The sequence below is a fragment of the Corapipo altera genome, unplaced genomic scaffold, assembly GCF_003945725.1.
Source record: "Corapipo altera isolate COAL_440 unplaced genomic scaffold, ASM394572v1 23, whole genome shotgun sequence".
Lineage (NCBI taxonomy): Eukaryota > Metazoa > Chordata > Aves > Passeriformes > Pipridae > Corapipo > Corapipo altera.
Genome location: NW_020884878.1, coordinates 12,277,522 through 12,349,610, shown reverse-complemented (window position 1 = coordinate 12,349,610; position 72,089 = coordinate 12,277,522). Strand labels below are relative to the sequence as shown.

The window sequence follows — 72,089 nt, the reverse complement described above, 5'->3', positions numbered from 1 at the left end:
TAGTGAGAAAACTTCTGGTATTTGTATTATTGCTGCTTATGGTCTTCCATCAAACCACTTAGCTCTGGCCACTTCTTATTGCAGGCGGACTCTTACAGTCAGCTCTGGTGCGAACTTACTTTCAGAAAGTTGAATCAGCCTAATGACCCAGTTCTGATTCTGAATGTTGCATTCATGCTTGGAGAGTGCTGGTTTATTTTCACTTAGCTGTATAGACAAAGGACTTGGGAACTTTTCTGCTGAACCAGAAATAACATGGAGAGATGGCCAAAAAGAAAACAAACAGCTCACATGTTTTCAACAGATATTGTGTTTCAATACAAAAAATACATTAATCTGACAATTACCATGTTCTCACAGCGAGTTTCTACAATAATTAGTTGCTACAAGCCACATGAGAGGAAAGTCTAATCTCTTCTTTTTCTCAACAGTGCACCTACTGTATTCATTCAATGAGCCAGTGCCTTGGTACAGCAAACGGCCCAGCTGCACACGTCAGGCATTGAACAGCATGTGCAGGGAGGTTCCTGACACGCTGTAGGTGATACTGTGTGTGTTTCCATTCCTCCTTATTACTTGTCTGTTCTGGAGGGCTGGCAGCACAAGGGTGATTTTCCCTTTGGGCTGCTCACTACAAGTTTCCAGGGTCCGGATGCTTTCAGTACCTGGTTGTTCCTCTGTAGCTGTTCTGGTGAGTTGTCTATTCCCAGTTCATCTGAGGCTGATGCTCCTGTCTCACAGTATTTTGCAGCTGGGATGCCTGGCCACCACTTGAGCTGAGGGGAAAGGATTAAGAGACAGAAGGTCATGAAAACTGAACTTCTGCCCATTCAGAATTATATACCAGGTCACACAAGTAGGGATGAAATCCAGGCTGTCTTTCACATGTATAGAAATCCTCAGTCACCATGTGAGTATGTTGAGTCATGATGCATGGAGAAGTAGGAAAAAATAAGACCTCCTGGTCCTTCTGACCACTCACATTTCTGTGTGACGCTGTCTTTCAGCTGCCAGCAGTGAATGCAGGAGCTCTCCGGTAGCCCTGAGTCACCAGGAAGCCTGGCTATGATGGGTCTACAGGACATGAAGGGTTGTCAGGATACCTCACTCCAGAACCAAAACTCTCAGGATTGTTTTCCTCCCTTGCATCTCTTTCACCATGGGAGGAATAGAATTGTTTACAAACTCAGAACATTAAAGCAAGTAAATGGATAAGGGTTTCCCCAGCAATTTTTGCCTCTTCCAAGGAGACTGAGAGCAGAGACAGAGACATCATGTTCCGCTGGGTTTGTGTGAATTGAGTATATTTCAAACCTCTGCCTGCCCTACACTCCTTTTTATTTGGGGGTGTATGTAAACAATAAGGTAGTGATGAAAAATAAATATGCTCCCATTTTTTTCTATTACTGGTACACATCTCATCCAGACTCTTACTTTCCTCTTCCAGAAATACCTTCTCTGGCTACAGTTGACAGGAGTCAGCTGAAATCCCATTGTACTTCAGCCAGCAGCCAGGAACACTTCTCTTGGAACTCCCAGCCCCTGCATCACTGTGATCCAGGACAATCTCAGCTTTCTTTTATAGAAGTACTCTTTGTCATGGTCATAAAGAAAAGCTTGAACACAGGGTTCGGATGCACTCTGTAAGGTCATAAACCTGTAGGCAGATAGACCATTAAATTGTGTTTCTAAAAATCATGGAAAAGATTGCAATTCTTATTTCAGGGTTTACAGCACATCCTTGAGATCTGGGATTGGCAGTGCTGTGAATGTTATACACAAGTCCTGCAGCAAGCAGTTGTTAGCATGGGGTTGGATTGTCTGCAGCTTCCACAGAAAAATTATCAGGAGGAGGCAGCAGAGAACTCAAAAAGAGCCTCTTACAAAGAATTTAGCACACTTGAGGGGGAGAGTGTTCGGACTGCAAACTGTCAGGAACAGAAGGTACCCAGTGCTATGAACATGCAGACAGGCTCCCAAGCAAACCGTGCTGGCTGCCTCCCTGGGGGCTGCACTGCCTTCAGCCAAAACCTGCTGCTTGGAATGGATATTGGTGACTTCTGACCTTGGAGTGGACTTTGGTGACTGCAGTTCAGACCTGGCTGCTGCCGTGAACAGCCTGAGCACCAGCCTCCCACTGCTTGTCCAGAACCCACACTGAGTTACCCTACTCCAGATTCAGGTAAGATACCTCACCAAGCAGTGATCCAGCTCTGCTACCTTCCCTGCCAAGTTTGGATTGCTCATCAAACCTGGCTCTCATTCCACAATGTGTGAGTGGTCTATAGAACAAACTGATGGGGACATCGGACACTGACATATTCAGAGGAAGAAAAATAGATGAAACTACCTGCTATTGCAGGATGTCTTGGGGCCTTTTTGTTCAACAAGCTTAATAAAGAATGCTTATGTTGCACAGGAAATCTGGTTAGTATCCATGAGAGAACTTCTCAATTGTTAATGTCATTTCTGCCAGGGACCAAAATTTGACTACCATGATTATTGTCAGCCTGTTGATCTAATATTCGTAATCATATCCGTAATTACACAGTCAATCACTTGTTAACGGGCAGTAGGATCTCTAAAAAATGCATCTGGTTGGGGTAGTAAATCCACCTACTCTAGACACTCCTGCTTCTAGTTTGTCTTGCTTATGATGTTGAACAATTTTCAAATTTTTACTGAAGTCCACACAAGCCATGATTGACACTGCTGCCCTTCACTGTACAAATGCATAATTTCTGCACCATTTATTTTGATTCCATTTATCTTGTTGTGATATAGCCAAGGTGAGTTAGTTTCATGAGGTGGAAGACAGATCAACTGCTCCAAATATCTTGGGAAGACACAGACTGCAGTTAGTTAATAAAAAGAGAGACAGTCTTCTTACAAGGCAATGAGTCAGATTCTGGTTTAATTTCCTTATATCTTAAAGACAGCATATTAATAGTGTGGGATCTAGCATAAGTGAAAACTACCATGACTACACAGACTACAGATTTTTCTGGCTCAAGTACAAATATTTAATATTAGGAGTTTTACCTAGGTAACATAATTACTTACAATAACGTGATTGCTTCTCGTCTGCCTGGATATGGTTCACTAGGACAGAGCAGTTTGTAGTTACTATGGAGATAAAGGCCATAAATATAGATTCTCAAGTGGTCAAATGTCAAGTTGGGCTTCAGAAATCAACCAGAACTCTCTGGGATCACATGATTGTGAATTCTTTCTTGTTACCTCTTGGAAATCATGACCTTGACTTGGCTGTGTGGGCTTCCCTGGGAAATGCATAGAAAGTGTCAGGACCTCCAAAATAAGATTCACGGTGTTGGACTGTGTTTAAGACATGCTGTGTACTGTCTGCTATAGAAGAAGTGTGGCATCTTTAAATAGACTAGGACTGAAAAAATGGAGTTTTCACTCTCCTTGATTACAGCTGATTCATGAGACTTCCCAGCTTTCTGGGAACACACCATTGCTGTCACCATTTCAGAGGAGTGCCCCCCTTCTCTTGTGAAATCACTTTGTAGATAACATGGTTTGCATTTGCCCAAGCCCTGGCAATGGCGATTTCACCTTTGTTGAGATACTTTCAAGGCCTCGGTTGTTGCTCCAGAGGAATAGTGCTTATGTTAAGAAAAAAAAAGGCAAGTACTATGTCATTATCAATAAGATGTAATAAAGAGAAAAATTAATGTTGTTTTTTACTCATATTGTAGAGAAGAAAACTATTTAATCTCCATACAAAGTCCCATGTTCAGACAGAGTGGAGATGGACTAACAGTGGAGAGGGCTCCTGGCTACCTTCCAGGGAAACAGTGATAGTTCCCGTTTAATTGCAATAACATCAACCTGGAAGTGCTTCTAATTTACAAACTAGTAACTGTGCTCCAGTCTGAACAGCCAAAAGCCTGGATTAGGAAAATACCTTGAAATCCTAGCTAATTCTCTGAAACTTCAAAGCTTAAACAGAAGACAGAAGAATGAAGTATAAAAAGGTTGACAGTGCTGCTAAGGAACCAATAGCAAATTTGATAGGTTCTCCTCAACTGTTTTCTCTAACCTTTTCTGTAATCCTGCCCCACAGAAACCATCAAGACACTTCCCTATAGCGTTCCCAGCTGTTGCAGGCAGAACTGAATTTACTTTATTGCAACAGTGTTGTATTCAGTCTCAACTAAATGTGCGCAAGAGATGCATTTTCAAATGTTATTCATACTGTATGACCAATTCTTCATTTACAAAAGGAGCATCCTAAAATAAAAAGACCGCAAAGCGAGTAATTCCTTTTGACAGAAAAGTCCCAGGAAAGCAGGCTTCAGCAGAAGGAAATGAGGTACCACATACTGCTGGGAAGCAGATTGTCCCTACCCAGAGCCACTCACAGCCAGGGCGGGACATAGCCAGAGGTGTGTGTATCCAATTTGGCTCACTGTCAGTTTAAATGTCTTTATTCCAATACTCTGTTTAGAGGAATACTCCACAGACTTATGTCTGGGCAGCTTGTGCAGTAACATTATGTTCTGCTACTTTGTGTCATCCTGATATCCCTATTTACATACAACCTGTCTCTTCTTAGAAGTTATATTATTCTCTTATTCTGTTCTTCTCAGCCCTTGCCACTTATATACCCTGACACACATTTAGATACTGCTTAGATCTTTTTTCTTTTCTATTTATTATTGATTTTGCAAGGTTAAATATTTCATCCTTGGTGATTTGTTTATCACATCCTATTTTGTCATTGTTTAGTCTCTCACTTTATTATGTATCTACGATTGAGCTAAACTGGTTGTAAGTATCTCACTTGTTTTCCTCTGCAGCCTCGACCATTCGGTGTAGGGAAACAGTTTACTCAGATCGTAATTGCAGAGAAGTGCAGTATCAATAAGAGCAACAACAAACAATACATGAGTGACTAAGGGGAAAAACATAGCAACCTAAAACAAAAAGTACATCTTTTCATGAAGACAAAAAGCATGCATGCACACAAAGATCTCTGCTGGCAAGCTCTATTTGAGAATCACCAAAATGAGAATGAGGATCTAAAAATGTTAAACTCTGTAATGAATTTTACTTTCAAACATAAAATATTACTTATGTATTCGTGGATGAATACTGTTATGTTGCCATGGAACTCTTCTTACAATGCATGATTTGTTCTTAATATGGATTTTCTACCAGATATACTACTAATGTAGTTTGAAAGATCCAGGCATTTGGCTTCCACTATTTCCCTTGCACTACATAGCCTACACACTGCTGCCTTTCCTCCCTGGTTTGTCCTGCCATAAGCTCCTTCTCAAATTTCAACCCTGCACTCAGAGTTGCACCCTTACCTTACCTTTGCACATGCACTGCACTTCTAGCACACCGAGGTGAACTGAGTTATTAATCTTTCTTTGATTCAAACATTTCACTTCTTTGGTCAGAAGTGTCTTTATTAAGCTAGATATATATTAAACAATGTTGCTGGTTTTCAATTTGATTTGGTGAAAGTATAAAACTAATCTTACAGGCAGCCTCTGATACTGCCAGATCTGATGAGTTTTGGGGGTTTTTGTTCCTACAGCATAAACATAAAGAATATGCTTGGTCAGTTAAGGTTTGTATGACAGTCTGGGTTTGGGAGAAGAGAGAAACATGTTGCTTATTTCACTTCTATCCCTAAACTGAGTTTGGAGACAGACCTCCAGGCAATTAGTTAGAAACAACTTAAATCTGACACTCAGCACAGACAGTTTCCGAAACTGCAAATGTTTTTCTACACTGCATCCTGCAGATATATGGTATATCTCTGAATCTGATTACAGAGAAGCACAAGTGGATGGAACACATATACTCACAAAGAGAGATACTGATAATAAAAGTACAGTCAGTCATGGAAGGACATTAATTTCTCTAAATTAAATTATACTCTTAGATCCAATGATAGATACAGTTCTGTATAATAATTACGAACGGTGCACTGTGTTTAACATACTGTTTTAGCTGGAATTTCTTTTAGTTTTGTGAAGGACCATTGTTTCTCTGAATGACCATCTGTCTTTTTCATTGCTGGGCAGGGGAGATTTGGTTTAACATGAGCTAAAGAGTTCTTCTTTTAAGAGCTGACAGCAGAATATGTAGACATTCTTGTAACTACCGTCCCTGCTTCATATTTAATTAACTGGAACACTCCCAAGAGGTTCCTGAATCCATGACTACCATGATACAATCACATTTCATGTATAAATATGTTGGGGCTGGATCATTATTTGGATGTGAGACCTGCCAAACAATACATTGCTGCTACAGAAAGTTGTCTTTAGGTGTTAAGAGCAATGAAAGCAGGATAATGGACCAGAGAATTTTATACCTTGCTGTTGGTTCACATCTAGTCTGTGTCAGAGGGGTCATTCAGACCCAGCTTGGGGGTACTATCATACTATCATAGGTTACATCAATTTTTTTATCAGATTGAGAAAATTACTCTGAAAAAAATAATCTCTTCTATCTCTAACTTGTATATATATATACATATATATACATATTATATATACTTGTATATATAATTTTATATATCCTTGGTTGAAGCCTTTCTCTTGTCTTAGAGTCATCACACTAATGTGGCATAATACTTTTGACATGAAGAACTGTGCACATCAGCCTGTCACCAAAACTTTTCATGGTGCCATTCAAGAGATCACTAATACAGTAGGTGATTTTACATGTTACAAAGGTAGTTAAGAGTAAATAGCATAGCTTCTAAAACAGAAGACTAGGAAAGAAGTGATGACACCCAAAATTTCATAGCAGGACCCCAGTGAAGTTTAATGTTATTGAAAAACAGTATAATTCTAAAAAAAATTCAATCTCATATGGTCTCTGAACACTTCACACTATAATCATACAATCATAAAATGTTTGGGGTTGGAAGTGATCTTAAAGATCCTCTAATTCCAATCCCCCTGCTGTGTGCAGGGATGCCACTCACTAGACCAGGTTGCTCAGGGCCTTATCTAATCTGGCCTTGAAGAGAATATTAAGTATATTATCCTAATAGATATAACATTTGAATTATACAGTATGAAGGAAACTGCTGATAATGAAAAAGAAGGAAACTGAAATAGAGAGCTGTATTTACATCAAGGAGTAGAGGCAATTTCACCAACCGTAAACCTATATCTGAAAACCTTTGCCAAGGCTGATTTTATGTGGGACTGGAAGGAAAGAAAACTATATCAGGGAGGGACAAAGTTTTTTTCAACAGACATCTTTGTAGAACATAAATACAGCTTCAGAATCACAGCACCTGAAAGGCTCCTATGATTTTCCAGACAAGACTGGCATTTCCAAATACTCCTGAATTCATCACCCTGGCAATTATTAGAAAGGCCCATATGAAGAAATACCCAAAGCAAACAGAAATTCATGCATTTCTCATTTCTCACTCTTCACGCCAGTGCCACATTCACTGCACTGAATTCAGGACCTTTTTCAGCTGTTTTGCGTAGACAAGATTTTTGCACAGCCTTTACAATAAGTGGTGACACTTCCATGATTGGACTTTAGTTCTTATTTTCAAAGTTATCTTTCAATAAGAGTATATTTTCTACAAATGAGCAAAGGAGAACTAAAAAAAACAGTCCTCAGCAGCCAAAGAAATCATCTGTAGAAACTGCTGCTTGGAAGTGAGGATGACTGATTTGACTAACTCATCAGATTCAATTTGCATTATTAACAATAAACATAATTACATAAATATATCAACCATACCTCCAGATAGTGCTGCAATTACAGGCTGATTGAACAGACTATGCATCATGAAACCAAAGGCACAATTACTCAACAGAGGATGTGAACATGGTGAGATGCTTGTGCAGTATTAGATTACAATGCTGTAGGAAACGACAGAGAGGAGCCATTACATTATAGCCAACAGATTAATGCAGAACCAGTACTTCAGGGAGGAGCAATTAAAACCAACCTATCTTCATCTCAATTCCAGTGGCAAAGCTAGTGACTCCTAGGTTACCAGGGACATTAAGATATTTCCACTTGTTTTTCTGATGTCTCAGACAATTATTTCCCATTCTCCTACACTGACAATAGCTCTCTCCCCTCTTTCCACTTTCTACTCCCTTTAATACTCGGGTGTATTCAGGCCACTTATGCTTTTCATTGTTAGGTTCAGCCTTTCTTTCCATCTGCTTCAGTGGGCTTTGGGACTGTCCCTAAATGCTTTCTGACTTTAAGACTCTCCTCCAAACTACTGTCTTTAATGAATGCTTTGCTGGTGTATTTGTGCTGATGTGCTTTGCCCTCTGGCCTCCCTCTGCACCGCACTGTGAGGAGAAGCCCCGTGGAGCAGGCATAATGCCTTTCTTGGGCTTTGCAAAGCATGAGCTCTTGCAGCATTAGATGAGTAATTAGAACAACTCTGCCCTTTCAGGACAGAAAACATACAAATCATTAGCAGTTAATAAAAAACAATGGAACACATAGATTTGGCAAACATTTATTACTGTCTAAGAATTTCAGACTAACAGCCTAAGTAGTAGTCAGTATGATATTTCGAAAGCATTTTTATGTGTCTTTTCTTGCTTTATGGTGAACTTGCCACCAACTGCCACAAGAGAGGAGCCCCGAAGAAAAGATACAAGGACTCCCTGAAACAACATCTCAGCCTTGGCCATATTGATCAACATAACTGGTCTACTCTGGCCTCCAACTGGGAGGCCTGGAGGCATGCCATCTATAACACTGCTGATGCCTTTGAGAAAGCACACAGATCACTCTCGAGGAGAAAAGCTTGCAGAATATACAACCTAAGGAGTCTTTCTGCTGTGCCTTTTGCAATCGGACATGTCTATCTCGTATTGGCCTCATTAGCCACCAGCGTGCTTGCAACAAATGTGGATAGAGCCTTCCTAAATCTTCGTTCACGAAGCCCAGCCATGATGATGATGATGACAATGTGTCTTTAGAAATACTACTTTTTGTAAAATGAAACAAAAAGCCTATTTCATGCTTTTCTCTTTCCATAAAAATTATTTTGATATCTCTTCATCATTTGACTGAGTCCTGCCAAGTGGTTCTGGAACAAACTAATTTGTATGAATGTTGATGTAATTAATGATTATGTATTCAGCTTGTTAAAAACATTCTAGACTACTAGTATATCAATGAGTTGACTCTAAGAAGACTGGGTGATGGCATCTTTTCAACATCAACAACCATTAATCAGCCAGATAAAGAACTGCCTGCTTACAAGACTATGAGGTTTAACTTAGGGAACTTGTGTGTTGCTTTGAGATTTCCAAATGACATCATATAAAGACATAGTATATCATAAAACATAACTTTTAATAAAATTACTTGTCCTGTAGTATTTTGAAAATGTGTATGAAACAGTCTTCAAGGTGCCACAACACTCAGAGACTCCCAAGAATTTTACTACCAAAATTTTTGAAAGCATCCACGTACTTAAGATGTTTTGAATTCTGCTTGTCCAGTTCCAAATAATTCCTGCTCCAAGAAGTCTGCTTTTCAGTGGTATTCAGACCACAACAGCAGCACATATCAGTGGGAGCTGGAAAATTAACTGATTCAAACATACAGTACAGACTTCAGGAAAACCAATGGAGGTGCAGGTGACATTCCTATTTTTAAAATCATCATATTTGAGTCTTGGTGATGGGAGAAGGAGGAAGCAATCATGTTGCCTGACAGCAGGCACTTATTAGAGCAGCTTAGTTTAAAAAAGTCATGTCCCTAGTTCCATGGATGGGCAATGTAAAGTAAAAGATTCTTCCAGAAGATGGTGAGCCTTGTTCTGAGTTGGCAGAGAAACTTCACTTGGCTGATTCTTTGAGGATCCTACAAGGGTAAAGTATTCTGCTAATAACTACCCTTCACATAGTTACATGCCAGTTAGTAGGTGGTAGGAATACCTTCCACTGTTAAAATGTTTGAACAACTTGTAAGCAGAAGAGAAGCTTAATGGTTAATTGGGTACCTTGACATATGCACACTTAAAAAAAAATCCAAATGGTCCTTAATAACCTGCACTGTTATTTGTTTATTGAAGGGGATGTAAGTTCTTAGCTCATTTATGAAAAGAGAGAGTCCAAATTACAGCTTCTGAAAATGTGACCCACTATATGTAGCAGCAATAGCGAGATTAATCTTTTTCCAATCTGTAGGTTTATTTAATTTTATGCAAACATAAAAAGCTCTAGGCAGCTAGACATATATTAAGAAAGACAAATTAACATCAAAAACACAAGCAATCCTAGTAATTTCCTGTATGTGCAAAGGGAAAATAAACCTCTTTGCTATGTACTAATCCCAAGCCCAATATTCCCCCAGCCCTCAGCTGCCCTCTTCCTCCTCAAAGGCCTGGGAACAGAGCTGGGGGTTTTACAATATGCCAAAAAGATCAGCAGTAAGCTTAGTGCAGAATGAAGAAGAGGGAGTAGAAAACACTAATTAAAAACAAAGCAAAAAAAACCCCACCCTCCCTGAACAACTCTATAAAGAAAACCTTTTTGATGCCCCCAAGGCTATGGTCATCCTTAACAAACAAGGACTGTGTGTTCCTTCCTGTTACCCCTGCTCGCTCTTTTGGGTTTTTTTTTTCTAGTAAGTGTAACACAAGAAATCAGAGGCACTTGGATCATTAAACATATTTATTGTTTAAAGTTCCTAATTTGACATTATCTATACTCTGCGACCAAGCCAAAAATGTGGATGTGCAAAGTGAAGGCAAGCCAGGTCACAGAACTGCATTTCTATAGCTCTTGTAGCTCACCAGCACTACTAACCCCAAGAACTGAAAGCCACTTACTAGATCACCCCAAATCAGAAATTGGTTCAAAACCCACAGCATTTGCCTCCTGTAGTTCTGCCACAGCTGTTTCATAGCATGCATTTAAGCAAATGAGCTGGGGGACAATCTTGACAACACCCTTTTACTATTGCTGCCACATATAATTTCCTAATATTTATAAAGGCTACAAACCCAGACATGCTGTCACAGATTTGTCTTGTGAGCTCATAAGTGCAAAGTTCAGCTTTTACATTCACCTTACACCCTTACCATTGAGATCAGCTTGGGCCATAATCATCCCACTTAAACAAAAGCCTCTAAAATCAGGCTTTCATAAGAAAAAAGTGACAAGAAATCCCAGTCATGAAAAGAACTATCAATTACAGGTATAACTGAAAATATGGGTATGTCTGAATCTAAAGAGAGGTTGAAGGGAAGAAAAATTGTATATATTTGAGAGAAAGGATGTTCTAGGACGTGTACCCTGTAAGAAATACAGATGCAATTCTGTAAGACAGTTAATTCCAAAAAGTGGATGTTATTAAAGAAGAGAACATCTATTTTTATTTAATTTCATTCCAATGTCCTTAAAAGTTACAGAACAGCTGATACTGTAACAAAAAACCAGCTAATTCATAAAAGAATAAAACCAATAGAAAAGTCAGATTAAATCCACAGTGCACAACAGTAACCCTTGTGAACAAATGGAACTAAACCAAAGTAAATGATCAAAACCTCATACCTTTATACACAACCCTGCCAGTTACATTAATAACTAATAAAGTTCCCTACTCAGACGGGAATGTCAAAAGCAGACAGTTTCTACTGCATTTCCCCAGGAATATCACAGACCAGTAGAACTCACTGTATGCATAAGTTATGTTTTTCTGGAGGGAGGGATTTCCTGGAAACTTTTCGAGTGTTCTTACAGTGCTACCCATAAGAAAAACAATTCTTACAACACACACAAAAATAATATGTTTTTATATTGACTAGCTGATGCAAGAGATGGAAGGATGCATCAGGTCTAGTGAAAAAACCCTGTTACTTTCAATATAAGACATGAAGAACATTTGCCACTCTTCTTCCTCTGCTTCAGCTCTGTGAACTCTATGAACAGAGATCAGTTGAGAGCAAGAAGTCCTAACAGAAAGGTCACAGTGTCTCTTCTTTCTTGGCAGTTAAAACTCAAGAAGCTTAGATTTCTTTCCTAGACATACAAACCACCACCCCACCACACTCTTTCTTCGATTTGTATTTCCATTCTTTCATTGCAGAGAAGCTTTTCTGGTTAGTCCCTCTGCAAGTAACTTTAAAACAAGGTTGGATGCCTTCATTTATTTTGAAAACACAGATAGAAAAATGCTATGGAAAAACAAACTTTTGGAAGAAGAGCTACTGGCATTTTATACACTGAATGAATGCCTGTTTATATTGCTGGAACAGTCAAAACACAAGGCAGCTCAGCTAGGGGTGGAGAACCACCAACACCAGCAGCACTTTGAAATCACTTGCTGTCAGCAATACTCAGTATATGATGGTCTCAGTAGAGATCCTTACATGAATGTTGTAAAACATTAGCTCTAGTTTGGCTCCTTTACATACTCCAGGCTACACTGCTGTCCTCTACAGTGTCCACACACCTTCCTCCACAGCACCAAGCCACACACTGAGAGTTTGTAATATGTGCAAGGCAAAATTGTGACTAATTCTTCATGACAGCATATTTTAAAAAACCTCCCAAGACACTTGATAGGAGCAGGACTTCTTCCCAGGCAGGCACACAAAGAAGGCCAGAGCTGCACTCTTTAACACTTCTACTTGAGGCACAATGCATCCTGAGTGTTTTGGGCTTTCCAGGAAGACCCCTCTCAGTGGTTAAGTAGAAGTGCTGAAGGGAGGTGACTTGAACTACCAGGATTAAATAGGCATATTTTCCCTGGATATTCAGAGGTTTTAGTATCTTTTTTTGTGGATATTAACATTGTGGTTGTTGCTACCATGTGCTTCCCATTTTGTTGTGAACTAAACTGTAAGATTTATAAGAAATATCTCATGGGGAAAGAACTCTGTTTTCTTCTAAGTTTCAAGGCTGGAGAAGGCAGTTTCACACTTTTGAAGCAAAATCTGCCTTAGCGGACTGTTTAAAATGTCTTCTCAGCTCAGCCATCACAATGTGTTTCCTCTGTTAAGAAATGTAAAAAGTGTTATTAATCTGAAATTGTATTCAAAACCAGCTGCAAGGAGAGCAGTAGCTGAAATGTGACTGCAGAGTGTCTGTCCACAGGACAGAAACCCCTGTGCTCTCCAGTGAATGATTCCAGGGGAAGTCATCCAGATGCGGTTTGCCTGTGGGCAGGAGCAACCCACAATCCTGAGTTGGAAGGGACCCATCGATATCGAGTCCAACTCCTGGCCCTGCACAGGACAGCCCCAAGAGTCACACCATGTGCCCGAGAGCATTGTCCAAACGCTTCTTGAACTCTGTCAGCCTTGGTGCTGAGACCACTTCTCTGGGGAGCCTGTTCCAGCATCCAACCACCCTCTCGGTGAAGAACCTTTTTCTCATCTCCAACCCAAACCTCCCCTGACACAACTTCAGGCCATTCCCTCGGGTCCTGTCTCTCGTCACCACAGAGGAGAGATCAGTGCCTGCCCCTCCGCTTCCCCCCGTGAGGCAGTAATCAGTTGAGTACCGGTGCTGTCCCCGGTAAGGCTACGCGGGACACACCATCCATAGCCGGGAGCTCGGGTGGATCACGCCGTTCCACGGCCCACATCGAAGGCCAGCCGCACCCGCGGGGACACCGCGCCCTCTCCCGGCCGCGGCCGGATTGACACCCGCTCGGCCCCGCCCGCGCTTGTCCCTCGCCGCGGCCCGTAGTGACGCCGTCCGACCCGTCCCGGTGCCGTCGGAGTGTTTCCGCTTGTCGGCGGCGGGCGATGGTGAGCGGGGCTCGGCCCGGCCCGGCGGGAGCGCGGCCCGCGGTGCACGGCGGGGCTGTGGGCACGGCGGGGCTGTGGGCACGGCGGGGCTGTGGGCACGGCGGGGCTGTGCCGGCCGCGCCCCTCGGGCACCCGCCGCCAGCGCCTCGCGTTTTGCGGAGTCACCGCCGGCACCTGCAGGCCGGGCAGGGGGGAGCGCGGGCGGAGGGACCGGGCCGGGCCGGGCAGGGCAATTCTCTTTGTTTACTGGCTTTGGGCAGCCGGTTGGAGTATATTAGTGCTTCGTTTAGACGGGAGAAATGCAGTTTCGGCGTTTCTGTACATGGAACTGCCCCTGGGCTCACGATTCGTAGAACTGTACACGCATTTGGGGTTTTTTATTTTGTTGTTGGTTTTTTTTTTCCTTTTATCTAGGGGCAAAGTCAGAGCGGTGGACACGGTCCTGGTGGTAGCAAGAAGGATGACAAGGTAACAAATACTTACAGGATGAAGTACAGGTGTGCTGCTACAGAGCTTGGCTGCAGTAGCCTTTTTTATACGACTTTTTTTTTATTATTATTATTCTTGTATTTGGAACTGCATAAAACTGTGCTCTTGCTGGCTCTGATGAATGCCTTTATCTCTTCTGAGTGCGCATTGGAGAAGACAGGTGCTGTTCAAAAATAGGAAAGGGCGCTTAAGGGAAACCGAAGCTACTTGACAGTAATTCATTTTTGAAAAGAATAAAGCTGTAAATGTGTCAGGGTTCAGAAAAACTAATTGCCTTCAAGCTATCACTTAAGGAACTGATTTTGGGTTGAAAGTGACATCATACAGTCACCTGGATGAGGTGTATCCTTCATATTTTGGGCCTTTAGAGGCCTTGCTGGTCTCATTTGGGAGTGGATGTACAATGTACATGGCAGGCAGTGTCCAAGCTGGGACACTGAAAGTGTGTTATCCTTTGATTGAAGTGCAGCAGAAAAGTTCAGATTCAATATTTTCGTCATCCTCTCATGTATTAGTTTTGTTTGTGATTTGCATCAGGCTTGAGCCTTCCATGTTCTGTATTCACTGAAAACTGGCAGAAGTTTAAATTAGAAAGGGAGGTGTAAAATAAGCAGGAGAAGAAATGTTTTTGTAAAAAATAAAAGTCATGTCTTTTGGGCTTCTCGCTGTAGATCCTGAGGAGACAGTTTTGTTATGAAGCCCTTCACCTTGCGCTCTTTCTTAGTTTGTGCACTTAACACCTGTGTGTATTTTCTCATTGTTATTATCCTGATTTCTTTTTTCTTTCCATGGAATTCTTTTTATGAACAAGGATAAGAAGAAGAAATATGAACCTCCGGTTCCAACCAGAGTGGGGAAAAAGAAGAAGAAAACAAAGGGACCAGATGCTGCCAGCAAACTGCCCCTGGGTGAGCATTCTGCCTGTCCAGCAGTGCTCGGCTGTTTGCTCTTTGGGAAGTGTGGAGCTGTCCTCTCCTTTAGTCTGGCTCTGGGCAGGTCATAAACACAAAGCCAAATGGAATTTTGTTTCTAGTTAACATGGAAAAAACCCCACAAAATAAGGTTATTGTTTTGCAAGATGCAGCCTCTGAATTTCCCAGTAAGAGAGAAAGGAATTGAAATGAGAAAAAATTCAGAGAAAACATTGTCTTTAAATATGTTTTTTGTCTGGAATTGCAGTAGGACAAATAAAATAGTGACTACTGCTTATGTAGGAGTTATTACCAGAAAAAAACCCCCAGGATTTCTGGAAATGAATTAGTGAATAATTGGTACCATGTCAAACTTGGTCTAAAATACTGGCATTCTGTTTTGGTTACAGTGACTCCTCACACACAGTGCAGACTCAAATTGTTGAAATTGGAGAGAATTAAAGATTATCTGTTAATGGAGGAAGAATTTATCAGAAATCAAGAACAGATGAAACCTTTGGAAGAAAAACAAGAGGTGAGGTTTGAGTGAACTGTTGCTTCTAATGTTACAGTAAGTGCTCTAATTAATGTGAACTTCATACCAAAGCAATGGAAATAAAGTGCCACGAATGTGCAAGTTGATACAAACATATTAGGTTTATCACAATTCTTCATTAACTGGCTAAATGGTTTTAAACCAAGCATGGATTACTACAGATGAGGCCATGGTGATTTTTTGTTTCTTAATGCTCTGCCAAAGTGTAGCCCCCAGATATCCATCAACAGAGAAAGAATATTCTACTTATTCACATCCATATAGTAGAGTCCGTAGGGTAGGACTAAAATAATAGTGGGTTTTGTTATTGGCTTCTGCTTTTATGCCTTTTGTGGCAGCAAAACAACAATAGGAAAGACTGGTTTTGTTATGTTTTGTCTGAATTGTTGAGCCAGTGTTGTACAAGAAGGTTTTTTGCCTGTGTTGTCTTTTCTTCAATTCCCTTAACAACAGGAAGAAAGATCCAAGGTGGACGATCTGAGGGGAACACCGATGTCCGTGGGTACCTTGGAGGAGATCATTGATGACAACCACGCCATCGTGTCCACGTCGGTAGGATCAGAACACTATGTCAGTATTCTGTCCTTTGTGGACAAGGATCTGCTGGAGCCAGGCTGTTCTGTTTTGCTAAATCACAAGGTGAGTTGTTTTTATAAAATTAAGTTTCTTACAAGTTCTTGTATTGTTTTTAACTTGCCTTTTTTTTCTGAGAACCACAGGAGAGAGAATGCTGTTTTGTATGTATGCATGTACATACGTATATATGTATGTATGCATGTATGCTGAGTGTGCATTTCACACACCTAAATAGAGGGGCACTGAGATTAGGTTTGAACTGTATTCATAATGGTGCCTGCCTTCTTTGACAACTCTTAATTCTTGAATTAGGTTCATGCTGTGATAGGAGTCCTGATGGATGACACAGACCCTTTAGTGACTGTGATGAAAGTAGAGAAAGCTCCTCAAGAAACATACGCTGACATTGGTGGCCTTGACAACCAGATTCAAGAAATCAAGGTATTCAGTTGTGCTCACAGAGTTAAGTAAGCCAACAATGTAGCTGTTGTGTTAGGAGCTCAAAAGGGAAACAGCAGGACCAGCTGCTTTCATGTAGTGGTGGTTTGTATCTTGCTAGAGTGCATTTCTTCATTTGATTTCACTGGGCAGGCTCGTGGACCTCAGTCTTTTAAGTGGATCTTCAACAGCTGCATGCACAGGAACATTTCACAGTTGCTCTGGAACCTGTAGAGCCCAGAGCTTGTAAAATCTCTCCAACAACTTATTATTTTGCAACATATAAAGTTAATGATTTTTGCAGTTAGAGTTAAATTGTAAAAAGTGCAGACGTTGTTTTGAGTGTCTGATGCCCTGCGATCTGAGGATTTAGTGCTTGGCTTGTTTTGTGTTTGCATTCATTTGTTGTTTGGTTGGGGGTGAGGGGGTGTTTTCTACCAGCAGAGCTGTGCCTGAACCCTAGTGAAGCTCAGACCTTTTGCTTTGGGTAGGTGTCCAAAACCACAAATGCTCTTAAAATACTGATCTGTAGTCCCTGGTAAGAGTTTACAGAAGGCATCCTTCCATAATGTGTCCCCCTGCCCCAGGGTCCTCCATGAGTGGATCCCTCATGGGGCTCTAAATTCAGCATGATACATTGAGGTTGGAAGAGGGGAAACATTCAACTGCTCCTCTTCCACATGTCAAACAGAAATAATGGGAAAAGTTGTGCAAATAGAGTAGTTGCCTGCCTTAGGATTGGAGGCAACAGAGACCTATGCTTTTCAAGGTCTGTCTTGAAATCAGTTAAGTTCTTTTTGCCTTTATTACTTTTAGGAGTGCTGTTCTGGAGATCCCCACAGATCTTTATAAAAACATACGTTTGTTTTTCTTGTGCTGCAGGAGTCTGTGGAGCTTCCTCTTACCCACCCTGAATATTATGAAGAGATGGGTATAAAGCCACCCAAAGGAGTCATTCTGTATGGACCACCTGGCACAGGTATTTTACAGTGTAGTAACATCTGTGCTGAGATAACACAAGTAAAATAAATTATGCTTGGTCAGTATTTAAAGCATTGCCAAGTCTGTCACAAATGTCACATGACTGTTTTGTTAAGGCACTCCTCCCTCTCTGCCTTCCTCCCTTCCCCTTCTTTCCTTTCTCTCCCCCCTCTGCAAACTAATTACAATATTTCTTTCATCTAAAAATAGGTAAAACTTTACTCGCCAAAGCAGTGGCAAACCAGACTTCAGCAACCTTCCTGAGAGTGGTTGGCTCAGAGCTCATACAGAAGTACTTGGGTGACGGCCCGAAGCTCGTGCGGGAGCTGTTCCGCGTGGCAGAGGAACACGCTCCATCCATCGTCTTCATCGACGAAATCGATGCCATTGGAACAAAGAGGTACAGTGTCTGAGCTCCCACCTCACACACGGGTATTGCCAGGGACAACGAGGGCTTTACTAGAAACGCTCCTTTGCAACTACACTGAGACTCAGTTTCCTAGTTCTGCTACTGTTTTCATATGCTATTGTTGATGTAAGCATTTTTAATAACTAACACTTCAAATAACTTCTTTGGAACCAAAATATATTGCAATATTTTCATATTAAATAGACATGACCGGAGACTTAACCTCTGCTCGCTTGCTCCCTGAGGGCATCTCTATGAGAGAGAGTCAGAACCAGAAAGACATGCTGTGTATATGTGCATATGGGATCCCCTAACTGCAAATCCAAGTGTACAGTAATTGGCTTTAGCGATCCAACAATAAAGCAGAATACTTAGTACACAGTATATCCATTTGTCATTTGCCTCTCTGGCTAAAAACCTATGCTCTGAGAACATTACACAGTAAGTTACTGTCCTGGAGAAGCATTGCTTATGCCACACTAAACTGTTGTTGAGCCCATATCCAAGCTGTATTACTTTGAAAATTCTGTAGGCTTGTTGGAACTGTCCAATACAAATAGTCTTTAAAGTAGTCAGTGTTTTCTAAATAAATTAGAAAGTGCTCATATACATACACAGCCACTAGCCCAAAGTGCCAGTATAGGCAGCTGCTCCCCAATGTATGGATGCATATGCTTTTAAGAATTAGGTTTTTGCCTCTTTTTGTGTTAATTTTGTTGGGAGGAAAGAAGATATTTCCAAATATGTAACAAACTGTGGAAAAAGAATATATTTCCTTTGTATGATGATTGTTGATTCCCCAGCAACAAGAATAGTCTCTTTATGTACTTAGATGCCACAATGATTCTGAAAACTTGCGTTTTGTTTTGTAAGCATAAACATTAAATGTGAAAAAAAAATACCCTGTGGATGTTTAAAAAAATACCCCTTCCCCCTGCACTTTGCCACTTTGTGGCAGTTTACATGGTGCTTTTTCTGACTGTGCTCTTTTTCTTAAAGGTATGATTCAAATTCAGGTGGTGAGAGAGAGATCCAGCGCACAATGTTGGAACTGCTGAACCAGCTGGATGGGTTTGACTCTCGGGGAGATGTTAAAGTTATTATGGCTACAAACAGAATAGAAACACTGGACCCAGCTTTAATTAGGCCAGGTAAGGGACACCCTGCTGTGTATGCTTAAGCCACTTTTCTTGTGAAAGGACTTGTCTAAACTTGACAAACTCAGGCAGGTAAAAAGAATGCAAGTTACTGCTTTGTCCTTATTCACCATCTCATCTCTGCTGGTGCATCTGTTAAAATTGGAACCTATTTACAAGCTTCCAAATAGGAGAAAAACCTAAGAAGAGAAGAAATGTGTTAATTCCTCTGGCATATACATAACAATTTGAATATTATTCCTTTCTGTGAAGGTGGCACAGCCATTTTAACTAGTTGTTAAGACAAGCCACGTGCAGCAGCAGCAGCATTTCACTAGCACCTGCAGCAGCTGGGGAAGGTAGGGCAGCACCACCTGTGCTTCAGGGATGAGAGCCTAAGCCTTAAGGGAGACAGCCTGGATTCTGGTGCAAGGAAACCAGGCTGCTTTCTTATTGACCTGGTACACTGCCGTTTGGGGGGTGAGGGAGATGTGTATGTTACATGTTGAGCTTGAACAGGGACAGGTAGTATTTCTAAATGGCCACTAAAAATGTACTGAGACATAACGTCTGTGGTGTCTGTTAAATCGGAAGGTAGAGAGCAACACAGAGATCAAAGGATTTACCTTCAAGTAAATATTGAAGTTGTAAGTAAGTATCCTAAGTTGTAAAGATACTCCTAAAGTAACAGAGTTAAGATAAAGAGTAAAGATAACTTAAGATGAAATTGTCAAAGAACTACTCTGAACAGTCACCAGACTAGACCTGAGGAGTTAGAATAAAAAACTTCACAGTATAAAGTTGCTGAGGTATGCTTATGTTTTTCCAAAAAAGTCTGGTTTTGTCACCATCTTAGCTTTAGACCCTTCAACTCAAACCCAGTGCTGTTAGAGTACAGAGGAGATAATACTATGCCAGTATTGAAAGACAGCTAAGATGATCTGGAAGTTGTTGGAAGGGAACTTCCTACACCTGTGTATCTGGTATTTAAGTAAATTACAACCACTGCTTGAGCAACCAGGGCACTTCTAGCAGCTCGGTGGACTGATTTACCATTGTGTATCATAGTCTGAGTTGTCTGATGTGGTGCTATCACCCTTTTTAGAAAAGATGTTTTAAAGAAAAACAGGAGTGATTTGGAGACAGAAAATATTTTTCAAAAGATTGCTCAGCTGAAACAATGGGTACCAGAACATCCAAAGTCCCTACTGACAGAGGGAACAGCGGGTAGGGACTTGCAACAAAACTACTTTTGTAAAATCTTTCTTCTTCAGTTAGGAGTGTTTGATTTTGGTTTTGTTTCTGGTTTGTCTTTTAGGGTTTTTTTATAAGGAGGAAGAGTTATTCAAGTTGGCATAGTGATTTATCTTCTCTGTGTGTGTGACAGAAAATTAAATTTCAGAGCTAAATGTAATTGCAGTGTAGAACGAAATATATTACAAGAACATACGTATTTCATTAACACTTTTCTGTGCTGTGATACAATGGGAAGGTTTCTTATGTTTCCAAGGTGAGGGGGTCTCTCTTGCCTGCACTGACAGACTGTTTCAGCATCACAGTATCTTTCAGCTCCAGTAGCTTCCTGTTCATTGCAAATAGTCTGATCTCACTTTCTGCTCTAAGACATGATTCACTGTGGCATGAAGAATCATAGAATTGTTTAGGTTGGAAAGAACCTTTAAGATCATTCAGTCCAACCATTAAGCTAACATGGCCGACTCCACCACTAAGCCATGCCCCCACGTGCCACACGTACATCTCTTCTGAGCACTTCCAGGGATGGTGGTTCCATCACTTCCCTGAGGAACCTCTTCCAATGCTTGACAACCGTGAAGAAATTTTTCCCAGTATTCAGTCTAAACCTCCCCTGGTGCAACTTGAGGCCATTTTCTCTTGACCTATTGCCTGTTACCTGGTAGAAGAGACCAACCCCCACCTGTCTACAGCCTCCTTTTAGGTAGCTGTAGAGTGATAAGGTCTCCCCCGAGCCTCCTCCAGGCTGAACACTCCCAGCTCCCTCAGCTGCTCCTCATAAGACTTGTGCTCCAGGCCATTCACCAGCTCCTTTGCCTTGCTCTGGACACACCCCAGTGAAACAGTTGCTGTCAGTCAGATCTTCAGATGTTCTTTCTGCTCTGTTTCCAACAGTTCCATGCAAAAAACCTAGGACTGAACTTTTTTTTTTGCACAGGACGTATTGATAGGAAAATAGAGTTCCCTCTACCTGATGAAAAGACGAAGAAACGAATCTTCCAGATTCACACAAGCAGAATGACGTTGGCAGATGATGTGACTTTGGATGAGCTGATTATGGCAAAAGATGATCTCAGTGGTGCAGATATTAAGGTCAGTGCACATCACCATTCTTCACTTCAAAGCAAAATTTCAATCTCATTTTTACTGCATCCAAAACTGTTGTCTGTTGATCTGTTCTCTAGTTCCTTGTGTTTATGTTACTGAGGGACAGTTGGATGGCTTTAAAATACCTTTTATGCATGACATGTACTCTGCTGTACAAGTGGGAAATTAAAAAAAAAACATAATTATGAGGAAGCTTGTGCTGATAAGAGTACATACCTGTGTTATATGAATATGAAATTTTAAAAGTAGCAAAGTGCAAAAAAGGGGAATGTGGAATTTTGTGTAAGGTATATTAAATATTACTTAAGATAGTGCAGGATAAAAAGCAATTTTAGGGAATATGTTGCAAGCAGATAAAAATTTAACTGTAGATTAGGAAGTTTCAGGCTTTTCTAAAGCCCTTGCTAGAGTTACCACACTCATGAGCTTAAACCAACATCACATCTCATCTCCCTGCAGAAGGATCACACAGAGCTGGGTCCGTTGTTACAAAGCTGCCTTTCTGTCAGTGAAGTGTTCCTCTGACTATTCTGTCCTTACCCAGCCTGTTTTACATGCTTCAGTGCTACTGAACAGCATCAAACTGCAGAACATAGATTTTGTTAACACTCCTCACTTTTACAGTCTTTGGAGCAGTATGAAGATGCAGCTGCCTTCAGAGGTGTGACTCGAAGGGGTTGCAGAGCAACCGTAACTGTTCTTGCTTTCTGTGTTGCAGGCAATTTGTACAGAAGCCGGACTGATGGCTTTGAGGGAACGGCGAATGAAAGTAACAAATGAAGATTTCAAAAAGTCTAAAGAGAACGTTCTCTACAAGAAGCAGGAGGGAACCCCTGAGGGACTGTATCTTTAAGTCCTCTCTCTCTGTGGGGACTACCTGGAACTCTCGGTGTTGATGAGAGTCTTGTGTAAAACCACATAGCTGATTTTCATTCATGAACAAGTTAAAAGCTGGTGGGTTGTGGTTTTTCAGTCAGTGTAACTCTTCATTTCCCAATAAAACATTTATTTGAATTGAACCACTTGGGTGACAAAGCCCTGCTATTTACATGGAACTGTCTGTTGAATTATTAGACTTACCTTCAAGAGAAAGTGCTGGTGACTCATGAGTGCTTGTCACTCATGAGTGCTTGTCTGAGTGACCCACACCTTGCCAGGCAGGGAGCAGTGCAGGAGCCCCACCTCTAGTACTCCTTAGGCATGGCAGTCTCTTACTTCTACTGCAGCATTGCTGCTGCTCTTAATTACCTTCTTGTTTTTAGGGGCTAACTAAGACAAAAGTCACTTTTGAGTAACCTCAATGTCATATATACCTCAAAATAAATGACAAATTTGCGACCTTAACATTGAGACACACTTTAAAAGTACCCATCTCTATCACTTGTGCCTGTAAGAGAGCAAGATGGACACTCATTACTAATCTTAAAGATCCAAACATGTTTGGATAAGGTACTTGTGATATTAGTCTATAAATTTGTTTTTCCCAAGAGGGTTACAGTTCATTACATAAACATCCAAGCTAGGTAATGTCTCTGAAAGGAACGAAGCACAGTAGGAACAGGTTCTAGAGCCCCACACTGCCCACGTGCACACCGGTCAGGCACAGGCATTGGCCAGCCTAGGTGCTGGAGGTGCTGAGTCTGTCACACAGCAGATTGCACATAGAAATTCAAACTACAAGTCACACTTGGTGTTCTGCAGCATAATCTTGAATTCTTCCCATCTACACAAATCTGTTGTCTGCAGCTTCGTCTCCATAGGGGTTAGATTTCTATTGGCTCAGTTGTAGCCATGCATATACTACTTACGAAGTATCCTGTATAGTGTACTTCTGTGAAGGACTTGTGAAGTTCTAAGGAATAAGTTTCCAAATGTTTTACATGTGAAGTTTAAGGTTTATATAAAAGTTCCATATACAGACCACAGTTAAGCAATGTGCAGTCTTTGTTCTGGAAACTGGGAGCAAATGCTGGCTAGTAAGAGAGTAGAGTTACACACAGAGCAGTGCCTTTGATAACTGCCAGTGCTGTAACAACAATGGTAGCACCAAGGCCAAGAGATTTCATTTTTCCATGTAAAAATTATGTGGCTCATTGTTAAAAACAAACCCTACAGATGAATGGAGCCTTTTATTTAATCTGGATGACAGAAACCCTGCAGATAGAAAAACAAGTTTTATTACCCATTCTTACAAACCTTAGGAGATCTGTCTCCTTGGAAAGGTCACAAAAAGCCAAGGATTTTTTAGCACTTTCTAATCATGGCAGTTGCTCTCATCATTGCTTGAGGGGCTGAAAAGCTTTAAGATGTCTGGAGAGCAAGGCACTTTTTATTTGGGACACAGCTGTTAATTCTGGCTAGAAGCAACAGCCACAAAGAGGTTGGTTCAGCTCCCTGAAGAAAAGCTGCATTGCATTAAGCAAATCCAAGGACTCTGTTCTGGAACCATGTCTGCCACCACAGGAACTGAAAAGCAAACATATTTGGAAATTTGGTTCTTACCTTTTGCAGTAGAATTTGACTTACACCTCTTTGGCCAGCATTTCTGAAATAGAGTCCCAAGATCAAGACAAAAGTAATAAAGATCAGGAGAAAGTGAACAGGACAGAAAAAGCTACTGGAGACTAAATTGGGCAAGACTCCATGAGCTCCAGGAAGTGAGCAGCCTCTGACCACCTAAGTGAAGGAAGCAGCGCAAGCGCTGGATTGGGAAAAGCAATGCAAAGGAAAGGACTCAGGGGACAGGATGGGAGGAAGAGAGAAGTGATTGAAACAGAACTAACTTCTGCCATCACTGGAAGTTTTCAGCTGTGACTGGAGACAGTGCTAGGTAATCTCACCTAGGCTCCCTGTCTCACAAAATGTTGGACTAGATGATCTTTCAAGGTCCCTCCCAACCTGGGCTGCTCTGTGCAGGATTGTGCAGGAGCACAATCAAGCTGATCCCCACTCCACGGCCCTTTCAGGGCTTCAGAGGAAACAGCGTTCTGATTTGATGGGAAAGCATAAACAAACACGGGCATAATTTGTCATGTTACTGTTCAGACACAGAGTAACTTCTACCTCCATTTCAGGAGCTGTCTTTTTTTTTTAAGAAGCACAGATTTAAAATATAAAATACTTATTTCTCACAAAGCCTAATCAATTACTTCCACAGCAAAACCAGCATCACTTGGAACTGCAGCAATATAATAAGGCTCTTCCGAAGTGCTGTAAGGCCATTTAAAATTATACATATTCCCTGTAACATTTAAAATAATTTTATAAAGGAATAAATGAAGTGCAGCCTGAACTAAAATGTATTCTATCTTGTATTGTGGTGCTACAGGCAAACCCAAACCACAGGTTGTATGGCTTTGTCCAGACATAGTTTCACATGTCATCACATCTCACCAGCTGGATGATACCAATTATTTTAGTGCTGTTAGTGACAATTAAGTTTTTTCCTGAAAAACATCTGAAGCAGTTCTGGGTATTCAGTGACTGCAGGTACCCTCTTTTCAGATGAAGATCCAATATCTGAGTTCTTAAGTCTCAAGAGTAGAGATGCTAAACAGTCTTTTCCATATTTCAGCATATTCTGTCTTATAAAATAAATATATAACATAACTGTATCCTTAAATTGTTACCATATTTCATATGACTTCTCTACGAGTTTGACCAAAGAGTCTTGGAATAGAAGCTACTATTTAAACAATCATGTTTTGCCTATTCTGCCTTCTCTTATGATGATTGCCTGGATTTGGGTCAAAAGCAAGTAATCAATTACAAAAACTTGTTTAGAAGTGAGCTTCTTAGAGATGCATTATGGACACATTTTCATTTTTAATACACTTACAGTTCTATTAATAAACAAAAAACAAGTTCCTTTTGAATTTTCAAATATTCTGGTATATTTTTCATAAATATTTGTATTAAAATGGTCATCTGTCAAATTATACAAGTCCAAAATAGGTGCCTGATCAAGCAAAGATTTATCTTTTACTCACAGGATATGTACAGATGTTTGACTTAGTAGTTATATACACACACGCATACCAAGCTGAAGGAAATTACTGAAGTCTGCCAACTGGAGGACAGTGGAGCATCCATTTGGCAGATGTTTATTTCCTGTGCTGCTCACCAAACCATAGTTGGCATATACTGAACCTCTGTTGAACCCTAGGGAATGTAATTTCAAACAACAGAATAAGAAACTGGGCAACGTTCAGCAGGAGGCTATTTAGAGGGTATCCTTCTGTGGGAGCCAGCACTACTTCAGAGAAGTAGTGGATGCATTTTTGTGGGCAAAAAGCAGTCCTTGATTATATTTTAAAAAAATTAAAAGAAAGTACATAGTACCAATGTGCCAACAGAATTCCTGTGTGAAAACAAATGGATCTAACTGTTAGCTTTGGAAGTAGCTTCTGAACTTTCTCCATTTCTGCAGTCTTCTTTTAAATCTCTAATAGTAGATCCAGCTCTTCCATAGGTACCCTCACTCTCAATTCTTTTTCGGTCATTAGATCGAGTGTCTCTTGCACATCATCAGGGAAATATTCTACTGCATCCATATAGAGCACCTGAAAAGGCAACAAGAATGTTTGCTGTGCCATCTTTCTATCACAGCGAGAAACAGTATAAAGTAAGAAGACAGGCAACAACTCTGTAGCAAGAACATAAGAAATATATACTACTTTAAAATAATACAAACAGAATTAGTACTTCTACAGTGACAGCCAAGTAGATGCTTTATCAAGAGACTTCCAACTTTTACTAAATAACTTTATTTAAAAAGATAAAACAGAAGTCAAGAGGCACTGGAGCATTTGCAGCATATACAGACATTACTTGAGGAGTTGCAGGTGTTCCTCAATAATTTTCTATACTATTAACTATATACATTTTTATTTGCCTATATATTTCTGGTACTACCATGCTCATGATAAAACACAGTCTGAAAGACTCATTCACTTCTAGATCACACAGGACTTATTACTGCCGTGCCTCAATGCAACGCAACACTTTTGTGTCCTGAAACACAAACGGCACTGAGTACTAACCATGTTTCCATTTCAGATGCATCTCTTATTTGCAGAAAATCTTAACAGTACTTCCTCAGCAATTTCTTCTTTCATTTGCATATAACTCAGTACAACAGCTACTAAAGTCTAGCTTTTTTTCAAATACAGAACTTCATAAATTAGAATATGATAGGTTTACATGTTTTCTGTGCCTACCTTTGCCCAAGGACAGTTTTGAAGGGCTTTATAAAACAATCCTTTACTTTTTTCTTTTTTTCCTAGTGAAGCCTGTGCAAGAAAAAGAAATGTTCATAATTCAGTGCAGTAATAGCTGAAATAATGAAACAATTACCTCTGAGATAAAGAAATGACTGCTGAAAAGCTCAGAGTTCTTCTGCTGCTGGGGAATCTTTATTATTATATCTTGTGGTAGCTATTCAATTTGTCACGTTACACTGGTTACACTCTTCAGATGTCTTTAAGGAGTTTCAGGACTTTACTTGTATGACAAATAACAGAACAAGAACTCACAGAAAGAACCTCTGCTGAGTATTTCAGTTCGAGTCAGTACCTTTGCCTAGATAATAATGCAGGAGTGCAGATTATTAACCAACATTTATATCTGATATGCTACACATACACTGCACAAGAGCATCTTTGGTACAGTGCAGGTGATAATCCATTGGTGTTATGCACTGAAGAGACCACACACATACATGTTCTTACTGAGCAGAAGCTTGGTAAGGCTGAACCTCCTTACATATAAAAATGTATATGACAAATTAGTATCTGTCTGGAAGGAGTTAAAACTTCTTCCTCAAAGTATCCATTTAACTATGTCATACAAGTATAGAGCACACAGCTATCATGAAATTTAGAAGAGAAAGGCAGCAGAGGTCAGAGTGCTGAACAGTCTCCTTAGCTTCAGCCATCCCAGTTACAGATAGAAATAATTACACAATTTCTGTGAAGAAATCTTTTGAATTGAAAAACTTTGAAAAACACTTCACAAATGCAATTTTATGGTAAACCTAAAAAAGCACCAATTTCAAAGTACTGAAAACACATTAAATATTTTGTGATCTTTGGAGAAGAAGAGATCTTCCATTATGAATTTACCTTTTCTTTTGTTCTGACTACATCAGTACTGTTGCTAAAAATCAGCAACTTGTTCCTTGTCAAGTTTTAAAATATAGAAATTATTTTTCATATTATTGATACATTGGTTGTAGACACTTGTGCTTTTCTGGTGCAATCAGAATCACAGAATCTATTAGGTTGGAAAACACCTCTGAGACCACAGAGTCCAAACTTTGAACGAACACCACCTTGTCAACTAGACCACGGCAGTAAGTGCCATATCCAGTCTCTCCTTTTACTGAACAGCAATGAATTTCACTCACTCACAGGAAACCCAGGGCTGCAGTTCTGCAAAGAGCTTTCTGTAACATTCTGCCTTTGCATTCTTCACAGTCACTGAGGTTGGAAGGGAGCTCTGGAGACCGTGTGCTCCAAGCCCTCTGCTCAAAGCAGGGACAGCGAAAGCAGGCTGCTCAGAACCACATCTCTGTGGATAGAGACTACATAACCTCCAAACCACCACTTCCAGTGTTTCACAACCCTTACAGTAAAAAACCTTTTTCTGATGTCTAAACAGAATTTGATATATTGATTCAGCTTGTGGCTTTTGCCTCTTGTCCTGTCACTGGGCAGTACTGAGAAGAGTCTGGCTCTCTTCACACCCTCTTATGAGGTATTTCTATACATTGACAGTATGTTCCAGGACCCTTCACTCCTCCAGGCTGAACAATCACAAGTGGACATTGTCTATCTGGACTTCAGTAAGGCCTTTTGATATTGTCTCCCATAAGATCCTCCTAAACAAGCAGCTAAAGTAAGAGTTGGATGCACAGACAGCAAGACAGATGGAAAGCTGTCTTAAAGTCTGGGCCCAGAGGGTGGAGATCCATGGAACAAGTCTAGTTGGAGGCCAGTAATTAGCAGTGCCCCTGGGGACAGTATTGGGTCCAATGTCATTTAACATGTTTGTTAACGACCTGGCTAATGGTGCAGAGTACACCCTCAGCAAGCTTGCAGAGGGCGTAGCTGATACACCCGAGGGTCATGCTGCCATCCAGAGGGAACACAATGGGATAGAGAAATCAGCTGACAGGAACCTCAAAGTTCAACAAGGAGAAGTGTAAATTCCTGCAACTGGGAAGGAACAACCCCATGCACCAATATATGCTGGGGCCTACTCAGCTGGAAAGTAGCTTGGAAGAAGAGGAACTGAGGGTCCTGGTGGACATTAACTTGAGCAGGAACCAGCAATGTGTCCTTGCTGGAAAGAAGGGCTAATGTTACCCTGGACTGCATCAGGCAAAGCACTGCCAGCAGGCTGAGGGAGGTGATGCTGCCCCTCTACTCAGCACTGGTGAGGTCACACCTGACATCCTGCATCCAGCTGCTGGCTTCCCTGTAAAAGACAGACATGCAGATACTGGAAAGAGTCCAGCAAAGGGCCACTAAGATCACATGGGCATCTCTCCTAGGAGGGGAGGCAGAGAGAGTGGGGACTCTTTAGTCTAGAGAAGGCTTGCGGGGTTATACATATATATAAATGCCTGAAGGGAGGGTGCAAAGAAGAGGGAGCCAGACTCTTTTTAGTGGTGCCCAGTGACAGGATCAGAGGCAACAGACAAACCAAATCACATGAGGCTCTGTATGAACATCGGGAAACAGTTTTTTACTCTGAGTGTTACTGAGCACTAGCATGGGTTGCCTGGACAGTTATGGAGTCTACAGGAGATATTCAAAACCTATCTAGACACTGTAGTAGACAACCAGCTCTAGGTGGTTGAACAAGATGACCTCCAGAGGTCCCTTTAACTTCAACCATTCTGTGAAGTTAAAAAAAAGCAGGATAGAGATTTGACTGAAATATCAAAGACCTTGTAATTTCCTTTCAGAACCACAAAGTAGGTCTAAATCATAGTCATCTTTTCTGATTTTACTCACATGAAAAATAATAAAAACATACATCCCTACAATTTACTTCCTCTTTTCTTAAGTTTTTCTCCCCTGACAACTTACCTTTATATTGTAAGATTGGGTGGAATCCATCTTTTGACATTTTATGACATATTTTTATCTATGTAAGATGACAGACACAGTAACTTGCCTGCATCCATATTAAGACTACACTGTCAAAGCTATTACTCCTAATCCATGTGAATTACATTTTCCTTAATATTCCCAGCAATAAGAACCAATACAACTCACATATATCACCTTGCAAATCATAGAGGCATGGCAGCATTTAGTATTCATTCTTTTATATAGGATTGCAGCTGTGTTCTTGAGAATTCCAAATACAGTAAAATAAACCAAAACTGATAAGTCTTCATCTTACCATAAAGTTCAAATACATTCTCCACAGCAGTGGACAATGGGTACCATTTTCACTCTGAACTGCGTGTTCAAATAGAGCTACAATGCGATTTGTTAATCCAGTTTCAGGAATAGTACAATGTACTTCACCAACATCTGCCCTGAAACACAGACAAAAGAAGAAACAAGAGTCCTTTAAACCCAAGCTAAGGGACCGCATCCAGGTAAGAGAGGGTAAAGAACAATGTACTGTCTCTGCAGCACTGTGTATAGCCACGTTTTTGTAATTCACGCTACAAACTCTGCATGTTATAAACAATATTTTTAGCACTTGCTAATATAATCAACACATTTTTAAACAGGAAAAGTAGTTAAAAAAAATATATATTTTTTGTGAAAAATTCTTTTAGCATGGTCAAAAGTAATTTCTTTTTGAATACGATAACCCACTATCATATGACCTTAAAACATCTTCATTCAAAATAATTTCTTCATTCTAAGCTTGGCATAGCATCTCAAAACAAATTCAAGTCTGGGTCACTAGATCCCCTGGTGCCCAGGCCAGTTTGTTCAAATTTACCCATCATCCATGTAAGGCCATACACTGGTCTTCAATCCAGGCCAAAATTACAGCTCTGGATCTCAACCATGATTACAGTAGTAACTTTCACCCAGAGATTCAAAATCCTTAAGTTCCAGGCATGACACAAAAGCAGGTATTTTTCACCAAAGCATTGATTTCCATCTACAGCTTGAAGAAACAGCCTGGAGCACTGACAGCAATGTTCCTTCTGTCTGTGTGTGCCTGCTTAGCCTGCCAGCTTGTCCCGCTCACCATCAACACTTGGCTCCTAATCTGCCCCTTTTTTCAAGGGTCTTTGAGGTAATTTGTCCTCTCATTTTAACCTTTGCCCCGAGGCAAAATTATGAAATCTATTCTGCATGGAATCAGATATTTGAAGCCCTGTACCTAACACTGACTTCCATATGTTCCTGTTTTACCTTTCATGTTCATTTCTTCATCTGAATACCGTGCACTTAAACAAGCAGAAATACAAGCCAGAATAGCAAACAGTCACATACAGCACAGACGTTTTCTTAGTTTGTCACAACATCACAAAACATTAGTTTTATGCATGACTGACAGGCCACTTATCTCCCTGTTGCAGTAGTTCAGCTCTGCTCTTGCAGCATCCAATTTGTCCCTTACAAATATAACCTACAGGAAAAGCTATGCTAGCAGCAAAAAATCTGGAAAGGAACTCAGCATCAGTTTCCAGTAAAAATAATGAAAATCTATCATAGTGTCAATCTGTAATTAACAGTAAATTGAAATCCAATCCTCCTTTACAATTGATGCCTGTAGAATTCTTATTGCAATTTAGGATGACACAGAGTGACAGCTCAGGAATGTCACTATCATGTATGAATGCCTGTTGCCCGACTGCGGCACTCAAAGCAGTGGATGCGCCCTCATTTCAAAGTATATTGATAATTATGTAATTTCATCAAGTGTGAATATTGTAAGTTTACAGCTATGTAAAACTTGCAGATAACACTTTACTAGAAATCTGTTGCTATGTGCAGATGCAAACAACCAAGCTGCCCATGTTATTAGATATGTAGGTAGCAGTGGATAGGTAGCTCCAAGCAACAAGTAGACAACAGTTAAGAGACTAAGCTCTAAGAATGAACACATACCTTGTTCCCCACATTTCCTACCCTCTCCTCCTTTCTCAGGAGCAAAAACAAAAATCACAGACCACTACAAATTAGAGAATTTCCAGCCTCTTCTACCTAGCAACAGCCCCACATGAAAACTAAACTCTCAAGGACTCACTATGGAAACAGATCTGCCACAATTGTATTCTGTGATCCAGAAATAAAGTAGAGCAGCCAGCTCAGACAGAAACTGCAGCATAGCTCTGTATTACACTCCTTATTGCTGTAGCATTATAATGCAGCAGTTTCTAAGCTCATAGTGTCTACCTTGGCCATCTACACAGGCTTAGTTATTTAAAAATTCTTTAAAGGAATGTGTACCACCCTGATGCCAGTAGCAAGTAATCAAACAAAGCAACACAAAAGCTGGTCCAGTAGAAAGGACATGAGGGTATCCCCTAGGGCTCTAATTCTATTCAAGATTCTGCTATTGACTCCCTGATCAGCCTTGAACAAAAAAATCTTCCCTAGTTACAGCTTCATCTGCAAAATGAGAACTATGACAGCATTTGCTCTCCTCTATTAAGTTATCAGACAGATTTAAAAAAGCATAATTGTAAGGAGCTGCAAGGTATTACCTCTGGACTTTCTCTGTGAGTTTTTTTCTCATCTGCTCTGCTTGGATTGCAAACAGCCATGGCTCTAAAGAGTTAGCAGACCTTGTGACATTATCAAAAAATCTTCGTGCTTTGCTAGCACTGTGAGACTTTCTTTGGATGTGGATGTATGACCTCCAAAGAGACTGGTTGCTAGGATACCGTTTCAGAGCCTCCGTTAGTGCCTCTCGCAGAGGATTCAAAGGATAAACACTAATTTTCATGTGAAATCTCAGTAAATTTGTATGCAGCAGCATGACAGCTTCAAGAGCACTGGGAAAATTTTGAATGCCAAAATTCTCTCCAGTTTTTTCACATTTCTGTGGACCAGAAGCTTCAAGTTTTTCTGAAGCCTGTGTATATATTAGTACTGCAGCATCAATCCCAACAGTCAAATACTGGAACAGTGCATAACAACCAACCAAGTTAACCAGCTGATCAGCATCACTGACCTGATCCTGATCAGAAACTGGCGTTTTACTTAAATAATCTTGCAGTGCATGCTCATATGTTTTACGAGCTTTCAAGACATTCACAGATAACACTTGTCCACTATAGGGCACATATGGTCCACTTTCAGTCAATTTGGTCAATATATGAACAGCACGTGACATAACAGCCCCTTCTATACTTTCTAGCAGTTCCACTTCCAGCTGAGCATAAAGCAGGCTGAGGCTGCAGAGGTGGGCACTCTTCAATCCTCCTGTCCCTGCTGTGCAAAGAGCTGTGTCAAACACCTTCCTGGCATCATCTGTGTTACCAAGCAGCCATTCTAGGTAGGCATAGAGTTTCCAGAGAGTAAGGTTGTTTCGGTTGTCAGGTGCTTTAAGGAAATTCTTGGCCAGCTTTTTACTCTTCCTCCCTTGTGCTTTTAGCTTCTTTTTCTTTTTTGCTTCGAGACATTGAATCACCTGCAGTGTAAATAAACAGAACAAATTGTGAGAGGGGTGGAAGAAGAAAAGAGAAAAAATCCTCACAGCAATTTTTTACTTCATTACTGTGTTTTGTTTTCATATTGTTCCATATTTCACCACCAGCCAGATCTGTTGCTACTAAGTACTCTAAGTTGTCACAACTGCCGGTTGTCAGCTCTCTCCAATACTGCCAAATTACACACACTTATCATTCTTACTCCTGCTGCTGACATTAAGTAATATCAAATTTCACTCTTTTAAAAGGCCAACTGCTCAAACACAGAGCTGCTAACCTGCAACGACTGAGAAAGGAAAAATAAATTATGCATCTTATGACTAGCACAACTAAACCCAAGTAGCTTTTCACAGCAGGAAACCTTCTGACAGACAAATCTGGAGATCGGATGGGAAGATTAAAGGACAGGAGATCTTCTGGTCAGGTAGTGTTGAAGTAAGAGACAGGGATCTCATCCATAAGGAAACACAATACCAAACTTTCTTAAGCATTAAAAAGACAACCCGGATTCTCTGCCCTTCTGTGGGTATTTATTAGAACAGTTTTACTTGAATAAATCCATATTCATAGAATGTTAAGGGTTGGAAGGGACCTTAAAGATCATCTAGTCCCAACCTTCCCTGCAGCAGGCAGGAACACATTCCACTAGACCAGGTTGCTCAAGGCCTTATATAACCTGGCCTTGAACACTGCCAGGGTTGCAGCAAGTGACAAGGTGTGATATCCTTCAATAACACTCCAGATGTAACTTGTACAGGAAGTAGAAAGTTTCTTGATTAGGTGCTTCTATTATGGTATTGGGGAATTATGCACTTAGTAGGACAGTTTGGTAAAAGTACTTGGTTGACTCACTTTGCCCTGAAAAAACCACTTGCGACCATTCCTGTCCAGCATATAATGTATCATATAATAACATTTATCCAAAACTTTAAAAAAGTTTGCTGAATGTATGCCAGTGTGTAACACGTATTAAAGAAAAGGGTTTGTCAGTTTGCTTTTTTTTTCCCCCAGTGCAATCTTAACTAGCATTTCCTGATTTGAATACTTAGTCCTGCAAGACAATTTTCATCAGTATTTATTCTAATTCAATATAAACATTAATACAGAATAAAGCCACACATCACAAAAGTCATTATATGCAGACTCCTCATTACCTTATATATTTCATACTGTAACCAACAAACAGACAGATTAGATTTTTCCTTTCCTGTAAATATCTGGAATAGAACATGGAAAACATTCTGTATGAACTCCTCTCCTTCTTTACAGTGGCCTATCTGACGTCTCCCTCGTAGCATTGTGTCCATATGACCAATACTGTTGAATCCAGAAAGTGGAAAATCAACAGAAGTCAGCGGTTTATCATCATAAAGCACACTGTCAAAGATGTTATTTTCATCCATGGCAATATAGAGACTGGAAGGAAAGAGTTTACTTGTACATGGAACTCCTAGGAATTGCAAAAATGAGTACAACAGTTGATGTTGAAGATTTGGATTTGAAAGACGGATTAAAGATGGTCCAAGATCATCAAATAACACCTAAAAAAATCCAAATTACAAAACTCCATTAGTTTAGGCAATCGAATAAAAGCAGTAAATCTGTAACTTATGTAATTAAAGAACCTTTTCAAGTCAATAAAATTTAGAATTACTATTTAGTGGTATGAGAATGTGATTCAAATAAAAAAGAGAGAAGTAAAACAACAATATGGTTTTCCAGTCAGACTGTTACTTTGCTATGAAGAGATTTCTTCGCCCTTGAGCATCAAAGACCTCCACAGAAAACTTACACAATGAAGGTCTGAAAGATATTATTAGCTTAGGCCATTTAACACATTTTGATTTGAAAATCAATGTCTGACTATTTCCCAAGGGAAAAAAAAATCCAACTATCTGACTTAAAGGCAACAAAACCTTTGTTTATTTAATGCCTATATCTTCTTTGTTTATTTAATGCCTATATCTTCTTAAACACAAGACTACTGTGACATTTCCACAAACAGATGACAGGCATCAGTGAACAGCAAAGACAGACTACTTGCCTGCAGAGTTTCCAAAGTTTACCATGAGCTTCCTATGGATTTGAGAAGTCTCAGCATAAAACCTCAGGTAAATTTGGAATTTCAAAAAAAGAAAAGATCTTTCTTCCAAATGAAGAAAAGTAATACTCTTCTAACATATCCACTAGCAATGAATTCAAATTAAAGGATAATTAGTCTTATCATCTCCCCTTGTTTTATTATATCACAGTGACCTGTCTTTCTGGATCTTCACACTCTTCTTCAGTTTCCTTTTTGGTTTTGTCTGGCCTCCAAGGTAACCAATGCCTTGCTTCACGGGAATATTCAATATCCAACCAAATATGCCACTTGGGGAGAGTTTTATCCTTTATTTCTTGATCCTCATCTATCTCTTCATCATCCTCATCATCTAAAATCAAACCAAGACACATACACACAAAATTATTAACGAAAAATTAATTCACCAAATCCAAAGGTCAGACACGACACACAATTTAACTACTTTAACAATGCAAACAAATACAGTGCTAATAAAACAGACACAAGACAGAGCTGAGAATTTCCACATTACAGTTCTGGGTTTTGACACCAACTCTTACTGTAAGAGTGGGAAGTTTCCAAACTTTTAGAAGCTCTGAATCAGTGTCAGCACTCAAACTTTCTCATAGAGGAGAAAATACTGATGGGCTGTGGACCACTTTTATCAACAGCAATTTGCAAGCAACAGCCAAGAGTCAGTCATCTTTTTGTGCAATTTAGGCTCTTCATACCTAGGTATAAAATCTCATATATGCTCTATGAATACTTTTGTGCATAAAACATTTTGAGAAAAACACTGTATGAAAAAGCAGTACTTCAAAATTAAACACTGCAAAACAAGCTTGGACATATTGCTTTAAAATACCAGGTATTTTCAATATTTTCATTAATGTGCAATTGAAACAACCCATGTAGTTAAACACACACACAAAATGAAGTGCTTAACCATATTCAATCTTATGATAATCTTTCTGGACTATTAAATAAAATTTTCATATTTTTCTTGTGACAGTAATATATTAATTCTGTGCAGAACCTGTAGGCTAAAGGAAAGCTTGTAAAGATTTTTCTGACACATTTTTTCTTTCTTGTTGTTGAGGAAAAAATAGCCCTCCTAATTTTTTTTTTTTGGTAAGAAAATCAAGCCATTTCTATACCACCTCCACATTCTTGATCCTGGTATTTGCCATTAAATAGGTAAAACACTCCCAATCCCAGTTCTTAAATTTCAGGTAAAACAAACAGGTGGTTGCAAGATTTTTACCTTCTATGTATTTTTTGTGATCAGTAGCCTCTCCCTTAGCCAGCAACTCTATGAAAAACAACAGCATTTCCACGCTCTAACCAAAGCTTGATAAAACCTGGCAGTTTTAATGACCACACTTAATTGTAGATTGCACCTAACTTTTGGAGTTGACACATAAGGGGAAAAGCACTTGTATGTGCCAAGGAAATTCCATCTTAATCCAGGGACAAGGGACGCGCACGATCATCTTTCAGTTCCCTTGTTTACTAAAAGCAGAGCCAAACTTGCTTCATTAGAGTTGCTGCAGTAGCAGGAACAGCAAAAGCAGAGACAGCTCATCTCTGGTCAGACACATTCCAGTCCCCTGCTTCCCCTCACAATTTATCTGATTGAGAACTAGTCCTTGGCATGAAGGGAAGCACTGTAGACCAGAAAACAAGGTGAGACTAAGCAGCAGGGAGGCATTTTCTGCATCACTGTCTACCCAGAAGCACTCCAGGCAAGTGAAAATGGAATTCCTTATTTTCTGCATCACAAAAAAAAAGGAAAGGTTTTCCTCCTACTTCTACTATATCTTTGCTTAAGAAATCTGATTCTAGAAATAGGATCATTAATCTAGCTATCCTTGAGGCAACTATCATCTAATAATGTAATCCCACCTCATCTACCAATATGATGAAAGGGTCTCAAAGGAAGTAGATTCCTTTCACTTTTAGTGGGCGCGAGTGTCCACTAACTACTCACACTTTTAGCCTTTTCAGCACAGAGTGGCAAATATGCCATCCTCTGCCTTAATTCTCATCCTAGGAAGGACAGCAATATTCCATAAACAATATTGTACAACATTCAACACATACTATTTCCTGTAAAGTGTGATAGACATTATCTTAATCTCCGTAAATACTTCTAAGAACTTCTACACAAAAACATGAGAAGAAACAGCTTATGTAATTCTAATCAAAATGTTTAGGAGAACACACAAACATAAAAATACACATATTGACACACACATACCATCCTTAAGAGCAACCCATCCACCCTTTTCTTGTTGGTGCATCCATGCTTTCCAGCCTCTTGCTCCTTTTTCTCCAATTCGTGGTTCTCCACTATCCCAAAAGGGTTCAAAGAATTCCACCTGTTGTTTCAGGCAGGGGCAGCCAAAACAAAACAGAAAAATCATTTTTACTGCTGTACAAACACCACCTGAGTCAACTTAGGTTTTCCAGACCCTACAAGCACCTATCTGGGTGCAATTGCTGTACCTAAAGACTCGTTTAGATGCTGCTTAAGATTCAGCAGGGACAACTCAGTACTTCAGTTATGCCTGTGACACATAAGGACTGTCACCAGCTCTTCTCGTGAACATAAAGATTGTTTTTAAAGGTATTAGGCTTTAAAGATAGCAAAATACTTTTGCTATAATAGCCTTATGTCCTATATGGATCCTACAAGGATAAAGATCCGAAGTCCCCAAGGCGTGGCTTTCAGATCCCAAATCTCCCCTTCCCCCTAACTTCCATGGGACTACGAAGATTTTGGCTAATGGAACGAAAACTGAATCACATACCTATGGTCAAATCAAAACGTTACAGCTGAACATTAATATGACTGGACTAAGGACAAGAGGAAAAGATCAGTAAGGCCTTTCATTTCTCAGATTTCAGGGTGGTCAATAAGGTCAGGGCACTTTCCAGTGAATCAGAAGTCCAGGGTTCTAGTCCTGACTGTCACTGCCTCTATGCAATCGGTCACCTCTAGATTCACCAATTGTATATTTTTATATATATCTTTGTATGTCTGTTTTGTATATCTTTAGCTCTAATGACCATCTCTCTCTGATTACATGCTTCTGCTGAGTACTAACCCTTGGCCTGGACACTGAGATGTGACTGTTAATATAAATATTAACAATAAAATTTACTCTAAGAAAAATCAAGCATCAACACACCAGAAAATGCACAGCTTACAGCAACTGCAAAATCTAATTCTGCTCCTCATGGATTTATTCTTTGCTGCAAGTGAGAAAGTGAACTGTGAAAACAGTGCAGAAACAAGTAATTCCAGACTGAGTCATGACGCTTCTGCAAGAGAGCAGAATGTGTGATCAGCTGTAAATCTGGCATTTTCCTCTTTTCAAGAACTGCACTTTCCAACCAAAACACTGTCCTTGTAAATCAAGGTTCCTTTTCATCCTGCTTTAAGATTTTTTAAATACTACAGATAATCTTGAAGTTTTTCAAATGACTAGAACTATAACTCTGTATATGTGTATCTGTGCAACTATATCAAATCCCACCTGATAGCTATGACTGAACTCTTAACTTTTGGCTCTTTAGGAAGACACCACAACTATTTAACCCTTAAGATTGCTCCATTTGTGGGTAACAGCACTAACTGAGAGAACAGAAATGGAGTCTCAATTATTGAAAGCATGAAGCTGTTCCTAATGGAGGCATCAAATTAATAAAAACATGTAACAGAGAACCTTAGAAATTTTTTCAAGAACTGTCTAGAAGAGAAAGATTTTAGGTCATATCAGATTTCTCCACCAACAGTAATAAAACAACAGCATTTCTGGGGAAAAGAAGCAGGGCAAGTGTTAACTAGACACAGACATTGGTCAGCTAGTTCTATTTTTTCCTATTTTTTCTATTTTTTTTCATCTTTAATTAGTAAAAAAGAAGTCATGAAATGACTGGTTATCACACTTGTATTATATACAGCAGAAGTAGCTGTTTGGCCTGCAGTTCCAGAGAACCCACAAGCATTTTTTCAAGGAAAGCATCACCTTGAAGAATCACTAAGTAAGGGGTTATCCAAAATATTTCCCTATGTCCTCAAAAATTCATCAACATGTTCCTGGTACTGCATTCTCTGTAACAGATAAAGACACACACCCATTTAAATGGAAATTGCTACCTGTCCCCTTGTTGGTAGATCTTTTACACTGTCAGGTTTAAAGAAGGTGAAGTCAATCAGAGCCTGAAACAAAGACACTGCTTTCTCAGAATGGCCAGCCTGTCTCAGAAAGTGGCACTGCTGAATAAATATACCTGTAAAGTAAAGAAGATAAAATTTTAGTATTTCAAATTAATCTTGTTGCTAAATATTTTATTACAGCCCACATATACAAAATACATACATGAAGTGCTGTAGTGCATAATTGTTTTGGAACAGTATCAAAATCCAAAACACAGGGAGTAACTAGCACAAATGCCTGTCAAAACTGTCATAGCTGAGTTAACTCTAAGACTGCCCACTTTAAATGTATCAAAGAGATGACTTTTTATTCATGCTGGACATGCACTGTCCTTATTGATGAAAAAGACAGACAAAGGTCCCAACTTCAGTGTATTGAACACCTGTCAGTGGGTCACAGCCCTCTTTGAAGATGCTGGGTGTTATCACAATGCACACAGTAGCTGATAACAAAAATCCTCTTTGCCTCAGTTTTGCATGAGATAGTTACACTGGTAATATTTTGGTAATATACCATTTTCATTCCAACTGTCACTCCCTTTTTCTTCACCTTTACATAAGACCTGAGTTAAGAGAAGTCCAGTCTTTTGGTCAAGGTGTTACTGCTTAAAAGTAGAGAAGAGCCCTATCCCTTGCTCTTCAACAAATTTTATTTGTAATCACTGCCATATCCCAACTGCATACTGAGCCTCAGTCTCAGCTCAAAAAGGGGAGCAAAGCTCCAGTTTTTCTAGTCATATATTTGCACTGAGAGTCTTAAATGAAACAGCTGGAAAATAATAGGTATTATAAACACCTCTATTAGCAGGCAGTTCAAGAACATTTCAGAGATACTTAATCACTCCAAATTACACTCCAGTCTTAACAAAATAGAGGCTGTTCAAAAACCTAATTGCTTTAAATCATAATCTTAATTGGCTTGCAAAAAACCCACTAAAACCCGTAAATAAAGACTTAAATAAGTCACCGACAGCTTTGAAACTAGTTCTTCAAAAACTTTTTTCTTCACTAAATGCACAGGCTTTGGAGGGTTTTAAACAATCAAAATATCTATGTGTCCAGATACACACATGCAACAACAACACAGTTTAGAATCAACTGCTCCTAAAGATCATGCTATTTTTTAATAAGAAGTGGAAAAAGATTTACTCCTTTCACCTGTATTCAGATGTACATCAGATAAAAACTTGAATTCAGCTAGAATATACAAACCAGGCATTTAATCCAATCTTTTTCTGCAAAGCCAATGATTGTTTCCAATAACGAAGACTCAGATTTCTAAAAATATTTAGACAACTAAAACAATTATTAAGTATATAAAAGAATCTTCCAAAGTATTTTAACCAATTTAGGCACTGTGTTCAACTGATATGGAAAAAGTTGTCCTTTCCTAGTCTCAAAACTTCAAAGAGATGAACTTTGATTAAAAGAGACTGAATGTAGAGAATATCTCACCAGGATTTGCTGCCAAACTGGTGCCAAAAATAAACTACAGTGTAAGATTTTCTGCATTATAAAAAAGAAAAAGATATTTAAAGAAATTCAAAGATCAGCATTTTCTTTGTGGTAAAAATTGAAAATAGAATGAATACGTACTTAATTCAGTCCATGATCCTAAGACACTTCTGCAGCTGAACTGACTTAAAAGATAAGGATGTTTCTTCCAACCAGTAGATGTAATTTGAAAAACAGGATTTCCTTTACACAGCAAAATTTGAGAATGCTTTATCTGATTAACAATTCCTACTAAATTTAAATAATTATAAATTTTTATCTCAAAATTTATGTAAAAGCTGATCTATCATTTTAAATTCAGTTTTACCTTTCTTAAATTTCATGTTTAAAAAAAAAAAAAACACCCACCCATTTCCAAGTAGATAGTGCTGTGTATTGAATTGAACACTAGATGGCACAGTGTGCTGCTATTTAAAATTAGAGCTCTTATACTTTGTCCTTAGCAAAGGTCAAAGGTTGAAGATACAAGCCTACTGTATATCTATACTACTCCTCCTCCTAATTTATTTGTGAAACAATCTATCTTAACGAACAGTCTGCTAATCTTCCTTACTCTCAGTTAAAAATTAGCCCAAGAATTATATAGCTGAGTCATTAATAAAGAAATCTCAAATAAAGAAGTCTCCCACTGGAATTTTCTCTACTTCAATCATAGGAATTCCAAAGGGGAAAAATAAAATGCTTGACAGTGTTCATGAACAAATCACTCTAGGCTTAATACAGAACAACAGGAAGTTATTTGTGTTTCTGTTCCACTCCTAAAGTTGAGTTCATTTTCATTTTAACCTATCTATGGATGCTGCCAGTAAAAAAGTACTTCGAAAAACATCAATATAATATCAGCTAACTAGTTAAAGGAACTCAAAAAATAAAATCTCATAGCAGTTGACAAACAGTTTTTAATGAGTCACACATGTTCAAATGTGTGCAGGGAAACAAAACTAAAGAAAAACCTTCCTGTAGCCAAAAATAGATTCTGAATAAAACATTTGTCCTGAGAATCATTTATCGTGGTTAGTGTACAAAGTGACTGAAGTGCTGGAAATTAGAGACAGTGGAAACAATTAGAAGCTATCAGGCTGTATAACATCCACCTGCCAGTACAGGATTTTGACTTTGCAGTACTTTTTTCCAGTGCTTGATCCAAGATGAATCAGTCAAAGACCACATGAGATCTGAACACCTGAAACTAATTTGTAAACCCAGCATCAAAATCTCTAAGTCCAGACTGGACACTGCAAAACAGACAGCAGCATTGCTGAAACAGTAGTTACAGGACTCAGATAAAAACAGGAGGTCACACATTTAAAAAAATGGACTCTTTCATCATAGTCTCTTGTACATTGAAAAAAAATTTTAAAAGGAAAAAAAAAGGCAAAAATATTCATGATGACATTAATATTTTGCCCTCCTCAGTGTACTCATTGATTAATAATCACAATGACACTCCAAGGTAGAGAAGCAAAACTGCAACGGGATGGGATAAGCCATTTTGCTCCAAATAAATTTAAAGACCATGCCAGAACTGAGCATGAACTCATTTCTTCCCTGGATCCACTCCAGCATCCTAACCATCTGACTAATTTTCCTTCCAGGGATAATTATATAATCAAGTGGTAGATATATGCATAGAATAAATACAAAAGACATGTTCACATGGTATTAGTTTAGAATTCTCCATTTACAAACTGGGGTGCTCAAGAAAATTTCACATCAGACTTGTCATGTTCCTCCTCTTTTCTGGATTAAAGTAATTAGCTGTAAAACTTTTGAACAAGAGATAACTGGGGTGTTTTTTTTCACAAGCCACCCTTTCAAAAGCGCATCCCTTGGCTGTTGGCTGCGATTCTCCAGTCCTGACACTGCACTATAAACCACTCAGCACATTAGAGTTTACTGGATGTTGTATCATAAACTCTCCTGGGGAACAAAAAGATCTGCTATATCCATATTTGGTTGGAATATCTCCTTTAATTCTCAGCTAAGAAATCAGGATGCCAGGCATTCTGAAGAGAAGAAAAGCTTCACACAACACATAGGAAAGTCTATTCTTAATGTAATTAGCTCCTATGAAGACAATCTGACCATAATATGAAACAGAAAGAACCTTACCCAGCATGGCTTCTTCTGTGCCAGGCAGAAGAGGATGGGATACCATGCTGCCATCCTGTACAGCTGCCAATGTTGTCAAACATTTTCCATAGAGACTATTGATTTTTGAAACAGAAAAGGTAGTGAACTGACTTTGACAGAACAAAAGGTATTTCTTCCACATCTCTGGATTATTGGGATGCAAGAAAATTAGCTTCTGCCATTCTTTGATCAAAGTTGGTGGTTCCCAGAACTCTGTGCAAAGCTTCAGCCTGGCAAGTTTCAGATCAACATTACTGGGATTACTTTCAATTGCCCTCTCTAATATAGCCAGTTTCTTTTCTAAGATTAACTTGAGTGATTTTCTTCTTACTTCCTGCTCTCCCTTACTGGCATAAGGGCTAGGTCCTCTCATTAATTCATCCTAAAACAAAAAGAAAAATCATTACAACATTAGGAAGAATCATCACTAGAATCACAAGAATATTGACATTTGTGAAGATGAATTAACAATTCATTCTTCATCGACAGAAGATACACAATACTAAACAAATGAAATCACAATATAATGTTTATGTATTTATTATTTATAATAAGCAACAAAGTCTATTAGAATACATACCTGAAAAGAAACAAATTCCATCCAAGCATTAATATCCCTTGGGTTTTCTCTGACTTTCTTGTTATGTTCTTCCACTTTTGTCATTAGGATGGGGTTCATGTTTATCCCAGGCTCTTGAATTGTTTGCTGCGTATTTACAGATTCATTGTCTGCACTCTTGAGCCCTTTTCCTTGTAGCCACACTGCAGTTGATGGATCATAAATCCCAAGAGGATTTACCTCTTTTGTGTCAGAAGAATCATCAGTTTCTGCTTGGGAAACTGGTATAAAAGCAGGTGGGTCAGATGGACGATCTTTATTGCAAACAGGAATCCCATCTGTGTTCAGCATCTTCACATTGCTCTTTGTAAAGTAGCGCTCAGGTTGAATGTGTACTTGCTTCCTTTTTGATGTAGAACTGTCCCAAGTTATACACTGTTTCTTCACATCTATGCCAAGGCAGGACTCCCCTCTCCTTTTATACCTTAGAAGGGAAAATACAATCAAACGTATTCTAAAATACACATCAGAAAAAAACACCTCCTTCTTGAAAGCAAGCATGGAAGAAATACTTGCATTTAAATTGACCCAAATAACGTAGGCATAGACCTTCAAAAGTTTAAGAACCTGGTAACTTTCTGTTTATTTAAGACTTCAGTTTATGAAGTCTTAATATGCCAATTTATGCCATCACATTTCTAATATCATAATAAGCTTCCTCTGACTTCAACAATATCTGTCATACTCAAGCAGAAGAAAAAACTTTTTTCTTCCTATCATTTTAAGCCAAGTAGAACCTGGAGAAATAACAACATACAACATCATTTAGGGCTACTTAGATTAGACTATTTTAAACTGAAAATCAGACACCATTAGTTCAGCCCAGTAACTTCTTTCTATGTCCCTAAGCTCCTGTCTATTTTATATGCCAAAAAGTGGACAAGGGTGTGGAGAGAAAAGAAAGACCACATTCATAAAGGCCACAATAGTCCTATGGATTAAGAAAGGAAAATACCATCTTCAAATATTACCAAGAATGTCAGTGGCAGATATAGTGACGTGTAATGCTAAAAAAATACTTTTCATCTCAGAAAACAGCTGACAATCCAGAGGTGGTAGAAAATTGAAATGAATTGTAACCGGGCAATTTTATTGCAAAGGTAGATAACACTACAAAAATATAACCCATAAATTCTCCTTCTTCCACAAGTAATTATATACAGTATTATTTTATATACAGTAAACAATTTTCAAGAAAATCAGGAAATGTACATAGACAATGCATGGGCCAAGTGTAGGCTCCTTTAGATGGGCTTCTGTGTTAATGCAGGGAAATGTTCTGAAGGGTCATCATAGTACCAGTAACTCACTAAGGATGTTGAACGTGCAATTTCATCTATACTAATTTGAAATGTAGCACTGCATAAGACTAACACCTTTTGGTACAATGTCTGGCTGACTGATCTATCACTGAATCTGTTTGCTAAGAAAGTACCTGTACCTTTCCTTTTTTTTTTTTTAAACAAGGATATCAAACTAATCACTACCTTCATTTTTCTTTCAGACATAGACACAGAACAATAAGAGAACAAAAGGGGTACTCACCCCATGATCTATAACACAATCTGGGATTCCTGACCTCAAATCATACCTTTGAATCTGACCCATTCTGCCACCACCAGATGGCAGTTCTGCAGATTCACATGCCTGCAGTTTGCTACACAATGAAAATCACACACTTTATACCCATTATTTAATGCCATCTTTTACCTTTTAAAATATTTATGCAAGAATCACAGAATGGTTTGGGCTGGAAGGGGCCTTAAAGATCATGTCATTCCAACCCCATGGACAGGGGCACCTTCCATTAGACTAGGTTGCTCAAAGACCCATCCAATCTGGCCTTGAACATTTCCAGGAACAGGGCAACCACAACTTCTCTAAGCAACCTGTTCCAGTGCCTCACCACCCTCACAGTAAAGAATTTCTTCCTAATATCCAATGAAAACCTACTCTCATTCAGTTTAGAGCCATTACCCCTTGTCCTATCACTACATGCCCTTGTAAAAAGTCCCTCTCCATCTTTCTTGTAGGCCCCTTCACGTGCTGAGTGAAGCCTTCTCTTCTCCAGGGTAAACAACCCCAGTTCTCTCAGCCTTTCCTCACAGGAGAGGTGCCCCACCCTCTATAATCAACTTGGTGGCCTCCTCTGGACTTGCTCAAACAGGTCCATGTCCTTCCTGTGCTGGGGATTCCAGAGCTGGAAGCAGCACTCCTGGTGGGGTCTCACCAGAGCAGAGTAGAGGGCAGAATCCCTTCCCTCGACCTGCTGGCCACACTGATGCAGCACAGGACACGTTTGGCTTTCTGGGCTGCGAGCACACACGGCCAGCTCATGTCCAGCCTCTCATCCACCAGCACCCCCAAGTCCTTCTCAGCAGGGTTGCTCTTGATCTGTTCATCCCCCAGCCTGGATTGATACCAGGGGTTGCCTTGATCCAGGTGCAGCACCTTGCACTTGTGAAATCTCATGACGTTTCTATGGGTCTACTTCCCAAGCTTGGCCACGTCCCTCTGGATGGCATCTTGTCCTTCAGGAAAGTCAACCACACTGATCAGCTTGGTGTTGTTGGCAAACTTGCTGAGGGTGCACTTGATCCCTCTGTCCATGTCATGATGACATTAAATAATAGCACTGGTCCCAATACAGATCCCCAAGGGACATCTGACATTGGTCCAAAGGCAAGTGAAATTCTGAAATAAACTATTCAGTTATCTTTTCTCACCTTTTATACCAAATTGTCACAGCTAGACTCAATAAATCACAAGATAGTGATGCTGTGATAGTTTGAATACCGATAGGAAACAACATTTTGTACCTTGCTATGTCCCCACGATACAAGGATTTGTAGGTCCAGTTTCCAGGGTCTGGTTTCTTGTCTATTCTGAAGGTGTCTGTTGTGAAAGCCTGGACATCATCGAGCCAAACAGAGCGACTGCTGGTAAGATTTGATGTTTTCTTACCTAGACTGTAGAAAAGGAGAAGAATATTCTAAGCATTTGTGCACATATTCAGCATTTACAAAACCCAGGAAACATTATACTTCTGTAGTTCATAATAATTTAATTTACTCAGAGTCATGCTACATGATCCACTATCTCCCAGTCAGTCCCGTGCTTGGAAAAAGCCAATTAGAAATACACTAATCAGACCATCAAACCAAAACAAACACTCCCTGCATTTCCAAAAACTGAATTTACAATTGGGAAAAATAAACAGATTTAACCAATCAATCCAATCAATTGCCTGACAAACTGTAACCCAAAATCTATATATTACTACTTCTAAAATTTACTTTTGTCTTAGTAAGATGTGACAATTAAGAGAAAGAAGACAATCTGTAAGAGGATTAATTAATTGATTAGCTGTAATTCTATCCATGCATTTGATAAAACAGTGTGCATCAAAGTGGTTTCTGGATTACAGTTATATACAAATGAACTTAAGTGGAAATTGCCACCTGCCTCTGAGCTGTAGACAACTGTGAATTTCCAATATGAATTCATGGTACAAATACATGAGTTTTAGAGTCTTGAGATGTTTTCTAAAATTCCACAAGACCTTTCACATTCAGAGCAATTTTGTGGTTCAGATTTCAAAACCAGTCTCTTGAAAATTTAAATTCTCTCAGCATCAACAATTTATGGAAAGAAGTAAAAATAGACACCATGAAAGAACTTCAACACTTTCACTTAGGCAAAGCATAGGCTGGTTGGCCCAATCTAGCAAACAGCTTATGAACCAGGTCCAGACAGCCCTCCAGCAAAAACGAGTGATGGGACAGAGCAGAATGGTTTTAGCAACCAAATGATTTTTACTGTCCTTCCTGACAGTCAACCTGAGCCACTCCAAGCCAACAAGAGTGCTCATAAAGGAGGAGGCTAGCGTGGCTAGAGATGTCAGACAACACCTGCAGTACCACTGCCACTCTTCCACAGGGAAACAATGTTACAAGCCCTTGCACAGACACATGCCCACAAGCCTTTGTGTTTGGCTCCTTGTTCATCTGCCTTGAGAAAAGTAGTAAATTGGTGGAAAGTCAAAGTCTACCTGGACGACAAGCAGTTATAACAAAAACTCCTCAATGTCACCAAATCCTCGCTCTATCCCTGGGAGTAGCTGCAGTGCTGTGAATTAGAGCCAGAGCTGCTGATGCCAAAGGAAACACAGGAACTAGGCAAACAGAGAGAGGCAAAATGGCTGCTCAAGCTAGCAAACATGACGAGAGCCAGGGAAAGGTGACTTACACAGCCAACTGGATAGTGACACTTTGAAATGCTCAAAACCCAACAGCCTGAGAAAAGCACAGCCAGGTATGTCCAACCTGGATACTCAGTGCATTCACAGAACCTCTTTCACTGCTTAAAGATCATGACAGTCACTACATACCTACATCTGCACTAACTACACAGGACTTTAGAGCACCTGCAATTAACAAAGTAGATCTAACAAAACAATTTCAATACCCTTCCAGATGTACTACAAGCAGGAAGTATGGAGCATATGGAGTAATAAATGCCTACATATAAAAGAAATGTTAAATCATACAACAAACTTTGTCTTAATAGCAAAAAAAGGAAACGTTAATTCTGTGGGGAGGAAGTTATATTACAAGGCAAACTCAACCATATATTAACAGTTCTGCACTAATTAAGAGTGTTTAATGTAATCCCACTCCAAACTCTCCCAAAAGAAGGTCCATGAAAGGAAACAAGATGCTTACAAAAACTAAACACACGCCTCTACATGTCTTTAAAAATGTATTTCGTTACCACCATATCATGCTTTGATCTGCACAACAGTACTGCACTGAATATTTTCGTCACAGTTTTTCAATATGATTAAACAAGTGGTTCTAAATCTATTTTCATTGCTCTGAATGCAGGCTTAGTCATATACAGCTTAGAAAAAAACGGTCAACTAGTGTTAAGAATTTCAGTTGAAAAGACAAGCACAGGAACCCAATGAATTTCCATCTCACACAGTGTTAATAAATAGATATATACATACTTTGCTGCTGTTTCCTTTTCACCATTTCTACCACTTCCTTTGTTCTTGATGTGCTTACTGTCCTCGTCCAATTCGCTGCTACTGGAGTCTCCTTTGGTTTTCCTTTTTGTCTTCTTATAGTGGTGATGCTTTTTCTTTTTTTTTTTCCTTTTCTTACTTCCCTCTTTCAGACTCTCATCTGTATCACTTTCTCCTGACAACTCAGATCTTGAAGAAGTCCTGCTGGGGAAAAAAGTATATACATCTATATATACACCTTTCTATCCAAGTAGTAAAACTATTAAGAAATAGCACCATAAGAAAGTTCAGAATCTTTTACCCCTTACCTTTACTATCCCTGTATTTTTTGGAGAAAGTAACAGTAACACATACAGTGAAAGTGACATAAATCTGTATTAAATAACAATTATATTTTTCAGCTGTTGGAATTACTGACAACCAGTCTTAACATCTTAATTGTCAAGGCATTTTGATGTGTGATCTGTATAAACATCCACCTGTTAACACTGCCAAATTAAAGAAGATGACTGAGCAGATAAAATTTCCTAACTTCACTGAACAACTTAGGTCAAGCTAAAAGACTGAGAAATCTTTCAGGGTGACCTGTTTCTTTATGACTTATCTAAGAAATATCAAAAACACACTTTTAAAATCACTTCCAGATTAGAAATCCAAATCTGACCAATCCAGATACAATTTTTTCTGGTTACTGAACTTATGTTATCATATAATATAATAACATATATGCAACAGACAACTGACTGAAAGATCACAAAAAAGGACAGTTTTGGCAAAACAGATATACCACTATACATACCACATACACTCCCATACTTAATAATCAAATGAACAGTGGAGGTCTTCTCTATCCCTTATTTAAAGCACAACCTCTTTTTAAACTTTTTTTTTGTGCAATCTTCCAATGAAAGAAAGGAGTGACGAGTCTCAGTATTCCCAATATATCAATAAAAGAAACTGCACCATTTCAGAAGTAAGGCATCTCAAGTAACAGCCTTTACACAATTTTTTTAAAGGACACTAAGAAAAAAGCAGCCACAGAAGAACCATTAGCAGGCCTTTAAAACAAACACGCACAGCTCCTGCAAAACAAAAAACCAAAACAAATCCCCCTAAAACCACCAACTAAATTGGAGCAATTAGTTTTTATGGAACTGAGATAAAACTGATTAGTTTTTATTAAACCAAGTACCCTAGAAATAGGCAAAAAAATAAAAAATTCCTCTGCACATTATTTTTTGATAAAGTCTTTTTCAAAGATAAAATTAATATGGTGCATTTATTATGTCATTCTATCTGAATGGTAACTTGCAAAATCCTTAGTTTTATGACATTAAAGTCCTGACAAGATTTGAAGAAATATATGCAGAACATAGGACTGATAAGCAGAACACTGATTGCATTTCAAACACACAATATATGTACAATCTATGTAAATGCAAGAATACGTATACAAAAAGATGTATTCAGCTGTGCTTGGGATTATATTCTCTACCATGACCACCAACAATCATTGTAAACACGGGAGTTTGTATCAAATTAAAAGTGACTAAGGTTTTGAACCTGACAACTACAAGTTGATTCCATTTATTATTAAGTGCTAGTTACGGTGTAGATAAGCCAAGAATAACAACTAGTCTAGTGAATGTATTAAAACTAGTTCTTCAGCAAATGCAGCTGCTTAAAGATCATTTTTTTAAAAGAATATAATCAGCCACTTCAGTGATCAGCATGTTCTACAGCCACACAACTTGATACATGTAGTATTTCATCAGTTCACATCTTCAACTGTCTCTTAAAAAGTAAAAAACTCAATTCTGAAATGGCTGATTTCTCTGGTTTCCACAAAGAAATCACGAAGATGATGCTTAATCTTTACATTATTTCAAGGGTCACTTAGGACATTCAAAAGCTAATGAATAATCATGACTGCTCACCTCCCTTTCCATTCCGAAATAACAATGATTTAAATGCAGCTCCGAGAAAAAGAAAATTGGAATGTAATTGCGTAAGTACAATTCCTCATTATTTTAAGTTAAAGGACATGGAAGCATTATTCATACTTTTATACATGACTCAGTTCAGGCCTTTTTAAATACTGAACAGTAGAATGAAAAGCAGCTTTTAGCTCCTGATTTTGTTCTCATATAACAGAAGATAAGCAGGACAAAAGAAAGAGGCTATTTTAAAATACACCAAAGTACAGTCTACCTTTTTAGTGGTGATTTTTCAGGAATGAGATTGGCAACTTCTGTAGTGCGCTGGTGCAGTAACAGTGCATCTTCTGAAGAGAAGCTCGGGTTACTCAGCCAGTCTAATTCTGCAGGTAAAGAAAAGTGTGTGATCAATACAAATTAGCTTGCTACACTTTTTTTAAATTGAGGTTTAATATAGTCAGCAGACAGCTCAATTCACAGCAAATGTCACTAAGTCATGTGTGATAACTGAGCATATTGGAAAGCAGCTCATGAAATTTCCATTTAGTATATTTTATACACAGCTCTACACTTTAAAAAAATAATCTGTCCAATATTAATTTTTATAATTTAAAAATTCAAGCTTTACTTATTTATGTACTGTATAAATTTTTTATAATAAGACTGTCTACTATATAATATATTTAATATTATATGTTACTTATCATATACATTACTTTTAATATACTATATACAATATAATATGGAAATATTTACATATTTAAAGAGTGAAATTAAAGAAACTACAGAAAAGCGTAATTAAATGAAAGGTGCAGTTAATGAATGCAATACAAATTATATAAACTAACAAAAGTGTACTTTACCCATAGTACAGGAAATATTCTTAACATGATCTTATTGATAGGAACATCCCTCACTGATTAGAATACTCAAGGGTTTTATACAAGGTCAAACCAAGTCAATTCTCTAACCACTGAAATACCATTAGACTTTTCACTAGTGTGAATTTTATGCTAATCTTGATATATTAGTCAGCATTAAGCATTCTGCATCTAGATCTCAGCCATTTCAGTCATCAGATAAGATCAGATACTGACAGGAAGCGGAGGGGGAATTTTTTGTCATAATTCTACTAGTATTACAAGTTCTATAACAATTTTCATAGATGTCATTTCTAGAAGTCTTTTAAGTATGTGAAATTTTCTAACACATTAAACAACGAAAGTTATTTCACTTAAGTACAGAATTTAACAGCAACCTCTCCAGTGCCAGACTACTGGAGGTAACAACAAAAGGAACAAATTTGGTCTCCCTGCTTCTTCTCTATGCTCTTTACGATCACTTTTGTCTCAGTGTTCTTCCTGTCACACTCTTGTCTTTGTGCTCTTGACTACACTGACCTCTACTCCTTAAACAGCATGAACTCATTGTCTGCCAAAACTTTTATCTCTCCTTCTCCTAAAGTATTTCTTTCAGAAATAGCTCTTCATACCAAAACTCTTTCTTCTGTCTCATGTCCCTGAATTGTTGTGCACAAAAGGATTTAAAACAGAAAAGGCTGCAAAACAGTTTGTTAACCTAAGTTAAACTCATCAAGAAGTACATTCAGCAAAGCAAAGCTCCAGTTTGTGTTTCCCAAGAGACTGACCCTGTTACCAAAGGCCCCATGGGGAGGGTCACCTTCCCTGGCTCATCTTGAACCTCCACTTCTGCGCACAGGAGAACCTAAAATTCATGGCACTGTCAGGACCAAAACACACTTCCCATGAGCACCCCAACCAACAGGCTGCAGAACACCACCATGCACCACTTCCCAGCTCACCAAAACATAGGAAGGAGACTGAAAAATAAAATTCAGCTGTATGATAAATATCCATACTATTGTGACTTTCTGCCTGCCAATTAGAATCACCAAACCTAAGGCAAACACACTACCACACTTTGTTGCAAATCAACATGACAACTTTTTTCCCCTTTCAGAAAAATACTTAAGATATGTGAATGTAAAATTCGAATAAAAATTGAAACCTCAAAACTGCAAACTTGCTTGCCCCTTTAAAATATGATAAAAATCTACTATTTAATTTCAGTTAATCCACCCTGGCACAAACGTCTTTATTTTTGATGTGTCTGATTTTAAAACTGTACATCTACCACAAAGCATCCTTCCTAAACCATGGCAAGCTTAAAAGAGAAAGATTTATGCTGGATAATATCCAAGCAACATTTCACTTGTCTATCAAAATAATTATTCCCTCTGTTGGGGAATAAAGTATCATTGAACAATAAGTTAATTTCATATTTCAATATTGTAAGAGATGTATTAAGAAGTAACCTAAAATCAGAATTACTTCTTAGAAGTAAGGTAGTTCTTGTAAGGTAGTTCTGTATTGAGGAAGAGAGAGATACTGAGGAAGTAGGTTGGCACATCAATCATGCATGAGATCCATTTCCATATGAAATTTGCCGCAAATACAGCAAAACATTAACTATTAGACACAAACTTCCAAGATGTCATTTTCCCTTAATTTTACCTGAAAGAACCTGTTATTCCCTTACAGATGTGAAGTCACTCACTAACTTGGTGCAATATGATTACAACACTTAGCAGAAGCAGAAAAAGGTTTGGGTTTTTTTATATTTTGAATTATTGTTTTAGGGCCTCCAAGGTCCTAAACTCACCTGGAGAAATGGAGTGATAAACATTAATCCCCTGCCTGTACCTGCAGCTTAGTTCTCCGTGAGCCGATAAGATCAAACTGCATCTTTAAAGCACTGAAGACTCACACTGCAAGAACCAACCCCTGTAGCACAGTCGATGCACCTCTGTGAATACAGCAGGGAAATGTTCCAAATTCTCCAAGTACAGCACTTCCTGAACAATTTAACTGAACTGACCTAATACTTGGACAGAACTGAACAATTTTTTCCATTATACAATATTCAAGTCCAAACAGCTTGTAAATAATCTCAAGTGAATCAATTAGCTGGATACAAGCATTTCAAACATCATAATGCATTCCAAACTCCAAAATTATCTCTTCAGTTCTTTGCTTTTTTTCTTGTGGAATGTCTAAATAGTTTATCATTTTTGCAGACTGGATTTATGTTCTTAAACATAAAGAATAAAAACATATAGAAGACTTATTTTGTGATAGTATGTTCTATTCTACCACCCATGTTTATGAGCACGACAGTAGCAGCAATCCAATGGCAAGCTTTTTATACCTTCTCAAGAAAAAAAAATTTACAGTGCATATCTACAGACACCATTTTTAAGAGTTATACAAAGCCTTTTGTTGCCTCTCAGGATCCTGAAAATCTGCTTTCAGCAAAAATCACTGCATTGCCTGACCTACAGCATATTTCAGACTGCAAGTAATGGTGCACATAATGCCTACTAATGTCAGCAAGGTTACTTATTACCACTGCTCTCCTCATGGCTACTGATAAATCTGCAATTTAGCTTCTATCAGAAACTAATTAAGCTTGACAACATACTTTTAAGAAATCACATACAAAATCAGCATTCTGGAGGCTGCTGCAACTCAGTAATCAGGCAGGACAGGTAGTGTAAGCAACACTTGTGTTTCAGGTGGCACTTGTACTTTAGAAATGGTTTAGGAAGGTTTGTAAGAGCATGACACAGAGGTGGTTGGCACAATGAAACATGGTCAACATATTCATATTATTACTTCAACTTTTACAATAAAGCTATGAAGCAGTCCTAAATGTCTGCTAAAAGTACCTCAGTTTTGCATAACATGTTAAAACCAATATATTCTGGGATTTCAGTATTATGATGGACTTTGGCTTCACGTCAGCTCTGAGCAAAGAGAACCATCTATCAGACAGATATAAAAGTTGCCTGTCAAGTTCTCGAGTTCTCCTAAGCTGAATGTGTGAAATTTGATATATGCCACCCTAAATGTGGTTCTGAGTTAATACTTAATTTTTATAACTTACACTAAAATGTCGTTGTCAACTGCAAAGTAAATATTGACTAAAACATAAACCAAACAAATTTTATCAATAATTCTTGTACAAAAAAATTCCAGTATACCAAAATGTAATTCATAAACAGTTCTAACAACTCAAATTTGGACTCAAAAGTCAGTCTTCCATCTTTTTCTGTATAATTTGATCTTCCAGACAGGTGGCCTGCAGTGACACAGACTACATGTAACAAACCTAAAGGCTAAATTTCATATTTTAAAATATAAACAAGGTCTTATTACCAGACAATTTTTCTGTACCTCTGCCTGGCATAGCAGCTCCTCTATTCCTAGAAGACGCAATTTGGGATCTTATTACGTCCACTACTCCCTACACTAAGTGTCATTACCAGAAAGGTTCCTAAATGTGGCTAGAAGACCCCTGTACTGGCAGATCGAGTATGAACAACTGTAATACCATGAGGTGGTAATGCAGAACGGGTCAGAACAGGGTTTAGCCTGAACTGCTAAAAGCGTCAAAAACTCATTGTACAGACTGGACCAATATACAAGAAATTTTGCTTAATTAAAGAATGCACTTCCTGTTTCCCCTTGCTGTGGTGTCTAGAGAACGGGCAGATTTCAAGGGTGGTGGAAGCTGGCAAGCAAAAGGTTTAGTTCAAATCCTCTCCGAATAGAATTAATAAATCTAGTAACCACTTCACTGCTTGGCAATACACCAGAAAGGGTTCTTTACTTATTTAATAAAAGTGTACCTTGCTAGACAGCAACGGTAACAATCAAAATGAGACACTCGTTATCATCTCACTCGTGAGACTGTCGCAAAAAATGTCGCTTACAACTAATAGGCAAGGAACTCAGAAAACACTTTTTGCGTTAGCCAAAGATAGTGGCTAAAAAAAAAAAAAAAAAAAACCACAAAAAACCAGCAAACCCAAACAAAACGACAACAAATCAAAAGCCCCTATGCCTCGCTCCGCAGGCTCCGGGGGCGATGGACACAGGCTGACGGGCCCAGGCCCGGCGGCAGCACCGCCTTCATAGCGGGGGCGGAGCGCGGGCCAGCACGGAGGCCGGAGCGGGCCCGGCGGCGTGCGGCGAGGGCCGCTGGTCGGCTGTTAGGGGAAAGAGGGTTCTCCCAGGACTTTACCTTTCCTGGAGCCCTCGGTGCTGCCGGCGGGGGGGTCCTCGGGCTGGACGGCCCCGGCGAAGGCCGGGAACAGCGCCATGTCTGGGCTGGCCACCACCACCACCACCCACCCCGATTGCTCAGCGCCAAGATGGCGCCGTGGCGCAGAGCGCGCTGGGACCTGTAGTTCTTCCGCCTGCCCCAAAATGGCGGCGGGGCCACGCTGCTGAGAGGAGGTGGGATGGACATCAGGATTGCTGCAGGCGGTCTGCCTTCTGCGGGCCTCCGGTATCGTGCGCCCGCCGCCGCCGTCACTGTGGCACTGGAGGAGGGAACTGCTCGGGGAAGAGGAGAGATGGGGTTTCCGGAGTCAGCCGTTCCTTTCCACCACTCTCGTCCCTCATGGAGTTCACTGGGATGGGACAGCTCGGGACTGGAATGCTCGGTTGTGTGAAGGATAATGCTCTAAGAGGCATTCATGCTTTCTCGTGGTGGCCACTGTGGGCCTGGAGGCTCGTGTATCCAGATAACCTGGATCAACACCGACAGGGAGAGCAGAGGGGAGAAATAGCCTTCTGCCGCCTGACCTTAATCGGTCTCCTAACCGGGTGGTCACCCACGGTGTCTGAGAGCCTGGGCCTGCCCTCCCCGAAGGAACTGGAAAAATAATTTTTTATGCTTTTACACTTTGCACCTTCTTGGGCAGGATGTTCCATTTTTAAATATATATTGTCTGAAACACTGTTTTCTTCTTGTCTTAAGCCCAGTTCCTGATTCTTGCATTGTGAGGAAAAAATAAGCACCCTATTCACTTTTTCTGTTATACACTGTTAATATACTTCAGTATTCTCCTTTCTGGACTGAAAAGTTCACCTTTTTTCTTTGTATATTAAGGTTACTCCATGAGAGTCTCCTTGCTGAATTTCCCTAATTTTTCTAATTCCTACACTAATACTACTGCATGACCAGAATTTCATGTAATGATTAAACTACGTGTACAATGGGATTAGGGATTATACGGAATTATGATGATTGGTTTGCTTTGGGTTCCTTTTCCAATACCTTCTGATCATTCCTGAGCTACAATATCTGTCAAAAACCCATTCCTGTGTAGCAAAATAGTTAAATACTGTTTATAGATATTATGATTTGCCTCCCTATAAACACCACTTTGCATTTACCAAATTGATTTTTTTTTTGGTCATTTTATGATTTATTTCTGGAATACTTCAGTGACCTTTTTCAGTCAGATTTCCAGTTGATTGCTGTGAATACTTCTGCACCATTGACAGGCTTTGTCAACACTACATTCGCTGCTGTTTGCAGCCTTTTTGTAGATGTTGGTGACTTCATCCTTTAGAAAACTATAAAACTATTTCTTAATCCTTGTTTCCTACCTTTATTTTATTATTAGTCCGTAAATGCTATTCATCAACAGTAGAGAAGAATATAAGTACAGAGAGAAGAGAATTCAGAACAAAATAGTGATCATGGACACTGGTAGTCTGGAAGTCATCAAATGAGTGGGGCCTGATTGCCAGCTTGGAAAGTTTGGCTTTAAAAGTATGCTCACATACTGGTGTGCAGCCAAGTTTTAGTTCAAGTCTGTTAACTATGAAGTGTTGTAGTAGGACAATAGATTGTGGAAAATGTAGTATGTAACATAAAGAAATATGTATCTACCTAGAACAGATACAGAAGATAGGAAAGAAATCTAAAAGAAGCACATTACTAACTTGTAACCAAATTCTGAAGAGAAAATTTAAAAAAAAATTACCTTGCCACATACAATTTTTAAACTTTTTCCTACGAAGAGAAAACCTATGTAATTATGCAACCTGAACAAGCAGTTATCTTTCTGTCTGCATGGCATAATTTCATCAGGTAGTTTTAGAACTTGTGACCAATTTCAACCAAATTTAACAGAAGGTTACAGGTTATGTTACTGCAAATCAGATCAAAACAGGTGGCAATGCAGAGCAGGATTTTCAGTGGGAGCAAAACTGTGTGCATGCATATTGGGAGTCTGACCTACTGGGAAACTCTCCTGTCCATGGAAATATTTGTTATAATCTTATTTGGATAGTTACTGAAATCTGTAAACGTGTTTATTCTGTATACTTCAGCAATGGGAAAACTACCACCTATCTACAGAAAAATAATTATTTCTCTATTCTCTTACAAATGAGACCCTTTCAAAGCTATTGATGCTCTAGGTGCAAGATAAACTAAAAGGATTTAATAACAAAAGCATTCAGTTTATTTGCTGAATATCATGATTCACATTGTCTCTCAACTGCTCACAGTGATGGCAGCTAATGGCTTCTCAACAAAGAGAATACAGAAAAGGTGCTTTTTGAGACTAAAGCAAATGACCAAAGGGTTTCTAAGAATCCTCAGTAGAGATTTATGCCCTGCATCCCTGAAAATTAGACACCAAATTATGGATAAAGAGAAGGATGAATTAACAAAGGGTGTTATTATTGCTGCATACATATATTACTGTGACATTAAGAAACCCCCCACCATATTTAACACTACCACATAATTGCAAGCAATATTTCCCAATATCACAAGTGCAGTTAAACTTTTGTGAATGTTGCTTTTGGGTTACTGCATTTATTTGCACAAGTAGTTCCTATTTAACAGTAGAAATGAGCCACCTTTGGCTCTCCTGAAAAGCCCTTATGGGATGGACTTGCAGGCTTCCACCTCTGTGCTCCACCAGCCTCTTCAAACCTCATTGATATACCTAGTGCTGCCAGCTTTATGTGACGATGCATTTGTATCATGATTAGAATGCTTATGCAGCTTACTCAATAAGAAAATATGCGGCTTTAATACGATGCTTTTAGCATGTTCCAAGAGTGAAACTGGATGAATGTAAAAGGAGGGGACTATAGCTAAATCTCCCTGCAGTGAGACCTATGGAGTACAACAGGGTTTCCAATAACACAGGTTCCTGTTCAAATGGTGTGCCAAGTTTCCAGCCTTCCTCTACCTTTTCCCATCGCCTCCTCAGGTTTCCTTCACTAAGAAATCCTTTTGTCTATGCCAGTGGTACTCAGATGTATTGAGATCTACTTTGTAATTTTACCAAGGGCTAATTTTTTATTGAGACCCACTTGGCAGGCAGAAATGCAAGAATGGTTTCAGCTTGGTCAGGAGTGGCATGTGGCCGCCAGGTTGTAACCTCAGCACCATCCCATGGCCGGCCTTGTCAAGAGAACAGCACAGAAGAAATTATCTCCTGCAGGAGCATTGCATGTTTGGGACTTTAATGGTGCTTGATAAGCACCTGTAGCTATTTTATTTCCTCTTTCTGCCCTGCTGACAGGGCGCTGTGTGGGCTGGCTGCTCCTGGGGGGCCAGGAGCTGCGGGAGGAAGGACAGGAGCTCTCCGGTCAGGAGCAGGACACTGGGAGCACCAAGAGCAGCCCTAGCCCTGGAATCAGGCACCATCCTGGGGAGAGGGGCCCAGCCTGGCAGGGCCTGTGGCTGGGAAGTGCAGGGCTGAAGGGAGCTGGACATTGGTTCTGCGCCCTTTCCCTTCAAAGCTGCTGTTATGTTTCCCATCCCTTCACCCTTCCCACCTCTGGACTGGCCTCCCCTGTGTCTGGATGTACCCCACCGGCTCACCTCCCTGCCTGCTTTCTTTCCCAAGTAACCAGATTCATGCTGTTAGCATAAGGCATGACATGGCTGGGACATTTCACAGGGGAAACCAGGTAGAGCTATTACCTCACCTTTACAGTTGTTTGAGAGAAGCAGCTCAGGAAGACGCCTTCTGAGAAGTTCTTCTTAAATGTTTAATATTATTCTTCCAATCCTCAGAACTGACAGATCAAAGCTGAACGTGGTTTGATGCAAAGGTATAATAATTTTACATGTGTTTTTCAAAAGTGCTTCTATTGTATTTTTAAAGGGAAATAACTCATATTTAGCAACAAATTCAAATTACTAACTTTCTCTTCAGTTTTTAATTATATATTGTATTACGTGTACAGTAAGTATTCTAGGTAATTATATTGTATAATACTGTAATTACATTTGATGTATCATATTTTACCCTCAAAGTACTTATTTTGCAGGTCAGTATGTATATGCTTTCTAGAGTATTTTATACAGAGATTTTGAAAATTACCTTATAAAAAATGCAATTCTACCACCTTCTTCTTACAATGTAATAAACAACACCTGAGTAAAATCTTGGCAGTTTAAATTACTAAGAGAACAAGAATATAAAATTACATGAAAGAAGTGCAAACATTTTTCCCTCAACAGATAAAATTAAACAGAAATAAACACATATAAGTTGATCTTATTCAGAGATGCATTACTGCTAATATTTTTTCCAATGCTGTCAGGCCATCTTTCTAATGCTTTAATAAAGCTGGTGGTTTATTTACTGATCCAAGTTCTATCTGTAAAATCTTCACATATGAAAAGCTTTCTGGGTTATCAAATGCTTGTTGGATAGATCAGTTATTACAGGTATATTTGTGATGGACATATGTAATAGAGACAACTGGTTTAGTTCAGATATACACTCTGATGTTACATTTCAAAAATCCAAAGGAGATTTTTGCACTTGATTTTTCAGGCTGCATGGCAGCGCTGGCCTTGAACTTCAAGCTAAAACCATAGTCAGACTGGCTCAGTAGGCATGTATGAAATATGTATACACCGTTCCATTATACAAAACAGAAACAGCAACAAAATTAATGTGAAAAATCTGTTTCAAAGCCATACAGGCTAGAAGGCCTATTAGCTAGACAGGCCTATTAGGTGTTTAGACATAAACCTCAGACTTGTAAAGTATTATTACTTCTGCTATACATGCATGTATGCATATGTGAATATAGATCTGTATTTCTGTATAGATTCCAAAAAAATTAGGGCCTTGATATTGTTCCCAGTACATTTACTGGGAATTTGGCAGTGACTAAAACTACATCCAGAAGAGGAAGGAGGTATTTTGCAGACATAACAGAGCATTTTGTTTGCTAGAAAGGCCCACTAGCATTTTATACAAGCCTTCTCAGGATGAAAACTAGAGAATATTAAGAAATTCAGAATTATCAGAATTTACTATATATATCCAGACCCATGCAATTTTATCCAGTTTCTTTTTGCAAGGAACAGAGGCAAGGAGTTTTAGTCCTGAAAAAACACAAACCAAATCAATCAAACAAACAAAAAAACCCCACCCCACACCCACTCTTATTTTTGGCCTATTTTTATATTTTGTATCCTGTAGTTCACCCATCTTTCTTTTTAAAACAACACAGGAATAGATCCTCCTATAAGAAAAGTTCATTTGACATACTTCTTATTTTCTCAAATCGAAAGAAAACATTCAACTTACTGCAACATTTTGAGGTAACTTTGTGGCTTCATCCTGCAGCCACTAGCTTCCAGTTACTGTAACGAGGTGGTTTTTTTGGTGTCTTAGGATCATAGGATCAGATGTTTTAATTCGAGGAAGAGGTAGGATTCTTAATGAACCTTTCAAAATGCAGCCTCTGAAAGACCATGCTTAAATAGTCAGTATTTAAAAAATAGACTACACTAACAATCAGGATTTTCCATTTGCTATTGTATTAAGCAGTGCTTCTGCATTTTCCATTGTATATAGCAATTCTTCTAGATTTTCCCTTGATTTCATGATTTCTTATGTAAAATTCATATTAATTTCTCATTAGACTTTTTCCCCAAATAAAGTTTATCTCATCATTTATCCCTAGTCTCTAACCTTTTGTGAACATATGCCTGGAAGGGATGGTCTGAGTCACTGAGTTCAGCCTCCTCTGCAGAAAACCTTACCACATAAGTCTATTCATAAATTCAATTTTGAAATTTGTTGGGCTTTTCTACCCAGAACTCCCGTTGAGAGACAGGTCCAGAACCACGACGTTCCAATGCTTAGATGCATCCTGACTTCCTCCTTAATTACGTTCATGTTTATATCCATCTGTTTCTGGGCCAGCATTTTCCTGTGGCTTAAAATAACTCCCTGCTTCATGAGGGTGCTAACCCGGATGTAATCTACGCACAGACAATAATCATATGCCACTCAGCAATTTTAAAATTTTGCTTGCTCAGTCCACTGATTTTTTTGCACTTTTCTCAGTTCATATTCTGAACTGGAATTGTACACAATATTCCAGACACAGTGGTACTTCTCATTCTCTGCTGGTAATATTCTATAGCCCTGAATTTATCGTTTAGTTGGATGAATTATACTAGTGGCTCATGACAACATGATCAGTAATTACAATTGGGCATTTCCAATCAATTGCTTCCCTTGGATGAATCCCTGTATTATACCAGAAAATCTTGTTATTAATCCCTAATACATGGCCTTGCATTCTGTATTAAATTTAACTTTACTTCCATTTCTGCAGGCTGTTAGGTCACCTGTTTTATAGAATTGAAATTTTTTATATGTCTTCTTGTCAGCAAGGCCTTTGTTTTTACCATCAGGAAGTTTAATTAGCACACTCTTATTTTTGTGCCATTGCCTTTGTTCAATAATATTGGCCAAATGTCACTATTAGGAGCTCAAGTTGAATTCTCTCTCTGGTCTCATAGTCACCTTTCCAGCACAGATCTACTGTCATCCCTCTTTTAGCCACTTTTTTATCTAACTTACATTTCTTGTTCTATTTCCCATTTCACCTCATAATCTCACAAGTACTACATTGTCAAATGCTTTACTGAGATAAATATCAACTGGATCTACCAGGTTTCCATCCATAAAAATTCTACTTCCATTAAAATACACTCAGGGTTTACCTTTAGTAAACCTGAACTGCATTTTATACCACCTTCCATTTATATCCATAGTGTTCATTATTTTCAAATTTTGTTTTAAAGCTTCGTGTGTGGTTATAGACTAACAGAATAAATGCAAATATATCAAATGTTTATAAAAGTAAAAGTAAAGCTTGCTATATAGCACCACAGTAGCACAGATGGATTAAAATCTCTACCACAAGCCATAAAACTGTGTGCCCTAGTTCTTTCACTAGTCAGTAATGCTTCCCCCTTTGAGCATGTTGAGCTCTCCTAGTTTAGCTTCCATGCCACAGTTCTTATTACTTTGTGTATATTCTCTTCTGGTTTTGACTTTACTTTCTAGATCTTTGCCTGTTCTGAAAGGTGCAAAAATTACTCACTGGGCTAGGGAATGCAGCTAGATTACACAAAACCTTTAGGGCTCCCCCTTCTTTATGTGCTAGTTGCAACGTGCTACTTACGTCACTAAATAGTCTTGCTTTTTGTTTCACTCTTTTTCAAGATCTAGCTCTGGGTTATGTTTGGCAAATCTCCTCCAGTCCTGCATCTCCAAGACTCCAAATTATAACTTTCTTCATTCATTCACTTCCCTTCTCCATTCTATACAGACCTTTTCCTTGTTTTAACTCTGACTGTGGGGGTGGTTACTCAACCTGCTTCCATACTTGGAATGTGAATTCCAGGCAGTTTTTGTATCTGAGTTAGATAAATTCCAGATCTCTGTCATGTTTAAGCCTCTGATTTATTCAGTCCATTCAAATACCGCATGTCTAATCCATCAACATTTGTTCTTATAGTATTAAAAAAGCCCTCTAAAACTTTAATTGTTGGAACAGCTTTGTTTATTCTTCCATTCCATTTGGATTTTTCAACTGGGTGAGGATGGAGAGGGAACTGCTCTGTTTTTACTTTAACATAACCAGCTTTCTCGCCATCATTACTACCTGTGTAAAATTAGTCTAAAATAGCATCAGTTTGTGGTCAGAAATAAAAACAAACAACAATGCTCTGGTTGTCACTTGAACAAGTATCTGCACTGTAGTGGCATTAGCAGCCCATGTTTTCCACTGTACAGCTGCATTTTTTAATTTCTCTTCAACTTTCTCAGAAATCTCCCTCATCCCTATGTTTCACCAACAACTGAGCTGTGATGCTGGTAGATTTTCCTTTCTCCAGTCTCCATTTCTGCTGCAAAATTACATTAATTCAGCTGCCAACAAGACCGCAAACTTTCCTCCAGTTTTTTAGAAAATTTCAATTTGTAAATAGTATCACATAGGTATCCATTATTGGTATTGAAAAGTTTTATTACCAGACAATTTGTATAATGCTTGAGTTGTATGCAATGTCACCTCTCTGTGAATGCTGTCTGCTGTCACTAGACAACTGATATGATAGGCATTGAAGCCAGTTGATAAATACACAGTTAAAAAAAACTCCTACAATATAATGACCTGGAATCCTGCTGTCCTCAACTATTACACTGTTCTTTCAGCACACTGAAGATTATTATGCCTATAAAAAACCCAACCTAATATACCTAAATTAGGGATGGCATCACTAAGTCACAATACTATACAAACTGAGACTAAACAATTATATATTTATTAAAATCAAATCCTCAATGTTACTAGCAGTGAAAGTCTTTTTATGCAGACTGAAATTATTCTGCTGAAGTGCTGTTATTTTTGATCCAAAAAGCAACAGTATGCTGTACAACCTTGAAAAGAGGAGAATGCTTTGTAAGCTCTATAACAGCATTATGAAATTTAATTTTCATGTAGAAAGGAAAGGACATTAATTTTATTTTTATGCTCCTTCCTCAAAGGTATGACCGTGATTCTTCCATGCACTTCTTTTTCACCTTACTTGTCCCTCAGTGTTCTGCTACACCCATTAAATTATATAAAAGCAGATGTTTTGGCTCAGAACGCTGGGAAAAAAACCAGTTGCACGTACATTAAATGTATTAGGAGGAAAAGTAAGGATGATGGCAATTCAAACCTAGTTCTTAGTGCAAGAAAAAGAATAGCCTAAGCCAGAATAATTGAAATGCCCATGTAAGAGTGAAAATAAATAAATAAATAAATATGTATGTGTCTATACAATTTTATATTCCATAGCTTATTTTATACACACATACAGGAGTGGAGCAGTTTGAAATTTACAAATTTCCAAGAAAATTGAGTATTTCAAAAATCTGCCACTCAGTCTGTACCACAAACATGAACATGCATAATATCATCAAAATGTTTGCAGACATCTTCATTCCCATGTCAGTAGGAGGGTACTAGAAGATCTGAAGGCCCTTCCAAGCTGACCCATGAATTCTATCTCCCTCTAGAATTCTCTCTCTCACAACCACTATTCCCTATCCAGACACGCACAAAAACAGATGACAACCCTTTGTCAAAAAGCTTGCAGCATAGATCTGTCTCTCATATATACTTACTCCCTTTTTGGTACCCAAATTCAGGGTGATCATCACCACATACCACCATCTGCTCACAATGGCCAGGCATATATTGTTCTTTTTCCAGTCTCTCAGTATTGCACAACAATCACTTATGTCACTGTCCATCCCAAATACTCTTTTCTCCCTTAATAAATGTTATTAATAATAATAAATAATAATAATAATAAATGTTACTTTCTTTTTTAATTTAAGTTGTCATCACTTTCTCTTAGATCATCAATTTTGTTCAAAGCTGTTGGGCTTTCATGAACCCTGTCCTGATTTCCACAACTGCAGCCATTATCTGAAATACTTTCAACCCATCTGGCTATAAGGTTTCTTTTGGTCAGAGGACATCTTACCTATTTTCATGACTTCACTTTTGGACATATCACTGGGAGGGAACCAAGGCATCACTAAAACAAAGGAAAAACAACCTTCACATCAGTCCAGGCTAGACCTCAACAGCATGCAAAAGATGCATTAGGTGTGGTTCAGATGGGTGAGGAGATTTGATAAACACATGGAGTGTGAAAGATTACCTTTTCCTTATTCATTAATATCTACCAGTCTGTCTGGGATTATGCTCTGCTTCTCAAATACTGTATGCATCTCTACAAAACAGCAAGGTGGGAGGGAGCCATAGTAACCTTGATGGATAAGACCTCTCTAATTATCTAATCGTTCTTGAGAGGTCAAGCAGTGGAAACCAAAGCCCAAGGCCAACAAATAAAAAGAAGCGTTACAGAGCTCATAATGAGTGACTCCATGAACGAAGAAGCCCGAAGACTGATTTCTATAACCAGTGCTGCTTGTTTAAAAAATGTTTTCTGTTATGATTGAAATAATCGGGAATACTCTTCCTCAAATTCTTCTAAGTCAATATGTCAATACATTGTCAATACACAAGTCAATATATCAATATAAGCATTCTGATGACCCCTCTCTAATAACACAATCCCAGTTACATTTTTGAGGTACTGGAGTTATTCTACAATTTATTTTTCACTGTAGATTAAACACTATATATCTTTCATCTTTGATTTATTGTCTGGTCTCACTCGTTAACAGATTTAGGATAAAAAAGTGGTATAGCCAGCCTAAAGCATTTCTTACTCCCTCAGATGGAAAAGGAGTGCAAGCAAAAGCTCCCATTCTCATTTACATTTGTTTGTTATATTAACATACAAAATATAGAAACAGCTTTCTTCTGTAAGGCCCAATCCCATGTCTAGCGTGATCTGCTGTAGCTTTCCCTCTGCACATTTCTTACAGGTAGCACATTCCCTGAAAGACTCTCTGACATTGCACAAGGCCTTAGAAAACTACTGCTCTAACTATGGTCCAGGTTGGTTTAAACTAAGACAACAGGGCATAACAATTGTTTCCCCTAAAATATTAATTGCTCATGGAAAACAATACTTAGATAGCAAAGCTTAGGCACACAGTTCATATTATTTTATCAATCTTGCATTGTTGATTTTCCCATTTCCCAAAGAAGCATTTCCTGCTTTCAACCACCATTGGATTCTTTGCCACTGTCCATTGTTAAAAGAAATTTGCAGAGAAAAAAAATAATCTACTGGTCCAAACCACACTAGCAATTTTCTAGAAGCTGGAGAGTTTCTGAGAGATGAAATATCAGAAAACGTAAGCTGATGTGTCTAGCTTAAAGCAAAAATTAGGCATATCTGACCCGCAGCACAAATCCAGAAACAGGTCTGTATAGGACACTGTAGGTACCTCTCACCATATTTTGTTGCTGAACTTCTGAATACAGAGAGTCCTTCTATTAGACTAGAAGGACAGCAATGGCATCTACCTCTCATCTCAACATCTCCTAACATCTGGTTAGCCATCTGATAGATTACTGGTGCAGTGTGGGGTCTGGTTGTATTTCTAAAACATGAAGCCCCAGTTCCCATTCCACTGAAATTAACATGAGCTTCTCTGCACCTCCATCCAAACACATGAATTCCTCACATGCACCTGATGGATCTTGTTTTCATAAATTATCTTGCTTCTGACTATAGATTTGAAGAAAATTAGTTTGTTTTGCTATTTAAGATTTTGTGAGGGAGTAGGTTAAAATACAAAAGGCAGGAAACATTAACCTTTATCCTGCTAAAGGTTAAATACCTCTGGAAACCTATGAGGTTTGATCCCAGAACTTGATAGGACCAAGGTTGTTCATGATTTAAAACACTAGACCAGAAAAAGAATTAAAAGTTCAATTTAGTATTGTCTCCTTTCCTCTTCAAACAAGTGAAAAGTTTTTTATTGAGGTAAAAGTTTTATTGAGGTAAAAGCTTTATTGAGGTAAAAGTATTGGGAAAATTACACAATAAAATCCCAGTACTCCAAATGTTATTACTCCTCTTGATCAAAAGTCACCAGAGAAAGAATTGTGAAAATAAAAAAAGTATTTCTCTAGAGCTACATGAGGTCATGTGAAAAATAATTACATGACAAAAAAGGGTAAGAGTCAGAAAAATGTAAAAATCTATTGAATGGGTATAATTTAGTATTATTTGTCAAAAATTTCTTGTACAAGTGGAAGTGTCATGTAAATACAGAAAACCTCTAAAATGCTTGAGACAGTTTATTATTGCATACACTTTGCTTTAATAAACAATTTCTGTCCAGTCTTTTCATTATTATCCACATTAGATATAAGTTGTTCTTTGTATAATTTAGCCTAGCAATTACATTAGGTTACTATTCCAAACTAGAAATCATATATATATAAAAAATACAGAAAATCCATATAGAAATAAATAGGAGGCCAGATAACACAAAAATACATATCTGACCATATTTACACAATTAATCAATGACTAAGAAATTATTATTAGTGTTCATCAGTATATCCAGAACAACTTCACTAAAGTATAGCCAACCATGGTAGACAATCTTGTACTGGAAGAAATAAAACATTGCAGCTGTAATTCCCAGGAATCATAACCATTGATTCCTGATATTTAGGACTGTTCAAAGTCCTAAAATCCAAACAACACTGAAATAGTATTCTACCACCTTTGCTATCAAAAGGGTGCCAGTGAGTTTTAGAATTAAGTCCTTCTCTTGAGCTAAGTATATTGCTGTTTTAATGAAGAAAGCACACCATATGCTTAAATCAAAAACTTCTGGCACCTTCACACTGAAAGGAGAAGCTGCACTCCACATTAAACTATTTTATGGCCTTTGGCAGAAGGATACAGCAGCCTCATATGAACTGTGGAATCTCTTAACACTGTCAAAGCAGCCTTCATTTAGGAAGAGCTGCATAAAGCAGGCTCTACTAGGCTCATCTGAGTTCATTTATAGAACACTCTACCTTGCATGTTTGAGTTGATATCCCATATTTGTTAGCAAAAAACCCAGCAATGCTATACTAGAAAGGAAAAAACCTCACATGTTGACATTATAGAAGTGCTCGAACAGCCATAATCTTTAATGGAGGCCCTGTATTAGAGTACCACTACTGATATATGAACCCTGAAGACTTCAAGACCTTGTCTGTAAAGTATCCTATTTTAAAATGCTAAGATCAAGGTTTTTCTCTGGCTGCTAGAAGTAATTACTTTTTATTGCTATTCAGTAAATAACTATTTGAAAAAGGTAAATTACTAGGACTAGCAGTCATAGACAAGCCCAGAGAGAAGGACATTCAGATAATCAGGACAATATGTTTAGTGAATTCTCAGGAATGGGAAGGGGTACATGGAGAGACTAAAGAGGAAAGGGAGGGAGGAAAGCAGGAAGAAAAGCTGGAGTTAGAAAATGCCAATAACATAAATTGAGTTTCCTGGTGATAGAATTTGTCCTTCTCAAGTAAAGAGAAATAGAGTATTTACAGGTGACTTCTGTTGATCAGGGATCTCCTTCCCTGGGATTGGCAGCTGCATTTTGATAGCCAGATTATGTGGGAGATTCCTCCAGCAGCAGATTCTGACATCTTTTTTCCATGTCAAGAAAAGAGCCTGACAGTCATCAGTTTTGTTGCTTGTCAAAAGGGAATCTGTTTGCTCCTTGGCAAAGTGCCTGCTCTCTATTTATTTCCTTTGTTTGGATTTTTCCTTTTCAGTGATGTTTTCTGCACACAGGGATTCTCACCCTCCTAAGGAAAACCATGGTTAGACCTTCACCTAGAAGGTATTTCTGAAGCCTGGTGACCATCACGCTCCCTCCTTCCCCTCAAGCAGAGTGGAGCAAGAGAGGCAGATGCAAGGATAAGCAGGCACTTGTCTGCAATTTCTGGCCCTGTCACATCAGAGCAGGGGGGGCAGAGGGCCCCCGTGGCCACTTTATTTGTAGCCTTTTCTTCACTGAAGTTGGTGAAAGAGATACCTGGCAAACCCAATGCTCTATTGTTTCTCATTTCCAACAAGCCATGAAGTGCACAGTGGTACACGGCTCAGTGAAGCAATCTAGTGTTTCAGAGATTAAAAACCAACCACCCTGCATCTGGCATAGGTATCAGCTGAGGCCCATCACTGTACAAATGTCTCTTGCAAAACTGTGCCTAGCTTGGAAACAATACATGCACCTTCACACAGAGCCAGAGATTATAAATTCTGTCAAACCAAAGTTGCCTCTGTGAAGAAACAGCTGAAGCTTTTCCTCACCATGTCCCCAGAATCAGGAGTGACAGACAGCATTCTGCAGTCACAGCTCACCGCTTCCCCTCAGAACAGTTCAAACCCATCCAGGCTTCAGGCCAGCTGCAGCCGCCTTCATGTGGAGACAGCTGAAATGATCCCCAGCAGGTGGGATTATGGGAGGCCTTTTAGGTCAGGTGAATACGATACATATGCATGGATCCAGTTTGGATATCTGACCCAACAAACTCTCCTACAGGGAACTAGGGAGATAGCATTGAAACATCAGCAGCAAGCATCCTGGCCAGTTTCTGGAGGAAAGTATGGGAGCAGAATGAAAAGGCCAAACTGTCATAGGTGACACCACCAGTGAGGCATTTACACTATAAAGTGTTACTTGCAAAAGAAAACAGGAAACATTACAACTAGGAGTAGGATGTTGAGAAGCATTCCATCTTTGGCTCAGCTCCAGCCTGGTTGAGCTGGATGACACAGAGGATCCAGCTAAAGTTACAAGGCAACTCTTTCTTGGTTGTCTGTTACAGTGCTAACACTGCTTACAAGCACAGTTTTCCTACAAACGACGATAAAACAATCACCTCTAAGTCCGGAAATACATTTTAGTGCTACATAGTAGCTTTGTAGCTGTATTATTTGCATTGCACCATAAACATGTTTATGATTTTGGATTATTTAAAAGAACATAGTTTGGCATAGAAAAACACACTAACTTACAAGTGAGCACAAGTATTTTTACTCCAGTGTAATGGGTATCACAGATCATCAAAAATTCACAAGTAACTATTTTCATTCCTTGCAAATAGTCAGATAAGATCCACAACTTCATTAAATTGAGTTAGCTTAAGGACTTGCAGTTCTATGTGTTTTGCCTGCCCTATATAAGCAAAGCCAATGAAAGCCAAACAGGCTGTTGGCCTGTTTCTACATTGCAATCTTGTGCAATATTATATTCCCTGGAAGTGTCAATTCTCTTTGGCCCAAAGAGTCACCCAGATTTCCACATCTTTAAGGTTGCTTCCATTAGGAAAAGAAATAGATGAAATTTTATATGATCCCTGGTTTTTCTTTCAATAATGGGCATTACATCCTGATTTATGGAGCACAAAGAAATTCACATGAATAGGAACAATTTATTTACCTGTAGTTCCCAGACTCTCTGTAGGGAGCTATATTATAAAAGTCTTCCTTCCAGTCCTTCTGGTGCCACACAGACAGAATTAGAGCAGCTTTCTAAGTCCTCAGAAAATCAGCTGAACTCTTTGACCCTACTATTGTCTGCACCTGCACGTGACTCACTATGAGTACAACATTTTCTACTGCCCATTATCTACATCAAAGTAATTTGTAATTGTTTCTTATGGTCTCTGAATGGAAAGTGGCTCTCACGGCCACTGCTTTGAACAAAATTGTTGAACTGTACAAAGCCCAACACAATTAGCATGCACTTCAGACTTCATTTTTTCATATTGTCAAACAGATCCCTTTGGAATTGCACAGAATCTCATAGCTTAGCCAGATATCGCAGGCAATCCCATGTGGCCATCCACTGAAGCCAAGAGATTTACTGCAGGGATGGTTTTGGCAGTACAGCATTTTGAACTGATTTCCCTTAAGCAATAAATCAGCACAAATGTACAAATCTAACTGTGTTTGAAGGTTCTGTTTTGCAGCCATCTGTGCAGGCTTTTATTTTGAAACAGGGGTAAAACAAATGCTGGACTAAATGATACTCATTAATATATGCGTTAAGGTAAAAGAAAATACACATAATTAGAAAAGCTGAAAATAACTACAAAAAGCTGATTTGCATTATTAGAACACCCAGAAAACATTATGTTTGAGTAAAACATTAAGCATTCACCTTAAGACAGGCTGACACTGCAAATTAACTCCAGAATCCCAATATGATATCTTAAGCTAAAAGATACAGCCAGCTGAAGGCAGTCTGCTGTGTGTTGATTTCTCAGACAAAACATGAGAGCTGAAATGTTTCCCCTTTTGTAATGGTACATAAAATCTTGCATCCTTTTGGTAGAAGAAGTAATGTACTTGATTACTGTTTGCCAAATCAATTAGTGAAAATATGGTGAAACATATTGCTACAGAAACCCACTGAGGTCAAGAACTGAGTAAATTCTAAAAATTTACATGAATAACAAACTACCTGGAGCTGCAGTTGTTCACAATAATTCTGGAAGACTTCTTACATTTCATGCTTCAAATTTAAGAAAATCTCTTACTTTAACAGTTTAGAATACAATCTTTCATGGGGACAGATTGTTTCCTCTTACCATTAGCAAGTACTTCATAAAGGACCTGATCTTGCCATACCTGTAGAAAGATACT

The 72,089-nt window shown here is 38.9% G+C and overlaps 2 protein-coding genes across 4 annotated transcripts; one reads left to right on the top strand and one right to left on the bottom strand.

Annotated features, from left to right (window-relative positions):
* Window positions 1-13,686: 13,686 nt before the first annotated feature.
* On the top strand, window positions 13,687-22,639 carry PSMC1 (proteasome 26S subunit, ATPase 1). The gene is made up of 11 exons (XM_027638057.1): window positions 13,687-13,762; window positions 14,177-14,230; window positions 15,063-15,159; window positions 15,573-15,697; window positions 16,172-16,357; window positions 16,607-16,735; window positions 17,615-17,711; window positions 17,924-18,113; window positions 19,122-19,273; window positions 21,450-21,604; window positions 22,338-22,639. Exons 1-11 carry the CDS (start codon window positions 13,760-13,762, stop codon window positions 22,470-22,472), a joined length of 1,323 nt encoding a protein of 440 aa, XP_027493858.1. The 5' UTR covers window positions 13,687-13,759; the 3' UTR covers window positions 22,473-22,639.
* Window positions 22,640-25,928: 3,289 nt separating this feature from the next.
* Window positions 25,929-56,166, bottom strand: NRDE2 (NRDE-2, necessary for RNA interference, domain containing). Of its 3 annotated transcripts, none has more exons than XM_027637813.1 (14): window positions 55,887-56,166; window positions 51,055-51,163; window positions 48,826-49,047; window positions 46,634-46,783; window positions 43,776-44,238; window positions 43,175-43,577; window positions 39,488-39,621; window positions 37,583-37,703; window positions 35,517-35,692; window positions 34,415-34,801; window positions 32,313-33,241; window positions 30,035-30,173; window positions 26,839-26,910; window positions 25,929-26,181 (listed from the first exon to the last, which is right to left on the bottom strand). In XM_027637813.1, exons 1-14 carry the CDS (start codon window positions 55,963-55,965, stop codon window positions 26,056-26,058), a joined length of 3,510 nt encoding a protein of 1,169 aa, XP_027493614.1. In that variant the 5' UTR covers window positions 55,966-56,166; the 3' UTR covers window positions 25,929-26,055. The 3 variants fall into 3 exon arrangements, with proteins under 3 accessions (XP_027493614.1, XP_027493611.1, XP_027493612.1); XM_027637810.1 differs by having other exon boundaries at window positions 48,826-49,044; window positions 55,887-56,011; XM_027637811.1 differs by lacking the exons at window positions 25,929-26,181; window positions 26,839-26,910 and having other exon boundaries at window positions 30,052-30,168; window positions 55,887-56,011.
* Window positions 56,167-72,089: the final 15,923 nt, after the last annotated feature.

Excerpts from the sequence above, each read along its gene's own strand:
- PSMC1 (XM_027638057.1), top strand. Across the intron at positions 16,736-17,614 it reads ACCAGATTCAAGAAATCAAG|GAGTCTGTGGAGCTTCCTCT; the intron begins GTATTCAGTTGT and ends CTTGTGCTGCAG. Across the intron at positions 19,274-21,449 it reads CCCAGCTTTAATTAGGCCAG|GACGTATTGATAGGAAAATA; the intron begins GTAAGGGACACC and ends TTTTTTGCACAG.
- NRDE2 (XM_027637813.1), bottom strand. The coding sequence starts at position 55,965 with ATGGCGCTGTTCCCGGCCTTCGCCGGGGCCGTCCAGCCCGAGGACCCC. Across the intron at positions 46,784-48,825 it reads GAAAAGGAAACAGCAGCAAA|TCTAGGTAAGAAAACATCAA; the intron begins GTATGTATATAT and ends CCTTTTCTACAG. Across the intron at positions 30,174-32,312 it reads CTCACAGAGAAAGTCCAGAG|GGCAGATGTTGGTGAAGTAC; the intron begins GTAATACCTTGC and ends TCTGTGTTTCAG.